General features: G+C 36.2%; 2 protein-coding genes and 1 non-coding gene across 4 annotated transcripts in view; 1 reads left to right on the forward strand and 2 right to left on the reverse strand.

Annotated features, from left to right (window-relative positions):
- PBDC1 (polysaccharide biosynthesis domain containing 1) overlaps window positions 1–1,168 on the forward strand; it is a 5,560-nt gene extending 4,392 nt beyond the window's left edge. For both annotated transcript variants that reach the window (XM_004000659.6, XM_006943839.5), the window contains exon 6: window positions 1–1,168. This exon is cut by the window's left edge and continues 352 nt beyond it. The gene's annotated coding sequence lies outside the window, so the exon portion shown is untranslated.
- Window positions 1,169–3,497: 2,329 nt separating this feature from the next.
- Window positions 3,498–3,570, reverse strand: TRNAK-CUU. The gene has a single exon. It is a non-coding gene; the product is annotated as a tRNA-Lys (tRNA).
- A 26,479-nt stretch (window positions 3,571–30,049) lies between these two features.
- LOC123383482 (trafficking protein particle complex subunit 13-like) lies at window positions 30,050–30,959 on the reverse strand. The gene has a single exon (XM_045051095.1). It carries the CDS (start codon window positions 30,947–30,949, stop codon window positions 30,164–30,166), a length of 786 nt encoding a protein of 261 aa, XP_044907030.1. The 5' UTR covers window positions 30,950–30,959; the 3' UTR covers window positions 30,050–30,163.
- Between the last annotated feature and the right edge of the window lie 41,130 nt (window positions 30,960–72,089).

The following is a 72,089-nucleotide window of genomic DNA, read 5'->3' on the forward strand; positions in this document are numbered from 1 at the left end:
GCAATTGAAAGACACGCAGAAGGACATCTTTCTAGCCTAATAATCAAGAGCTACTTTGGTTGTTCTCTTGTATGAACTGGCTTAAAGACTATAAGTGGGGTCTTAGTTGATTGTTGCTTGGTATAGTATTTCTTGGTTCTCACCACTGGTCAAGTAAGAAATTTTATAAATAAATTTCTTTTGGTTCTTATGACTATATCTGTGATTGACTTTTAAAAGATATTTCAAATTATTTGACACTTCAGATTTTTTTCAAGTATATAACCTCTTTATCATGTCATATAAAATGATGTATGCCTGTTTTTAAATGCTTATCATTGTTTCCTATAGTGAATGTTTCTCAAACCTGTTAAGTTGTATATGACTTTTTTTAAAGTTTACTTATTTTGAGAGAGAGACAGAGACAGAGTGCTCACTTACATGAGTGGGGGAGGGGCAGAGAGAGAGAGAGAGAGAGAGAAAGAGAACCCCAAGCAGGCTCCACTGTCAGTGTGGAGCCTAGTACGGGGCTTAATCACATGAACCATAAGATTATGACCTGAGCAGAAATCAAGAGCTAGACTCTTAACCTACTGAGCCACTCAGGTGCCCTGTTTATGGTTTGGGGATTAGAAGTTCGTATATAAGAGTTGACTCTAGGTATTTGAGTAAGTATAGCTTTCTTATTTTCTTTGATATATCTCACAAAATATTTGATAAATACTCTATGGTGATAAGAGCAGGGGCCTGAGCCTAACAGACTAGTGAATGTGGCCCAGTTCACATTAGAAGAGGACTGGACCTGCTTCAGTACCTGCTTCTCTTCTGGTACCCAAGTTGTTACCTGAAAGCTAGCTCAAAATAATAATTAATATAAAGCCTGGTACAGTGACTTCCCTTTTATAATGCTAAGAACAATAACATACATTTATACACTATATATAAATGTAAAAATGAACATTTTTAAATATTTTGTCAGACTCAAAAAATAGACCAGTTGATTTTATATAGATTGGGAAGGGGGTTTCTTCTCATCTAATGACTTTTAAGAGTGCATGTCTCAGTTATCTTTATATATGTATAAAGTTTGTGCATGTCCCCATAGACCTACTGACCTTGATGCCAAAACTATTTAGAGGAAGCCACAATGTTTACAGTACAAATAGTAAATAAATACTTTTAAAACTAACCACAGCATGATCATTGAAGAAAGGATTTATCAGAGCAAAGAAGTGGGGAAAATGAGGCTTTTTCCCCCAGTGGACATAGAAGAAAAATAAAAGTTAAACTTAATTGATAAATTATTTTCTAGTCAAGAGCTGAACTAGAGATACATACAGCTAGTAGCAACAGTTGTGCATGAAGCACATAGGTTTCTCTATGAATTCTCTTTAGCCAATTCTTAAAAATATTTAAAACATCTGTTTAGACTTCATTTTATGAGAAATATGTTTTTAAATGGGTAGGAGAGTGTTAAATACTTCATACTAGACAGAATTTTTGAAATTAAGAACTTTTTTGCTATATTGACTTTCTCTAGTTCATTCATTCTTAAATATCCACGAACATATGTCCACACACATTGCCTGAGGGACTGGGGAAGAATAAAGATTGTTGGCTGCATACAATCCTGCCTATGGTGGTCTTTTCCAGGTTGCTCATCAGTCCAAGGACTAGGACATACAAACTGGGAAAAGGGAGGGGCATAAGAACACGGAACACTTCAGCAGCACTGTAAGGTCAGGAATCCAAGGCAGCATCCAAATTCAAAGGGGAAAGAGTGGGCAGAATTACGATGGTCCCAAGATTTCCACCCATGGCATACATGCCCTGTGTGATTCTCTTCGGTTGGTGTGGGCAAGCCTTGTGTATATGTGGGGATTTCATTACTGCATTTAATTTACCATTTAATTTCGATTTAAAAGGGAGATAGTCCTGGGTGGGTCTGGCCTAATCAGGTGAGCCCTTATAAGCAGCATCTGTTCACCTGTTGGCCTTAAGCTAAAAGCTGTGTTGTGAGTCAAGGGGGGCATGTGGCAAGGGCCTGAGGGTAGCCACTTGGAGCTGAGAATGCTCCCAGGCTGAAAGCAAGAATTTCATTCTAGTTAGAAGAAACTGAATTCTACCAACAACCAGTGAACTTGGAAGAGGACCTTAAGTCTCAGATTGCAGTCCTGGCTGACACCAGACTGATACCCTGTGAGACCCTTAGCAGAGGACCCAGTTAAGCTGTACCCACAGGACTGTATGATAATAATGGGTGTTGTGTTAAGCTACTAATTATGTGGTACTTTGTTACAGAGCAGTAGAAAACTGCCCCAGACTCTGGTACTGGAAGTGGAGTGCTGCAGTATCAGGTACCTATAATGTGGGAGTGGTTTTGTAATCAAGCAGTGGGAGAAGGCTAGAAGAATTTTGAGGAGCCTGATAAAGCCTTAAAATTGCCTTAAACAGGCTGTCACTAGTAATATGGACTTTAAGGATGCCTTGGATGAGGGCTCAAAAGGAAGTAAGGAACATGCTATTGGAAGCTAGAAGAAGGGGAATCCTATTAGTAGGTGATAGCCTTGTGATAGAGGTCAGGATGTTTGGGATTTGAGCCTTTGTTCTGAATTATTTGGAATATATGAAGCCAGGCTTGACATAGTGTTTAAACATCTATGATTTATTCAGAATATGGTACCATTCCAGTTATTTATGTCCATGACATCTTTTGGAGGCAGGGAAAGGGCACAAAGTAATTTTGGCATTTACAAAAGAGAAATCACAGTCATTTTAAAGTTTTAGGCCACTAAATTTGTGGTAATTTGTTACAACAGCAATAGGAAATGAATAAAGAAGGCGTACTGAGACCACTTCAAAAGTAGAAACATTCACTGCACTGTCATTATTTATTTCGAAACTATACTTTAAACAAAGGTGTTGTACCAGATGATTGTAGACATAGAACTGTACCGAAGGCAAGCTTCAATGATTCTAAACCATTTTGAATTTATTTTTTGAAGGAGTTCTTGTAGCTGAGTCTGTGTGCATCAAGGGCCATTAGTATAATTGGGAGTTCCCTGTATTTGTTTATAGGTAACAATACAGTGCTTAGTAATGAGTAGGTTTCATTTGAAGCTTACATATATATTAATAAAACTCAACAGTAACTTAATCAATTGTTTAGACCTTAGACAAAATATTTTTTTCTGGAGAGGTGTATTTTATCACTGACATTGTTTAAAATTGACAGAGCATGGTGATAATTCAAGCAGACCAGGTTTTTGTTGGTTTTATTACTGTTTTTAAAATTTTCTACAAATAATACAATCTTCTTTGCTTACTCACAATATGGATGATTTTCACTACCCTACATTAGTACACCACAATTACTCTCATATATTTTTTTATTCAGATAAATAGTCAATATCTTAATTGATCATTCAAAATTAAAGCATGTGGTGTATATATGTTCTGTGAATGGCCATTTTTCCATGCCTACATGTTTCTTTTTTTTTTTTTTTAAGTAAGCTCCACGCCTAGCATGGGGCTTGAACTCATGACCCCAAGATCAAGAGTCATGTGCTCTACCAACTGAGCCAGCCAGGTACCCCTCCATGTCTGTATGTTTCTATCTCTAAAATTATAGAAGCATTACAGATGTCAACATGATGTTGGTCTCCTGAACTGCACTACTTTCACATGATGACCACTTATATGTCTGGCTAGCTTTTATTTTTTTCTACTCTACTCAGGATTTGTCTGATTTTTTCAATATAAATTGCATTTTCTTTAAGTCAGAATGTTTTCATTTTATAAGAATTGATACTGAATTGTGGTGCCTGGCTGGCTCAGTCAACAGAGCATTCAGCTCTTGATCTCAGGGTTGTGAGTTCAAGCCCCATGTTGGGTGTAAAGCTTACTTTAAAAAATTGAGATTGGGGTGCCTGGGTGGCTGTGTTGCTTAAGCGTCCAACTCTTGCTTTTGGCTCAGGTCATGGGATTGAGCCCTCCATCACCAAAGTGGTGGTGTTGGGATTCAGGCCTATATGTTTTTATTATGAATCTCACTGTTTTTCCCAAATCCAAATCCCACTCTACAATCAGCTTCATGCTAGAATACAGACAAATAGTTTGAGTCAAGTATTCAATAATCAAAGTATTCAATAACCATAAGAGCATCCTATTGTAGAGTTGTGTACAGAGCTAGTTTAAGCTCTGAAAAATATTTGTAATTTCTCTTTTTCCTTTTCCTTCTTATCTCTGCAAGAGTTTTCTTCCTGCATATGTAACTCAGACTTGTTCAAAAAACACTGCAGTAGAATCACTATAGTATATCACTGTAATCTTTCTTCAGTGTCCAAATTATATTTTAACTTTTTAACCTTTCTTGTGAACTGAAATTTGGCTGACACATTTTCTTCAAGTGTTTTGTAGGTTTTTTTTTAGGCTTTATTCTGTCTTTCTGAAATTCATATAAGCTTTTTCAGACTAAATCATTGGAAGTTCTACTGTGTATTACTGGCTGGTCTTTACATTGAAAAGAGAATAAAGGAAAATAAAAAATGCCTCAATTTAGAGAAGAATAGGCCTTTGCAACTAGAAGGTATCTCTGAAATCTAGTTCAAAAATCTCGTTTTTTCTGGTGAAAAAATAAGGTACTAAACAATGTGCTTTACCCAGTTGAAAATTCCCTATGTAAAGACTTTTTATTCATTTACTTATTACCCTTCCTATTACACTAAGAACGCCATGAAGACATCATTCCATAAGGTTTCCTTTGTCCTAGATATACCATGCACAGGATTCCTTCCTCTAGAAAACAGTTTTAAAATAATCACCACGCTTACCCATGATTTAAGATTCTTCTGATGTCCTTTCTGTTTACACAAAAATCTGGCCAAAGTTACACAACTCTGAGAATTTGGATAATGTTTAAAATAAAAATCATAATAATTTAAAATTCATATGCTTTTTTGGATTAAAAAAAAAAAGAAAACAGGATTCTAAAATGTTTATGAACCTTAAGGTCATTTTTCTTCCACAAAGTCACTAAGGCTTACATGCTGTCGTTTGGTTTAGGGAAGATAAACCTGCCTCCAGCCCTGGACATCCATTGAAATAAGTTGATTGCCTCTTCATCCTGGATGGGATCATGAACTCTAAGGCCACTTGCTTACCTGCCAAGCTCACATCAATGGTAAATTTATTTAAAATTATATATACTATAATAGTATAATGATATAGTATAGTATAATGAACCCCTAAATACCTGTCATCCAGATTAACATTTGCCACAGTTGCTTTCTTTATCCTTTTTTCTTTTTTCAGACATTTTAAAACAAATTTCAGACATCATATTATTTTATCCCAATATATATTTCACTGTTCATCCCTAAAATATGGACATTTTCTTATATAATCATAATAATAAATAATATTTGCAACTGATACTCAATTATAGCAAAACTTGCAAGTGCATATTACAAATGATACTCAGGAAATAGTCCTGTAGAGTATATTTAAGGAATAGGTTGACTGAAGTATGAGTAAGAGGATATATGTGTATACAAGAGAACTGGTAAATGAGGTTGAAAATGTGTATTTGATTCACACTGTGGGCACTAATAATGAGTCCTACATACTGAGCTAGATATCTTACCTATATCTTATCCCTAAAATGTTATTAACCCCATTTTACACATTAGGAAATTTAAACTTGAGATTTTGAGTCCCAAGTTAAGAATTTTAGATTGAATTTAGCTAACAGTGGCTAGATATTGGAAATTTATTTTAATTTCTGGGTAGTGATGATGAAGACTGCTCAAGGAAGATTAAACAATGTATGATATTGAGTAAATTAAATATTAAGTACTTATTCTGGATTGATTGGTTCAACCTAATTCTTGAATTTATTCATTTACTTAGATATTTATGGAATGAATACTACACACCATGGATGTTAACAATCTAATGGGGAAGACAGAACTTAAATATATACAAGGATGTTGATATAGTTTGCTAAGGAAATATATAGTAGGACTTTTAGGAAATCTAGAAAGACTACAAATGTATGGAGGTTAATGCCTTTTGTGATTAAAAAGCAAATCTATGCTCATTTTTTAAAATATAGACATCAGAACCCACAAAGAAGACATTTTTAATTACTTGTTACTTACCACCAACATTGCCAAGGAAGGGGAAAACCTTTCCATGAAAGATTGTTTATTTTTATTGTCCTGTCTTAGAAATTATACACATCTTTTACTCATATCTTGTCAAATGGAATTCAGTCCATGCCACTGAATTGCAAAAGATGGTGGGAAATTTATTCTAAGTTGTGTCCTGAAAGATGAGGAAGAAAAAGGTTTTACTGACCACCTAGCCAGTCTCTGTCACAGCAGGTAAATATTGTTGTCTCCTACACATATTCATTAATTTCAGTTTATTCACTTCTCAAATTATAGAAAGTGATTCTCAATCTGTGACTCTGGTGCTCAGTGAATTCCGAATTGCACAGTTGACTTCTTGAATCCATGTTCTTGGACATTGTGCCAATATGGTCTGAAGTAACAGGTTTCTTTCTGGACTCATCATGACTTCTTTTAAATGATAAAAAAGTGTTTTTTTTTTTTAATGAAAACATGTCACTCACTATTGCATTTTAAATATAGACAATGTAATCTGTGACTTATTTGTTTTTAGTTGAAGCAGAGAGGATGTTTATTTCCTTATAATCTGTAATAGGTGTAGGACATTAAACCTGCTGTAGGTCAGATGAGCAAATCATGGAAGTGACAGTTTGGTTCAGACTTTAGGTAGGGAAGTGTGTATATGCCACCCAATAAACGTTATAGATTCACACAGAATGGACTTGGGACTTGGCTCTGAAATTTGGTACTCTTAAATTTAATCCATTCTAAATTAGTCCAGCACAGTATAAGAGACAGAAAGTGGATTCACAAGTAGAATTATTACAGAATTATTTGAATTACATATGATAAAAAATAAATAACTTCAGGGAAATGTTCCAGCAATATCATTACCAAAAAAATTTATAATTTATTCAAACAAGTATGAAATATTTCATCTAATCTTGGAGCTCATTTTATCATCCATCTATGTATTTGTTCATTTGTTCATGTGTTTATTTTTGTCTTTACCGTGATTTAACGGGTAATCATTCTCTTCAAGATCCCTGCCACTTTCATTTCTGACTTATAACTCTCCTGCTTGTATCTTCAGCCTTGGTGCCTTTAGACTTGATATTTCCTTTGCCTAGAAAGCTTTCCTCACATATATTCATATGATATTCATTCACTTCTCAAATATCTCTACTCAAATATCACCTTAATAGGTCTTTCCTGACTTCTTTATTTAAAATAACACCTCCCTTGGCGTTCCCTGTCCCCCTAACCCTGCTATACTTTTCATTACAAGTCACCACTGCCCCCTCCACCCCTACTCTTGAGGACAGGAACATTGTTTTGTTTGCTGTTGTTTGCCTAGGACCTAGATCAATATTTGGCTAGTATATATTAAGATTCCTATTAAGATTCACTTAAACTTTTTAAACAAAAATAATATAAAAACAGGGAGAGGGACAAAACAGAAGAGACTCCTAAATATGGAGAACAAACTGAGGGTTACTGGAGGGGTTGTGGGAAGGGGGATGGGCTAAATGGGTAAGGGGCACTAAGGAATCTACTCCTGAAATCATTGTTGCACTATATGCTAACTAATTTGGATGTAAATTTTAAAAAATAAAAAAGTTTTAATTTAAATTCTAGTTAGTTAACATACACTGTATTATTGGTTTCAGATGTACTACATAGTGATTCAACACTTCCATACAACACCCGATGCTCATTACAACAAAAGCACTCATTAATTTCCATCACTTATTTAACCCATCCCCCCACCACCTCCCTTCTGGTAACCACCAGTTTGTTCTCTATAGTTAAGGGTCTATTTCTTTGTTCACCTCTCTCCCTCTCTCTTTGCCCTTTGCATGTTTGCTTGGTTTCTTAAATTCTACATATAGATGAAATCATATGGTATTTGTCTTTCCCTGACTGACTTATTTCGCTTAGCATAATACTCTCTAGCTCCATCCATGTCCTTGCAAATGGCAAGATTTCATTCTTTTTAATGGCTGAGTAATATTTCATTGTATATATACCAATCATCAGTTGATGGGCACTTGGGCTGTTTCCATAAATTTGGCTATTGTAGGAAATGCTGCCATTAACATCGGGGTGTATGTATCCCTTTGAATTAGTATTTTTGTAATCTTTAGGTAAATATCTAGTAGTGCAATTGCTGGATCGTAGGGTAGTTCTATTTTTAATTTTTTGAGGAAGCTCTATACTGTTTTCAAAAGCAGGAAAAATATCCAGTGGGAAAAAGACAGTCCCTTCAACAAATAGTATGGGCAAAACTGGACAGCAACATGCCAAAGAATAAAACTGGACCACTTTCTTACAGCACACACAAAAGTAAATTAAAAATGGATGGAATATCTAAATGTGAGACCTGAAACCATAAAAATCCTAGAGGAGAACACAGGCAATAACCTCTTTTACATCAGCCATAGAACCTTCTTTATAGCAATATCTTAATAAATATTTTTAATAAATTAGTGTATGAAATACCTACTATATGTCAGTCATAATTCCAATACACTGGGACCACAGTTGAGACACCAAATAGTCAAGTTGAAGTAAGATCCAAAATTTTTCCAGTGTCATTCTACCCACCCAGATAGGAATATGTTAGAAAAGAAAAATGATGGTCCAAATAATTCCACATTTTGAAAGGCCTTTCTACACTGGGCAGTAAGAGTTGAGAAGCCAACTCATGATCAAGATGCACTAGACAGATGTGTACTTTTCTCCAGGAACAATTGCAGTCATAACACAAGGTATATGAGATCACCTTTATAAAGTGAAATATGACTATGATTAAGATTCTAGATTTTTCAAAAATTCCTACAGCATATAGGAAGCCTTTGACTATCTCAAGTCAACCATATTACTGTCCTCATTTCCCTAACCTGGCCATTTCCCTAACCTGGCCTCCTCTGAATTCTTTTTTTTTTTTTTTTGTTATAACCATTTTTTTTGCATCATTCTGGCTTAAAATCTTGGCAATTTCTCTTCTTCCTTTTCTCTTTTCACTTTTCACTCTCTTCTCATTCATATGGCTTCCAAATTATATCTATACTACTCTGTGACTGAGGCCACCACATTGAGCAATTAATTCCAATGGATGGCATTCACATTTTAGTTTATATTAATGAAGTCATGCACTGCATAAGCCTGCACAACTATACACAGTGGTCTTGCATGTGGCTGAGACTGCAGTGTGACCTTGAAAGAAATAATTGTTTCTTATTAACTTCTTAGCTGCTTTTACCTGTGTCTGTTATGCGTGCATGATGAATGGCAGAGCAGGTTTTTATCTACTTAGTTCAAGCTAACTTTTTAGTTTCTAACCTCTAACTTCAATAGTAATATTACTTTGCTTTTCCTTGTAAGATAATTTGTAGTTTCCAAATCAGGCTTATACGTACCGATTATAAATTAAACTTACAAAAATAACCGTCTGAAGTAGGAAAGGACAAACACATATGAAGAAACTAGACAGAAGGGAGGTTATATGATTTATCTGAGGTGGCATGCTAGCAAATGACTAGGCCAGAACTCAGGTTTAATTTCTGGTTCAGATGTCTTTTATTTACTTATTTTTAATTTAAATTCAAGTTAGTTAACATACAGTGTAGTCTTGGCTTCAGGAGTAGAACCCAGTGATTCATCTCTTAAATAAGACACCCAGTGCTCATCCCAAAAAGTGCCCTCATTAATACCCATCTACCATTTGGCCCATCCCCCACTCACCTCTCCTCCAACAACCCTGTTTGTTCTCTGTATTTAAGAGTCTCTTATGGTTTGCCTCCCTCTCTGTTATTATCTTATTTTTCTTTCCCTACCCCTATGTTTATCTGTTGTGCTTCTCAAATTCCACATATGAGTGAAATCATATGATATCTGTATTTCTCTAGCTGACTTATTTCGCTTAGCACAATACACTCTAATTCCATCTACATTGTTGCAAATGGCAGTATTTCATTCTTTTTCCTCACCGAGTAATATTCCATTGTGTGGAAAAGATACCACATTTTAAAAAAATATATAATTTATTGTCAAACTGTCTAACATACAGTGTGTAAAGTGTGCTTTTGGTTTTTGGGGTAGATTCCCATGGTTCATCACTTACATACAACACCCAGTGCTCATCCAGACAAGTGTCTTCCTCAATGCCCATCACCCATTGTCCCCTCTCCCCCACTCCCCCATTGTATGTTTATATATATTCCTGTATGTGTGTGTGTGTGTGTGTGTGTGTATCACATTTTCTTTATCCATTCAGTCAATAGACATTTGTGTTCTTTCCATAATTTGACTATTGTTGATAGCTCTGCTATAAACATTGGTGTGCATGTGCCCCTTTGAATCAGCATTTTGGTATCCTTTGGATAAATACCTAGTAGTGCAGTTGCTGGGTCATAGGGTAGTTTTACTTTTAATTTTTTGAGGAACCTCCATACTGTTTTCCAGAGTGGCTGCACCAGTTTGCATTCCTACTAAGAGTGCAAAAGTGTTCCCCATTTTCCTCATCCTTGCCAACATCTGTTGTTTCCTGAGTTTTTAATTTTAGCCATTCCTACACGTGTGAAGTGGTATCTCATTGTGGTTTCGATTTGTATTTCCTTGATGATGAATGATATTGAGCATCTTTTCATGTGTCTGTTAGTCATCTGGATGTCTTCTTTGGAAAAGTGTCTATTCATGTCTTCTGCCCATTTCTTCACTAGATTATTTGTTTTTGGGGTCTTGCGTATGATAAGTTCTTTATAGATTTTGGATACTAACCCTTTATCCGATATGTCATTTGCAAATATCTTCTCCCATTCCGTGAGTTGCCTTTTAGTTTTGTTGATTGTTTCCTTCGCCATGCAGAAGCTTTTTTATCTTGATGAGGACCCAATAGTTCATTTTTGCTTTTATTTCCCTTGCTTCCAGAGACACATCAAGTAAGAATTTGCTGCAGCCTAGGTCAAAGAAGTTACTACCTGTTTTCTCCTCTATGATTTTGATGGTTTCCTGTCTCACATTTTGGTTTTTGATCCATTTTGAATTTATTTTTGTGTATGGTGTAAGAAAGTGGTCTAGTTCATTCTTTTGCATGTCACTGTCCAGTTCTCCTAGCACCATTTTCTAAAGAGACTGTCTTTTTTCCAATGGATACTCTTTCCTACTTTTTTGAAGATTAGTTGGCCATACATTTGTGGGTCAATTTCTGGGTTCTCTATTCTATTCCATTGACCTATGTGTCTGTTTTTGTGCTAATACCATACTGTCTTGATGATTACAGCTTTGTAATACAGCTTAAAGTCTGGAATTGTGATGCCTCCAGCTTTGGTTTTCTTTCCAACATTACTTTGGCTATTTGAGGTCATTTGTGTTTCCATACAAATTTTTGTTCTAGATTCCTTTTAGCTTCTTAAAAGCACTTCTTTTTAAACTTTCTCTTTTTGGAAAATGATTAGTGGGTCATATAACCAATGAGCTTAAACTTAGCATTACCTATCTACATCACACGCATCTGTTCAAGAAATAAAATCAAGTGTCTTTTTTTCACTTCCTTATACAAATATAGGGCATAAATTGAAAAATAAAATAATTGTCTTATATTTACAGTGCAAAACCCAACCATTAGTAGGAATGGGTGCCTCAAAAATACATAAGAATTTCAGTAAGATACAATACGGTTTTAAAAAGAATAATTTTAAAACACTTGAGAGGAATTTTCATTGAAAGAAAGGTATAAATATAATGTTTAAATTCAAATGAGACTACAGTTTTTCAATACTGTAAAGGTTCATTAAAGTGGCATTATATCACTTTTTCTTATTGAAACCATTCATTTACTAAATCTGCATGGGTAATAAAAACTCTTCATGGTCTGTTTGACTCTATCTGTCATGTATGTATGTATGTATGTATGTATGTATGTATGTATCATCTGTCTTTCATCTTTCATCTTTAATCTATCATCTGTACCTGCTTTTGTGTGTATGTTTGTTATGGATGGTTAGGGTTAATGATCAGACTTTCAACTTGATCATCCCTTTGCTTTAACTATTACCTATTCTCTCCTCCCATAAAAACATACTGCATTGGGATCCTCTTTCCCTGCATCAATTCCCATCTTTTTTAATAGTGGGATTGAAAGTTCTTTTTGTTCCAAATCACTTGTTGCTACTACTGTTACCTGGAGCAGAACATTCAGCAAGGCCAGAGTAAAACTAATTGTGATTATGGTTTGTAGAGCAAGACAATGACTAAGAGGTCTGAAAGTAAGGACATGGATTGAGGAATAAGCAGCCTTATGGTCCTCTAATATTTAAGCTTTTAAAGCCACTTCTGGGTCCTAGAATGGCACTTTGAATTTGTTCTCTCTCTCTCTTTCCCTTTCCTCCCCAATTTACAACAACATGGATGGACCTACAGGGTATGATGCTAAGTGAAATAAGCCAGACAAAGAAAATACCATATTATTTAACTCATATGTGGAACTTAAGAAAAAAAACAAATTAACAAAGAAAGAACAGAAGAGACAAACAAACAAACAAACAAACAAACAAAAAAAAAACCCAGACTCTTAAGTACAGACAAAAAACTGGTGGTGGCCAGAGGGGAGGTGCATATGGGATAGATGAGATAGATAAAGGGAATTAAGAGCACACTTATTGTGATGACCACTGGAAATGTATAGAGTTGTTGAACCATTGTATTGTACACCTGATGCTAATATAACATGGTATGTTAATTAAACTTCAATAAAAATTTAACTGAAACAACCAAATGGCAGTTTTAGTGGCCTAGAATAGATTACTCAGACAGATTGGCCTGGGTTGTACAAAAACAAACTTAGTCAAATGAATATCCATGCTATATGGAAAATACGAGTATAAATTTTAACAATTTTGAAATTTGATCCCCCAAAATACTGTGAAATCTGGTTAGTTTGGTGGTTGATAAAGTTAGTCGAGTGGGCTATAATGAGGCAAATAAAAATCTGCAGAGCAAACATCCATGCAATACATTTCCAAATCAGACTGATAAAAGTGTGTTATGTCACCAGCATCCATAGGGCCTAAAAGATATTTTCATTTGAATAGCACTCTGTGCCAAAAGGCCAAGCTGAAGAATGTGTTTATTCAGAAAATTACTTTTCCCACAGTTAAGAATAACATAGCAAATGTAAGAACATATTTTTGAAACATTTAAAAAATTGTATATAAAACATGGCTAAGAGACCTTGAATTGCAAAGTTTATTGTCAATAGCAATTGATGTCTATTTGTGTATTTGATAGAGGGAATTGCAGTGGCCACCCTCAACAAATGCCCTGTGATTTTCAGGGAATCTTATGTTTTGATTACAAATATTTAAAATCCAAGCTGTTACCTAGACAGTCCACTTGTAGTAACTGAGAATGCCAAGACACATAAGCAATATTGCTAATGGCAGAGACATATTTGTTAGGGCCTTCCTACACCAGGAAATTTCACTTAGATGAACACTGCTGTTGTTTGCTTGAAGATGCTAGGAATAATTGCAAAATGAAGGTGACTTTATCCATTTCAAGGTATGTCCTGTGTCATATATAGCTCTGTATTCCTACTAATGCAGGAGCTTTTGTAAAATGAACAAATAAGGTACTTTGTTATAGCCATTAAAAGAGTACTTGGATGCCTGGGTGGCTCAGTTGGTTAAGCGTCCTACTCTGGGTTTCGGCTCAAGTCATGATCTCACAGCTCTTGGGATTGGGCCCTGCATTGGGCTCTATGCTGATGGCATGGAGCCTGCTTGGGATTCTCTCTCTCCCTCTTTCTCTCTCTGCCCCTCCTCTGCTCTCTCTCTCTCAAAATAAATATTTTTAAAAGAGTACTTATTTCACAATACTACACTATAGGTTAACTTGAATTTATTATGAATAAAATAAACACACACAGACACCAACACACACACACACACAAACACACACATACACACAAACACAGAGTACTTATTCCAATCCCTTACATTTGGGCTATATAGTTCAAAGAGTACTTTGCATTTGTTATCTCACTTAATTTTCACAACATCCATGAAGTGGATTGAAATAAGCAGGGCACAAAACACAACTCCAAGTTAAAAAAATTAATGTTTTTATTTATTTTTAAAAGAGAGACAGAATGAGTGGGAGAGGGGCAGATAGAGAGAGGGAGATGGAGAATCCGAAGCAGGCTCCAGTCTCTGAGCATTCAGCACAGAGCCTGACATGGGGCTCGAACTCACGAACCATGAGATCATGACCTGAACCAAAGTTGGACGCTCAGCTGACTGAGCCACCAAGGCGCCCCTACAACTCCAATTTTATATGTGAGAAATATGAAGTTCAAAATAGTTGATTTGCTTAATGTCATACAGGTGATCAATTAGAAGAGCAAGCGTAAAATAAAAAAAAAAGAAAGAAAAGATTAAGGTCTTCTTGATCCTAGGCCACTGCTTGTCCATATATATATATTTGATGAGGTCCAAAAGAGAATCTCAGATAAATGATGGGAAACCAAGCACAGGAATCTGTTTCAACCAAAACACAATGTGCATACACAATGTGGTTAGTTTCTAGTCTGAGTTTATTTCTTTTGGTGACATACTTCTGTCATTCTAGTCTAGTGTTGGGAGGAAAAATTTAAGAGGAGCAAATAGATTTGAGAATTAATTATAAAAATGTGGATGATGGCAATTTTATCAAAGACTGCTAATTATTAGTAAATATCCATTCTTCTCCCCAACTCCTCCTTCTTCTTTTAGTAATAGAGAATCTCTGGTTTTTAAGTTAGACACATGGCTACTCAATAAAAATTACATTTCCTAGGTTACTTTACATCTAAATATGAGCATAGAATTATTTTTTTTTTGACAGAGGTGTCTTTAAAGATAGAAAACATACCCTGGTTCATCTTTTACCCCTGGAAGAGATGGAATGTGGACATGATGAATAGGGCTTAAGCAGCCATGTTGGATTTCATGGTGGAACCAGGTGTTTCAGTTGGCAGAACAAGACAGAAGGGATCTGAATCATAGACGAATAAGGAATCACCATACTATTTCTGGGCTATTTTCTTTTTCTTTTTTTATATATGAAATGTATTGACAAATTGGTTTCCATACAACACCCAGTGCTCATCCCAAAAGGTGCCCTCCTCAATACCCATCACCCACCCTCTCCTCCTTCCCACCCCCCATCAACCCTCAGTTTGTTCTCAGTTTTTAACAGTCTCTTATGCTTTGGCTCTCTCCCACTCTAACCTCTTTTTTTTTTTTCCTTCCCCTCCCCCATGGGTTCCTGTTATGGATTCTTTTGCTTGAGAAATTTTCTATCTTACTTAGGCTATTTTATTTCATGTTTCCTGGCACTTAAAGCGAGTACCTAACTCTAATTTTAATAACATATGCTGTATGTAATGTAGTATGTAGTATGCCTTAGTCATATATAAAAAACTGTATTTCAAGTTCAATTTAGACTGTATAGTTCAAAAATGTCATGAATATATTATATAATGTTGAGGGGAGAAAATATGGGACTATAATTTTTGAATTATTTTTTTAAACTTCACTCTCCTACTGGTACTTCCACCTAATTCTGGTAAGTCTGACCCTAATACTCCTTTTACTCTATTTTGCTTCTAGACACTCATCTCCTTAATGTCAGTCACGTATATCGATAAATTTAATATTTTTAGCATCAATTGAATCATCTTTAACATTTAGACATCAAAAATTCTTCATTAGATTTTTAAAAAAGTAAATGATATAATGCTCAGGAAGTGTTTATCACAGTGCTTTTTGTCACAGTGCCCTAGAATGTTATAATTGACCACAAAATTTGGACCAAGATAATGAGCTTTCAGAATTTGTGCTCTTGATCACTCAGACTTACTACCTCTCAGGTAGATATTATTTAGTCAAAATAATATTTTATCAAATAATTTTGACTTTACTTATTCTCCAAGATATTTGTGGTTGTTTTGGGAGGCTAAAGTTGTGTCCTCAAAATGGATTCAGATTTTACTTCTGGTGTTCATACTTTTTAAAAACCTTTTAGTTTAAATTCCAATTAGGTAATATACAGTGTAATACTAGCTTCAGGTTTACAATTTAGTGATTCAACATTTACATACAATACCCAGTGCTCATCACAACAAGTGCACTCCTTAATTCTCATCACCTATTTAACCCAACCCCTACCACTCTGGTAACCATCAATGTGTTCACTATAGTTAAGACTCTGTTTCTTGGTTTGCCTCTCCCTTCCCCTCCCCCATTATCATTTATTTTGTTTCTTAAATTCCACATGAGTGAAATCATATGATATTTGTCTTTTACTGACTGACTTATTTTGCTTAGCATAATACTCTCTAGCTCCATCCACATCATTGCAAATGGCAATAATTTGTGCTTATCTATGATTAATATTCCATCGTATGTATCTCTATATATTTACCATATATTTTTTATTCATTCATCAGTCAAGGGACACTTGGGCTATATCCATAAAGTTTGCTATTGTAGAAATTGTTGCTATAATTATTGGGGTGCATGCATTGGTATCTTTGTATTCTTTGGGTAAATACCTAGTAGTGCAATTGCTGTATAGTAGGGTAGTTCTATCTTCAACTTTTTAATGTTTATTTATTTTTTAAAGAGAGCAAGAGAGTGTGAACCGGGATGGGGAGGCAAAGAGAGAGGGAGACACAGAATCCGAAGCAGGCTCCAGGTTCTGAGCCTGATGTGGGGCCCGAACTCACAAACCAGGAGATCATGACCTGAGCCAAAGTCAGATGCTCAATGAACTGAGCCACCCAGGTGCCCCTATCTTCAACTTTTTGAAGAATCTCCATATTGTTTTCCAAGTGGCTGCACCAGTTTGCATTCCCACCAATAGTGCAGTGGGTTCCCCTTTCTCCACATCCTTACCAACACCTGTTATTTCTTATGTTGTTGATTTTAGCCGACAGGTGTGAAGTGATACCTCATTGTAGTTTTCATTTGTATTTCCCAGATGAAGAGTGATGTTGAGCATCTTTTCATGTGTCTGTTGGCCATCTGTATGTTTTCCTTGGAAAAATGTCTATTCTCATCTTCTGCTGATTTTTTAAATTGGATTGTTCATTTTTTTGGGTGTTGAGTTTTATCAGTTCTTTATATATTTTACATATTAACCATTTATCAGATATGTCCTTTGCAAATGCCTTCTCCCATTTTGTAAGGTTGCCTTTTAGTTTTGCTGATTTCTTCCTTTGCTGTAAAAAAAAACCAACTTTTTATTTTGATGACGTTCCAACAGTTTATTTTTGCTTTTGTTTCCAATGCCTCAGGATACGTATCTTGTGAGAAGTTGCTAAGTCTGATGTCAAAGAAGTTCCTGCCTGTGTTCTCAAGGATTATTATTATTTCAGGTCTCACATATAGGTCTTTCATCCATTTTGAATTTATTTTTGTGTATGGTGTAAGAAAGCATGTCATTCTTTTATATTTTGTTGTCCAGTTTCCCAGCACCATTTGTTGAAGAGCCTGTCTTTTTCCCATCAGATATTCTTTTCTACTTTGTCAAAGATTACTTGACCATGTATGTAGCTGTGGGTTCATTTCTGGGATTTCTGTTCTGTTCTACTGATCTATGTGTCTGTTTTTGTGCCACTACCATACAGTTCTGATTACTACAACATTGTAATATTACTTGAAGTCTGGAATTGTGATGCCTCCAACTTTGATTTTCTTTTTCAAAAGTGCTTCTGCTATGTGGGGTCTTTTCTGGTTCCATACAAATTGTAGGATTGTTTGTTCTAACTCTGTGAAGAAAGCTGATGTTATTTTGATAGGGATTGCATTGAATTTGTTGATTGCTTTGGGTAGTATCGACATATTCCCAATATTTGTTCTTCCAATCCATAAGTATGGAATGTCTTTCCATTTCTTTGTGTTCTCCTCAATTTCTTTCATCAATACTTAATAGTTTTCAGAAAACAGGTCTTTCACTTATTTGGTTAGGTTTGTTCCTAGGTATCTTATGTTTTTTTGGTGAAATTGTAATTGGGATTGATTCCTTAATTTATCTTTCTGCTATTTCATTATTGCTATATAGAAATGCAACAGATTTCTGTACATGGATTTTGTATCCTGCAACTTTACTAAATTTGTTTATCAGTTGTAGCAGTTTTTGGTAGAGTCTTTCAGATTTTCTATATAGAGTATCATGTTATCTGTAAATAGTGAAAGTTGTACTTCTTCCTTACTGTTCTGGATGCTTTTTGTTTCTTTCTGTTGTCTGATTGCTGTGGCTAGGACTTCTACTGTTTTAGTACGGAATGTTCTGAATGTATCTGTTAAATCCATCTGGTCCAGTGTGTCATCAAAACCACTATTCCTTTGTTTATTTTATGTTTCAATGATAGGCCTATCAAGGTAAGTAGGGTGTTAAAGTCCTCTACTATGATTGTATTACTATTGATAAGTTCCTTTAGGGTCTTTTTAACACTGTCTTATGTATTTTGGTACTCTTTGTTGGGTGCATAAATATTTACAACTCTTATATCTTCTTGTTGGTTTGTCCCCTTTATTATTATATAATAATATAAAATCTCTTTTTACAGACATTGTTTTGTTTTATTTTTTGTTTCAAGTTTATTTAAATTCCAGTTAGTTAATATATAGCGTAATATTAGTGTCAGGAGTAGAATTTAGTGATTCATCGCTTACATATGACACCCAATGCTCATCATAACAAGTACCCTCCTTAATACCGATCACCCATTTAACCCATCCCCCTGCCTGCCTCTTCTCCAGCAAACCTCAGTTTGTTTTCTATATATAAGAGTCTGTTTTATGCTTTGCTTCTCTTTTTGTCTCGCTTTTTTAGGAAGATCTCTTCCATTTTTTTATTTTCTTTTAAGTTTATTTATTCATTTTGAGAGATAGAGTGCAAGGGTGTAGGGGCAGAGAGAGAAAAAGTGAGAAAGAGAAAGAGAGAGAGAGAGAGAGGGAATCCCAAGCAGGCTCTGCACTGACAGTGCAGAGTGTGATGTGGGGCTTGAACCCACGAACTGTGAGATCATGACCCAAGCCAAGTCAGATGCTTAACTGACTGAGTCACCCAGCCTCCCACCTCTCTCCTTTTTTCCCCCTATGTTCATCTGTTTGGTTTCTTAAATTCCACATATAAGTGAACTCATATGGTATTTGTCCTTCTCTGACTGACTTATTTTGCTTAGCGTAATACATTCTAGTTCCATCCACGTCATTGCAAATGGAAAGATTTCATTCTTTTTTTGATGACTGAGTAATATTCCATTGTGTGTGTGTATACATACACATACAAACTCTTCTTTCCATTCATTAGTTATTGGACATTTGGGCTTTTTCGATAATTTGGCTATTGTTGATAGTGCTGCAGTAAGCTTTGGTGTGGATGTTCCTATTCGAATCAGTATTTTTGTATCCTTTGGGTAAATACCTAGTAGTGCAATTGCTGCATCATAGGATATTGTATTTTTAACTCTTTGAGGAAACTCCATACTGTTTTCCAGAGTGGGTGCACCAGTTTTCATTCTCACCAACAGTGTAAAAGGATTCCCCGTCTCCATATCCTTGCCAACATCTGTTGTTTCCTGTGTTGTTAATTTTAGCCATTCTGACAATTGTGAGGTATCTCATTGTGTTTTTGATTTGTCCTTTCCTGATGATGAGCGATTTGAACATTTTTTCATGTGTCTGTTAGCCAGGTATAGCTTCTTCAGTATCATAATGACTTGATCACTGACTGCAGCTTTGTAATATAACTTGATGTCCAGAACTACGATTCCTCCATCTTGTTTTTCTTTTTCAAGATTACTTTGGGTATTTGGGATATTTTGTGGTTCAATATAAATTTGAGAACTTTTTTTTTTCTATCCCTGTGAAAAATGCTGGTGGTATTTTAATAGGGATTGAATTAAGTGTATAGATTCCTTTGAGTAATGTAGACATTTTAACAATATTTGTTCTTCCAACCCATGAGCATGAAATATTTTTACATTTCTTTGTGTCATCTTCAATTACTTTCCTCAATGTTTTCTAGTTTTTGGAATACATATATTCTACATCTTTGGTTTTGTTTCTTCCTAGATATCTTATTGTTTCTGGTGCAATTGTAAATGGGACTGATTCCTTGATTTCTCTTTCTGCTGAATCTTTATTGGTTTATAGAATGGCAAGAGGTTTCTATACATTTATTCTATATCCTGTGACTTTACTGAATTTGTGCATCAGTTCTGGCAAATTTTTGGTGCAATCTTATGGGATTTCTTTATAGAGTACCATGTTATCTGCAAATAGCAAAAGGTTGATTTCTTCCTTATTGATTTGGATGCCTTTTTTTCTTTTTGTTTTCTGACTGCTGAGGTTAGTTCTTCCAGAACTATGTTAAATAACAGTGGTGATTATGGACATCCCTGTCTTGTTCCTAACCATAGAGTAATAGCTCTCAATTTTTCCCCATTGAGGATGATATTAGCTGTGGGTCTTTCATATATGGCCTTTATGATGTTGAGGTATGTTCCATCTATCCCTACTTTGTTGACATTTTTTTTTTTATCAAGAAAGGATACCAGGGCAGCTGGCTGCCTCAGTCAGTAGGGCATCTGACCCTTGATCCCAGGGTTGTGAGTTCCAGCCTCACATTGGACGTGGAGCCTACTTAAAAATAAATAAATAAATAAATAAATAAATAAATAAAATAGATGCTGTACTTTGTCAGATGCTTTTTCTGCACCCATTGAGAAGACCATATAGTTCTTATCATTTCTTCTATTAATATGGTGTCCCATTGATTGATTTGGGAATACTGAACAATGCTTGCAACACAGGAATAATTCCCACTTAATCGTGGTCAATGATTCTTTTAATGTACTGTTGAATTAAACTTGCTAGTATTTTGTTCAGAATTTGTGCATCCATGTTCATAAGGAATATTGGTCTGTAGTTCTCTTTTAGTGGAGTCTTTGGTTTTGGAATAGGTGCGATGCTGGCCTTGTAGAATGAGTTTGTAACTTTTACTTTCATTTCTATTTTTTGGAAGAGTTTGAGAAGAATAGGTATTAACTCTTCTTTAAATGTTTAGTAGAATTCTCCTGTGAAGCCATCTGGCCCTGGATATTGTTTGTTGGAAATTTTTTGATTACTTATTCCATTTCTTTCCTGGTTACTGGTAAGTTCAAGTTTTTTTTATTTCTTCCTGCTTCAGTTTTGTAAGTTATAAATTTCTAGGAATGTATTCATTTCTTCCATATTTCCCAATTTGTTGGCATCCAAATTTTTACAGTATTCTTTTATAATTGTTTGTTTTTCTGTGGTCTTGGTTGTGATTTCTCTTCTCTCATTTGTGATTTTACTTATTTGGGTCCTTTCTGTTTTCTTTTTGAAGAGTAGCTAAAGGTTTATCAATTTTATTAATTTGTTTCAAGGAACCAGGTCCTGATGTCATAGAACTCTTCTACTTTTTTTAAATCATTTATTTCTGCTCTAATCTTTATTATTCCTCTTATTCTGCTGGTATTAGTCTTCATTTGTTGTTCTTTTTCTAGCTCCTTTTGGTGTGAAGTTAGTTACCTATTTGAGATTTTTCTTGCTGATTAAGATAGTCCTCTATTGCTATATAGTTTCCTCTTATAGTTTCCTCTTATGACCACTTTTGCTATATCCCAAATCTTTTGGACTCTTGTGTTTTCCTTTTCATTTGTTGACAGGTACTTTTTATTTCTACTTTTATTTCCTGGTTGTCCCATTTATTCTTTAGTAGCATGTTCTTAGACTCATGTCTTTATGGTCTTTCCAAGTTTTTTCTTGTGGTTGACTTTAAGTTTCATAGCATTGTGGTCAGAAAAGATGCATGGTATGATGTCAATCTTTTTGTAATTGTTGAGGGTTGAGTTTTGACTTAATGTGTTACATACTCGGGAAACTGTCATGTGCAGTCGAAAAGAATGTGTATTATACTGCTTTAGGATGGAATTTTCTGAATATATCTGTTAAGTCTATCTACTTCTGTGGGGGATAAGCTTAGGAACCCCCCAGGCTTACACCAACAGGTTAACAAGGCATAAAGAAATACAAAGTCCTAAAATGCTCACACCCGAGTTTGGGTAACCAGATTGGCACTCCAAGAATAGGGAGGCACAAAAGTGTCAGGAGTAGGGAGGTGCAAAGGCACCCCAAAATAGAGAGGGAGAGGCAAAGGCCTGAAATAGAAATGGTGCAAAGGTGCCCAATACATAGGAATAACAAGATTAGATATTCAAGGTGAAAGCACCCAAAATTTAGTACTATAGCAGAAAGCTGCTTTCATAGGAGAATAAGGCCAGGTTAGGTAAATTGGTGAATAGGACTATGGACCGCTGTGCTGCAGGCAATGCAGCCCAGAGCAGAGATGATTAACAAAGGAAAAGGTGCCTTGTTAAACCTGAGGTTATTCCCTCTGTTTCATCCTCTAGGCTGGCAAAAATAAACAGACACGATACCTCCTGTCTGTTGTTAACAACCATCTACCCATCTGCCCGGCACCTGGATTTTGCTTTATATTGACCCAAACCCCAAAAACTGTATATCTTCAAAATCCCCTTTTCCCCCTCATGTCCCCAAGTTAATGTTCCTAGTTTCTTTGTCTCTTTGTACATGCCCATAATGTTTGCAAGCCATCTGATCAGAATAAATATGGGGAAAGGACCCTTATTCAGGGCTCTTGTCTTTTTCCCAGACATTAGCCATCTCTCGTTTTAATCCTGCATCTGCTCTTTTGCTAGACAAAAGATAACTTTAGAGTTAGAGTCCATGACATGCTTCATTGTGTCATTCAAAGCTATTGTTTCCTTATTGATTTTCTGCTTGGGTGATATGTTCTTTGATGTAAGTGAGGTGTTAAAGTCCCCTACTATATAATATTAATATCAATGAGTTCCTTTATATTTGTTATTATTTGTATTTGTATGTATTTGGGTGCTGTCATGTTGGGACATAAATATTTACAATGTTGGATCTTCTTATTGACTAGACCCATTTATTATGATATAATGCCCTTCTTCATTTCTTATTACATTCTTTGGCTTAAAATCTAGTTTGTCTGTTATAAGTGTTGCTACTCCACCTTTTTTTTTATTTTGATGTCCATTTGCATGATAATTGTTTCTCCATCCCTTTACTTTCAATCTGAAGGTGTCTTTAGGTCTAAAATGAGTCTCTTGTAGAAAGCATATAGTTGGGTCTTGTTTTTCTTTTTTTTTTTCTTTTTTAAAATCAATTCTGACACCCTATCTCTTTTGTTTGGAGCATTTAGGCCATTTACATCCAGAGTAATTATTGATAGATATGTATTGAGTACCATTTTATTACTTGTTTTGTCATTTTTTCTGGAGATTTTCTGTTTCTTTCTAGTTTTTGTTGCTTTTGGTCTTTCCCACTTAAAAAGTTCCCTTAATATTTCTTGCAGGGCTGGTTTAGTGCTCATGGACTCATTTAGTTTTCTTTGTCTGGGAAAGTCTTTATCTTTACTTCTATTCTGAATGATAGCCTTGAGGCACAGAGTATTATCAGATACAAATGATTTCCATTCAGCACATTGACTATATCATGCCACTCCCCTCTCACTTGCCAAGTTTCTGTGGAGATATCTGCTGCTAAAGAATTTTTTCTTTATCTCCATATTTTGTAAATGTAACTGTAATATGTCTTGGTGTTTGCCTGCTTTGTCGATTTTTATGGGAGTTTTCTGTGCCTCCTTGATATGGATGTCTGTTTCCTTCCCCAGATTAGGGAATTTATTAGCTATTATTTCCTCAAATAAAACTTCTGCTCCTTTTTCTCTCTCTTCTTCTTTTGGAAGCCCTGTGGTATGAATGTTATTGTATTTTATGGAGTCACTGACTTCCCTAAGTTTGCTCTCATGATCCATCATTCTTCTCTCTCTTTTTTTCAGCTTCATTATATTTCATTATTTTATTTTCTATGTCATTCGTTCCTCTACTTCTTCCATTCTTGTGTTCACTCATCCCGTCTGTTTCATATCTCTGTTATTGCATTTTTCATTTCTTCCTGATAATTTTTTAACTCTTTTATCTCTGCAGAAAGGGTCTCCCTGATGTCTTCCATGCTTTTCTCAAGCCCAGAGAGTATCCTTATAATTGTTGCTTTAATTTCTCCATCAGGCATATTACTTATATCTTTTTCAATTAGATCTCTGGTTGTGACATTTTATTCTTTCTTTTTGGATGAATTCTCCCATCTTGGGATTCCATCTACATCTCTGTCTTCTTCTCTGTGTTAGAAAAGCCTGCTTCGCTTCCTTCTGAGAGTAGTGGCTTTATGAAGAAGAGATCATATAGTGTCCAGGGCCTGACACTTCAGTGAGTGTCAGTGATATGTGCTGCAGGCCCTCTGCTGCTGTGTTTTGGCTGCTCTAACCCTCAGGTCAATCTTCTGTAGAGATTTTTCTTGCCTGCAATGGGCAGAATTTGGACCTTGGTCAGACTGTGGCAAATTTTAACTAGGTGTGCTCTGGTCTTCTTGTTAAATGAGAATTGGTGGTACTTCCACTAGCCTTACAGAACTCTATCATTAGTAGATGGGGTACCTGTGGGGTTTCTGCTTGTCTTCTGGGAAAGGGTTCACTGTGCTGGTCCTTATGAACACTTGCCCAAGAAAGGCAGTACCAGCAGTGCACAGGGGACAAGGACTTGTATGCAGGTTAGGCATTCAGTGTTGGTGATGTGCTGTTTCCTGAAGTTCATTTATCCTGTGGGGCAGGTGAGAGAACAGGTGCCAGCCAGCTCCTCTGTCCCTGGAGAGGTGTCTCTGTGCTTGCTGTTCTCAAGGAAGCACTCCCAGAAGAGTGAATTACTTCTCCTGTATCCCAGGCATTTTTCAGATCACTGTTTTCTTGCTGTCTGTTTCCAGGTTTTGTGCCTGCCTGGAGCAATGTACTGCACATTGGGCTGTATCCCAGCCAAGGTGCTGACTTTTAAAATCTAAACTTTAGAGACCTTGTGTGGCAGAGACAAGCACTGGTCTTCTGGGGAAATGACTCACCACACTGGGACTTATGTAGACTTGACACAGAATGGCAGTCATGCTAGAGCACAGGGACATGGAACTTGGGGCAAAGCAGGCTAAACAGCCAGTGTCTGATTTAGCAGCCCTCTGACTGACTTATTTCACATAGAATTATACTCTATGGTTCCATCTATGTTGTTGTAAATGGCAATTTTTCATTATTTTTTTATGTCTGAGTAATGTTTATATATATGATATATATATCACCTTCTTTATCCATTCATCTATAAATGGACAATTGGGTTGCTTCTATATCTTGGCTATTGCAATAAACATAGTGGTGCATATGTCTTTTCATATTATTAAATACCCAGTAGTGGAAATACTGATCATATGGTAATTCTTTTTTTAATTTTTTGAGGGACACTCATCCTGTTTTCCACAGTGACAGCACCAATTCACATTCACAACAAGAGGGTACAAGGGTTCCTTTTTCTTCACACTTCACTGACACTTGTTATTCCTTTTTTAAAATTTTTATCAATTCTGACAGGTGTAAAGACTTCCTATTTCTTCCTTATTCAGTCTTGGTAACTGTTTGTTTTGAGTAATTTATTTATTTCTCCTATGTTATTCAATTTGTTGGCATACAGTTGTTCATGGTAGTCTATTATAATGCTATGTATTTTTGTAGGATCAGAAATATATCAGTGGTAATGTCTCCTCTTTTATTTATGATTTTATTTCTTTTGTCTTCTTGTGTAAATCTTGTTTAGGTAAAGGTTTATCTATTTTATCTTTTTGAAAAACTTTTAAATCTCATTGATGGTTTCTATTGTTTCTCTAGTCTCTATTTTATTTATTTCTGCTGTGATCTTTGTCATTTCCTTCCTTCTGCTAACTTTGGGCTTAGTATGTTCTTTGGTTTCTAGTTTTTTGTGGTGTAAAGTTTGGTGGCTTATGGCTTTTGTGGTGTAAAGTTTGGGATTGCATTGAATGTGTAGATTGCTTTCGGTAGTATTGATATTTTAACAATATTTGTTCTCACAGTACATGAGCATTGAATATTTTTCCATTTCTTTGTGTCTTCTTCAATTTCTTTCATAAGTTTTCTATAGTTTTCACTATACAGATATTTAACATTTTTGGTTAGGTTTATTCCTAGGTATTTAATGGTTCTTGGTGCAATTGTAAGTGGTATTGATTTCTTGATTTCTTTTTCTGTTGCTTCATTAATGGTGTATAGAAATACAATTGATTTCTGTACATTGATTTTATATCCTGCAACTTTGCTGAATTCATTTATCACTTCTAGCAACTTTTTCCTGGAGTCTTTTGGGTTTTCCATGTAGAATAGCATGTCATCTGCAAAAAGTGAAAGTTTGACTTCTTCTTTGTCAATTTGGATGCCTTTTATTTCATTTTGTTGTCTGATTGCTGAGGCTGGGACTTCCTACACTATGTTAAATAACAGTGGTGAGAGTGGGCATCCCTGTTTTGTTCCTGATCTCAGGGGGAAAGCTCTAATTTTTCCCCATTGAGGATATTAGCTGTGGGCCTTTCATCTATGGCTTTGATGAAATTAAAGTATGTTCCTTCTATCCCAACTTTCTTGAGGATTCTTATTAAGAAAAGATGCTGTATTTTGTCAAATGTTTTTCTGCATCTATTGACAGGATCATATGGTTCTTATCCTTTCTTTTATTAATGTGCTGTATCACATTGATTTGCAAATATTGAACCAGCCCTTGTATCACTTATATGTATATATCACTCTATTGTTCATTCCATCAAGTGTATTTCTCATTTCAGTTATTGAGCCTTCCATTTCTTTTTTTTTAAGTTTATTTATTTATTTTGAGAGGAGAAAGAGAAGGAGAGGGAGAGAATCTCAAGCAGGCTCACACTGTCAGAGCAAAGAGCCTGATGCAAGGTTCAAACTCACAAACTGTGAGATCATGACATGATGTGAAATCAAGGGTCAGATGCTTAACCAACAGAGCCACACAGGTGCCCCTTGAACCCTCCATTTCTGCTATGTTATTCCTTTTCTCTGTGTTAAGGGTCTCCCTCATGTCTTCCATTCTTTTCTCAAGTTCAGTGAGTATCCTATGATCATTACTATTTTTAAGAAATATAATTTTTAAGTAACCTCTACAAAGTGGAGCTCAAACTCACAACCCCGAGGTCATGAGTCACATGCTCTTCTAACGAACCCAGCCAGGCACCACTATGGTCATTACTTTAAATTCTCTATCAGGAATGTTACATATATCCTTTCCATTTAGATATCTGGCTGTGACCTTGTCCTGTTCTTTCATTTGGGATAAATTTCTCTGTGTTTTCATCTTTCTAAGCCTCTGTGCCTGTTTCTGTTTGTTAGCAACGTCAGCTGTCTCTCTTATTCTTGAGGGTAATGGCCTCATGAAGAAGAGGTTCTGTAGTATCCTGCAGTATAATGTCCTATTCCCTAGGGACTGGCACTTCTGGGAGTGTCACCAATGTGTGTTTCATATGCTCTGCTCTTTTGTTCTGGCTACCTTATCCTTCAGGCTAGTCATCTGCAGATGCTCTTTTTGCCTGTTGTGGGCAGTGTTTTGTCCCTGGACTGAATGTGGCATGTTTTAACTAGGTGTTCTCTGGTCTGCTTGTGAAAATGAGACTTGTCAATACTGCTCCTGGAACTGAGGCACAGCATAAATCCTGTGTCAGGAGATGGGTTTGGGGGTGGTCTTCTGGGGCAGGGGGCCTGCTGCACTGGGACTGAGGCAAGTGTTACTAAGAAAGTCAGTTCCACCAGAGCATGGGGAGCAGGGGCTTTGTGTAAGCAAGTTAGGTAGGTAGGTTCCTGTACATGGCCTTGTGCTGATCCTGAGGAACAGTTTTGGAGGGGGGGTGGAAATGGTTCCTGATAGTTCCTTTGTTCCAAGAAGGATCTCTACATGAATGCTGTCTCTCTGAGATGTGCTCTGAGAACAACCTTCCCACTGTCTGCCCCAGCCACTCTTCAAATCACTGTTTTCATGCCATGTATCCACAAGTTGCCTGTCCTCTCTCCAGAGCAGTGCAATTTCCTCTGGGATCTATCATAGTGAAGCCCACTTAACTTTAAAACTCTAGGCTTTAAGCCCCACTGATTGCAAGAATTCACGAAAGTCAGCCCCTCTCACTTTCCAAGTCAATTGCTATGGGGATTCATTTTTCCTGTGTGCCATGTGCTAGTCTGTTCCTCACCCTTCTCCATAACCGTGGCTCCCTCCCCACCACAGTGGCCATGATCTATTTCTCTCACAAACTGAGTCTCCAAACTTTCTACCTTCTTTGATATGGCATTTTCTTTATCTTTATTTGCGTAGTTTATTGTGCCAGTCTTCAGGTCAGTTTCTGGTGTATTTAGGATGACTTGATAGTTATCTGTGTTTGTAGGACAAGGTGAGCCTAGGGTTCTCCTACTCTGCCACCATCTTTCAACCTTTTCATCTAGACCCTGTTTTTAATCTTGCCTTTTAATTCATCATTTGTTTTTGATTTCCTAATACTTTTCACTCAAGGATTCCATAAATGTACCTCATGGGTAAAACAAGTTATTTTATGACTTTATACTACTAATTTTAATATCCAAGTGTGTGCAAGGAGCTCATGGGGTACACACTTGTGTGTGATATATGTATAGTGTGTATGCATATATTCATGTATATCTGCTTATGTTGATCAGTCAGATCTTCAACAAAAAAGAGAGAATGTGGTCAAAGTTAGTGAAGGTATTATTTACTCAGGTGTGTTCAGTGAGTCAGAAAAGCTGGAGGTAGATAAAACAGTAACCGAAAGCTAATATGAGAAAGTCCATTACTATTCTTGGGCCTAAAGGAGCAAGTGGAGGGGGCTTATAATTTCTGTAATTTCTATGTATAATGCATTCATGAATTGCTTCTAAACTAAGAAATTAGTGCATAATCATTAAAAGAAACACAATGTGGAAAAGTAGAGACTCGAGGAAAATATCATTGAAGTATGGATCTTATATTTTCAAAAGTTAATGATTAATGTCTGAGATGATTTTATTTTTCTAACGAAAAACTGACATGTGAGTAAAAGATAGGATAATTTTTTTTAGAGATTGCAATAAAATATTCTTATTGCACACCTCTTTATCATACCAACCTCAATAGTAATTAGGAGATCCATATTTTTGTGGGAGACAGAGGTGGGAACAAATGCCTGTTCTTGCACTTATGGAAGTGACCATTTTAGTTCAGAGTTCCAAACCTCATCCCAAAATTTGCAAACCTACTAAACCTACTAAATCTACTTAAGAAAGGAAGTAGCACATTTTAGGTGTGTGTATGTGGATGTACATATATAAACAAGGCTGATTTTGGCCTCGAATAAAAGTGAAAAACCATTACACTAATTGTTAAAAACCAACTGACTAATCCAGGTAGGATTCACAAGGGCCCTTGCAGGCATAACAACTGAAGACAATAACTCCACATGTTCATAAAATTTTACCAAGAAAAATAAGTGAAAAAGAGCCAGTTCAGTGTGTAAAAAAATGTAAGCCCTAATAATTTTGAATACAACTTTAAAATATTGTCATTTCTAAGTAGTAAATGTCAACATGTTTAAATAATGAGAGTCATCCTGAATTTTATTTAGCACTGTCATCAATAGTTCTCTATTGACTGAAAGGAGAAAGGAAAAAAATAAGACAGGATAAATCGAACTCTTGGCAAATAAACCATAATAATCATTTAAATTATCAGTATACTGCTAAGTTTTTATGTTCTCAATAGCAGCTTTACTAAAACAAGAAATGTTAGAGTGTACTTAATATAAAATGGAAATCGACAGATTGCTTTTTTTGAAATCAACAAATGTTTAATTATCACAGGCATTCACAGTCTTAAAGGAAGTAAATGAAAATAATCTGTGTATTTGCTATTGATGATTTTGATGCTGAAAAATGTATGTAAAACTTCTCTGTGGAAAGCATAACACTAGTAATTTTCTTCAGTTTTTCATTTTAAACGTGGAAGGTATTACACAGATCTTTGCAAGGTTATCACAGGCATAGGTTTTTTTTAATACTTTGTCTGTTACCTGTATGCCAGAGACACCTTGTAGGCCCAGTTTTAAGGACAGTAGTGTCAAGGTGAAGCAGAGAGATGAACTTGGTGACAGCTTTCCAAGATACCTTCCTGAACTTCCACACCAACGAATAGAATCTGTATCACACATCTTCAAAACCAATTTCATTTTCCTACCACTGCAGTTGGTTATCTTACAGATAATATTAAAAGGCTCTTCTAAAATTACAGTATCTGGGATTGTTTCCAAAGACAGCCTCATGTTTCCATAACCTGGAGCCTCTCTTTGAAGCTGGATTGTCTGTAGCATTGCCATCTCACCTAGATCTCTTTTCCACACTATATCTAATGTTCCCATTTCTATTAGTCCCCTAATGGTACCAGCTTTCTCAGAAAATTCCTGTTTAAACTCAAGGTAGTATAAATACTGGCGTCCTTCCATTGACTGTAAAAATGTTCTTGTTCCAAAGGTACACTGATCTTCACCAGCTTGATTGACAGTATTTAATTCTTCCCTGGTGTACATTTCAGGAGGCTTTAATAAAACTTTTTGTATAAAGACAGTTGAAGATGAAATATTCTGAATCTGGATTTCAAGAAATAAGCCATTCATCCCTGAATTGTAAAACTTTGTTTTAACTTCAAATGGAGGGAGAAAAGGAAATAAGCACAGTTTACTAAAAAACATCTTTCCTCCACACCATTGCATAGATACTGAACCTACAGGATGACTCTTCCAAGTGTCCTTATTTTGTCATGGATGACATCATCAATACAACAATTGAATGAATGTTCTGCCATGGTAGCCATGAAGACCAAAAGATGTAAAGGCTGAGTACTTGTCTGAAGATCAGTATTTTCAATATGATTTTACAACTTATTTGCAATCATTGGGAATTCTCACATAAATGGAATTTGCCTCTCAAAAATGTATTTCTAAATATTTATCATAAAGCCAACACCTCCCCCAAACATTGCCATTTCTGGTAGGGGGCCACCAGTTATCAGCTGGTTAGAGAAATTACCAGGTAAATCCCTATCTTCACATGTAACTGGAAAGTTGGTGAATAAACTATGCTTAGTAGATAGCACCACTTTGAGTGTCATAAAAATCTGTCTGGGTGGATTCCCTTCTATTTTGACCACAATTTTGCCCACTGTCTTATAAAGCACTGGGGTCCATTTGAGTCATGTATGGTGAAATGACAGACATGGAGATAATTGCTTTTGAATGAAGAGTTTAATACTTACAATTCTTAAGAAATGGTGGCATGGTATGCCACACATGGCCACATGGGGATGCACTAAGGTTGGTCAGGAGGCAGAAGGAATGAAAGAAACACATAGGTGCAAGTCTTCATTGTAATTTCTGTGGGAAACACAAAGCAGTTAAAGTAAGCAGATTAGAGTTGGCTAATTTGAATAATGTCATCAGGCTCCTGGCTATAGGGACTTTCTCTAATTGCCTGGTACCTGTCCCTGAGGTTATATTAGGGCAAAGGGATAGTGGTTTAAACTGAAAGCTCCATAAAAGAGGTAGTTGGCTGGTGTGGGCTCCAGACTGTTTGGTTTGCATATAAAAGGCATTCTCACAGGGGAGTAATATGCTATCTAAAGGAAATAGCTTTCCCTGGGAGGGGCAGTCTCTCCTTGGTCAGCAAGGCCCCAATATGTCAAAACATCATAAAATACAAATGATTTTTAACAAAACATGAGTAATATGCTCACCAGATGTAGTCACTGGGGATAAGAGGTACAGGCAGACCCAGAACAAATCAAGGACACTACATAGAGGAAAGGACCTGGCTTCCAAACAACTATATCAGTCAAGTTTCAACATGAGAAGTAGTACTAGTAGCAATATAGATGATGATAAATAGAGATAGCTAGATAGCTACATAGATATAATGATTTGGCTTACATAATTATTGGGGCTTCCAGTCCCTGTAATATTGTTTTTGCATCCAATGCAGGTGTTTGAAACCCACAGGGCAGGCAGAAAGGCAAGATCACGAGAAGGCTGCAATCTCATGAACACAAACTGGAAGGCAACAGGATGGACTGAAACCCATGTCCATTCTTAGTGATTTTGAGTTTGGTGGCAATAGTATCCTGTAGAATCAAGGCTCCCTTGTCCTGGAGCTATACACACATAACTGCCTCAGCTGCTGCTTCATCTTGAATTAAGTCAACAGATAAGCAATAACGTGTTTATGTTACAATATGCCTGCTGCCTTTGTTATTTCTCCAAAATCTTGGCAGAATCTTCCTTGTGGCCCATCCTAACTGGAAACATACAATACACAGAATTCTGGGAAATGTAGTTCAGCCTAGCAAAGTTGATACATTGTAAAATCTATCAATAACCTCCATCCTTGCAACCATGGCCATTTTGTGCATGAGCCCATTGGAAATGAGAGGCATGACTGGTAAAGGAGCCTGATGGATGTCTAAAGAATGGGCCATCTTATCCACCCGAGTAGTGAAAGCATTGTCTGCTAAAGTTACCCTTTTTTTTTCTTTTTTTTTTCCTTTTTTTTCTTTTTTTTTTTAATTTTTTTTCAACGTTTTTATTTATTTTTGGGACAGAGAGAGACAGAGCATGAACGGGGGAGGGGCAGAGAGAGAGGGAGACACAGAATTGGAAACAGGCTGAGGCTCCGAGCCATCAGCCCAGAGCCTGACGCGGGGCTTGAACTCACGGACTGCGAGATCGTGACCTGGCTGAAGTCGGACGCTTAACCGACTGCGCCACCCAGGCGCCCCTAAAGTTACCCTTTGATGAGCATACACATAGTACACTAATAGCTTCATATTGTACTGATTTGGAGAGATCTATCCACATTTCTCATCCCCAGATCTCATCTCTGATTTTCTAATTGTGTTTCTTCCAAGTTCCAGGCCATCCTGTCACACTATTGGCCACAACTTACCAACTGCTATACACTCCTACCTCTGACCATTTCTTATTTTTTTATTAAAAATATTTTAATGTTCATTTATTTTTGAGAGGGGATGGGTAGGGACAGAGAGAGGGAGACACAGAATCCAGAAGCTCTGAGCTGTCAGCACAGAACTTGATACAGGATTCAAACTCACAAACCATGGGATTTTGACCTGAGCCAAAGTCAGACACTTAACAGAGGAGCCACCCAGGAACCCCGGCCATTTCTCCTTTTAGGTAAAGTGAACAGTAGAAGCACTGATTAAAGTTCTGTGCATTGGGAGGATTTCGAGTCACTGTTGTCTTTTAGGGCTATCCCCAAATAGTCTGGTAGTGCTACAGGTGTCCACTTTTGGGACATGCATGTGTATTGTGGAGAACCATCTGTAAAATAGAGCAGAATTTTTGTTTCCTCAACCAGTCATAGGGAACTCCCAAAGAGGCCACAGATTCAGGTTGAGAGAATGAAGGTAAAGTAGAAGTAGGATCCTATGGGCATTTGAGCCACTTCTTCATGCAATTTACTTGTGCCTTAAGAACCTGCTGAGCCTTATCTAATATATGTCACTTCCACATAATAATGGAGTGTTGTGGACACTCAACTTTGTATTTATGGCTTGAGTCCCACAGTACCCAGTTTATGATGGGCAGATTATGTCATATGGTACATTTTTGGCTCCTGGTTTAGTGTTTAGTCTCTACTAAGGCCCAGTAGCAAGCAACCCCAAAATTGTTTCTCAAAAGGGGAGTAATGTTCCACAGATGACTTGGTTTTGCCCCAAATCCTGAGTCTGTGAGTCACCTGTAGGGGTTTCCAAAGGCTCGAAAGATCATCTCTACATGCCACTTACTTTTCAAGCCCCATCATATCTTTTGGAACAAATGACAGAAATGGAAATACAGTTTTCACAGCAGCCTTGACCTTTTGCAAGATCTTCATTTTTTTCTGGGCCCCATTCAAAATCAGTCACTTGTGAATGGGTAAGAGTAGCATAGATAATGAGGTATGAGGTAAATGAAAAAACTTATTCTTCATCTTAAAAGGTATATCTTGTGCTCTAGACCAGTGGCCACCAGAAATTTTACTGAGGTAGAAAGTGGCTGAATTTTTGTGAGATTTCTTGTCCACCTTCTGGCACAGAAGTGTCTTGCCAAAGTAACTAGTGTAGGTGATACTCCCTGTTAACCAGCTCTAATCAGTACAATAGTATTAATTTAATGGACCAGCATGGTGTCCAGTGGAAGAGAAAGACAGGTCCCTGTGACTAAATTATGACATAGGTATGGAGAGTTGATATATTACTGAGTTAGGACAGTGAAGGTATATTTCTCGATCTACCAGCTTAAAGAAAACTACTTCTGGTGGTCTTTACTAACAAATACAGTTGCCCTTGATCAACAAAGCTTTGGGCTGTATGGTTTCACTTATACACGGATTTTTTAAAAAAATAAATGCAATATAGTACTGTAAATGTATACTTTATTTCTTATGATATTCTTAATAATGTTCTTTTCTTTAGTTGATTTTATTGTAAGAATACAATATATATTACATATACAAAATATGTGTTAATCAGCTATTTATGCTCTCTGTAGGTCTTCTGGTAAACAGTAAGCTATTACTAGTTATGTTTTGGAGGAGTCAAGGGCTATATAAAGAATTTTAACTGCACAGGGGTTCAGTGCCCCAACCAATGCATTGCTCAAGGGTTAAATGTATAGACAAAAATCATTTTCCAGATTAATAACTGCATACTAGGTTTAGGGAATGTATTAATTTGTTCAAATAATAAAATCACATTTAGAATAGAAGCTGCACTTGGAGCCACCACTTGATTAAACTTATAAGATCTACTGTTATTATTCATGATTCATCTGTCTTCTGTACTAGCCAAACAGGCCAGTTGAATGGGAATGTGATAAGAATTACTAATTTTTCATCTAAGTCTTTGATGGTACACTAAAGTTGGAAATCCATCTAGAAATGTATTCTTTTTAGCTGACTATATTTAGAGATAGTCACAATAATAGGGGCTTCTACTTAGTCTTTCTTACCATAATATCCCCTCACTACACAGGTTAGGTAACCAACGTAGGGATGCTGCCAGTAGCTGAGTATGTCTTTTCCAATTATGAATTCTGGATCTGGGGGAAATAACTACAGGGTAGGTTTTGTGTACTCACTAAGCCAGAGAGATTGATCTGTGCTAAATTTGTAGTGATGACCTCCATAAGCCATACTCTATGTGCTGCAGATTCACAGTGAAGTCTCCAGGAATTGTCAGTTCAAAGCCAGTGTTCAGTAATCCCTTAAAAGTCTAATTATTTTTCTTTTCCCACTGCACAGGCCCCTGATTAATGATCAGATATCCCTTTGGGGAAGGTAGGCAGAAAGATTAACAATACAAGTTGCTAATAGTGTAGTAGGGTTTTTCCTCTATGGAACATGCCCCCAACCTTCTTTCAAAAGGCATTTGGATCTGTAAACTGGTTCCAGTCTGCAAACTTATCATAGGACTACCTCAATGTTTTAATGACTTTGTTCACTAAGCCTAGATCACTCCTGTGCAGACAGATCAAATAAAAATTTCATAAGCTGCCCATCTATTTCAGTTTTGGGGACTCCACAATCAATTATCTAATGCTGTAGGTCTCTGTAAGTCAGGCTATTCTGATTACTGATTTGGCAGTGCTGTCCATTACATTAACCATGCTCACCTTCTCTTTGGTGATTAAGTGCCACACCTTGGCCCCAGCAATCCAGGAATCCCATTCTCCCTATTGAGTTTAGGGATCCTTGTTTGATGGTGACAGTTTCCCGTGTAACATTTGACCTACAGGGAATAGTGATCACAGAGCTTTTCAAGGATGCTAAAGTTCCCCTCACAAGTTTATTCTGCACAATCATGATGAAAGTTGTGTCCCTTGGACACTCCTGGGATGGACGAGCAGGTGTTATATGATAAATCCACTCTAACATCCAAATCTTCCTAATGCTTTGGATTACTTCCTCTTTTTTATACCAAGGCAGTTTTGGCTTTTCAATTTTATTTGATACAACTTTATATTACCATCACCACTATCATGATTCCACACCCTTAAAACACATTCTCACACATATTCTTCAGATAATTTTCTGTGTAAATAAAAATATAATGCAGCTCCGTTAGTGTATATCACACATACTCATATATCATACTTCGTGCTCCACCCATTGGGCCTACTGAGGCTCGAGTCTAGTTATATAGGTCTAGAAGCATGTAGGTCTAGAAGCAAAGAGGAAGTGGTGGGAGCAAGTCCTAAGGAGAATGAGCAGTCTCTCCCAGGCATTTACCTAAGAAAATATCATTACAGGTTTTTCTGGCCAAAAGGGAATAACACATAGGGACAAATATGTTCCTTCTTTTGCAGTAGGCAGACATGAGCAGGAGGGGAGAAAGAAGGGTAAAAGATGGACAATTGCCAGGGACCACCTGATTTCCACCCAGAGACTGTCCTATCTCCCTTAGACCAACTGCTTTTGCAGTTTAACACAGACTGATAAGAAATGATACGGGATACAGAGACTTCTCCAACTTTGGAACGTGTGCATTTAACAAAGACCTTACCTACTAGTAACCCTGAGGTTATTATAGTATTGGTGTTGTGGTTTGCACCCCCCCCCCCACACTCCCGTGGGTTGCAGTTAGGTGCTTATGGGAAAATAACACAAAGTTGTGCAAATGTTGGAGGGGAGGAAACCAAGGCGGATCTGAGGGTGGAGCAATAATAAGATGGGAGGGAGGAGACTGAATAAACACCCATAAAAAACACAATGAGAAACTCAGCACTGCTACTTATCCTTGGGTCAACCCACTCCTTTATCTATAGAGTGTACTGTTGCTTTTTGTTAAATAAAAACCTTTGCTACTTAAACTCCCTATCAAGTCTCTCCACTGAATTCTTTCCTTTGAGAGGATAAGGACAGAGGAGTTACACAATCCACCACCAAGTAACACTTCTGGTAAAAAGGCTCGGTAGAATTGAGAGACTGAGGGTATTGTCACCACCTTCATTGAGATCTATGCAAATGTCCCTGTTCTAAATCTCAAGGTTCCATTACTTAATTCCCTAACTTTAGCAGAAGAGGACCTGTGAACCAATTTGTGTTGTAATTCAGCCACTCACAAGATGACACTCTGATTTTCAGAAATCACAGCCTTGTAGCTACAAAAAGATAAGGGTTTCCTTCAGGGAAGACAAAAGCTTTCAGGTCATTTTTGCAGATTAGATTAGAACTGAAGCTCTCAGATTTTTTTCTTTTTTTTAAGTTTACTTATTTATTTTGAGAGTGTATGCACATGTGAACAGGGAAGGGGAAGAGATAAAGAGAAAATCCCAAGCAGTCTCTGTGCTGTCAGTGCAGAGCCAGTTGCAAGACTCCATCTCAACCATGAGATCATGATCTGAGACAAAATGACTAAGCCAACCAGGCGCCTCAGCTCTTTTACTAATTTTTGGCATGGATTTGCAATGTGGTCTTTATCGCTGAAAATAGAGGAATTAGTACCCGTAAACAGATTAGAGAAACAATTCCAGAAAACCCAGCAACATTTTTTTAAAAAAAGTGTCTTTAAGATTCTGTCCCTCCGGTACAACGTTCTTATACTGTTTACACTATCAACCAGATATATAATGAGTAAAGAGTATATCAACCAGAGACACACAAGGAAGGAGTATATAAATACATATATATAAATGGAATAATTTTTGGAGTAGGAGTTTTCACATACCTAGGGGTGTATATACAGAGAAGTACATAAGCTAGCATAACATTTTGTTAACAAAACAGTAATGAATCATTCCCACAATTTATATATTTTATATGTGAGCATAAGGAAGGATTTGGAAGGATCCACCTAGGAAAGTAGAGTAGGGATATAATCATGGTGAGGGAGATTACAAATAAAGTAAGAGAAAAACCCATCAAGGTTAGAAAAAGCACTTATTATTAATATATACATAACAAGACATTTCAAGAAAAAGCCACTAACATGGCTATGATAGACATCATAGGGGGAAGAGATCTCAGGTGATTATTATTTTATCAGTAAACGTTTCCTTATTTTTTCCAAATTTGTATTTAAATTTCAAATAGTAAACATACAGTGTAATATTAGTTTCAGGTGCAGAATTCAGAGACTAATTACCTGCATACAACACCTAGTGCACAACACAATTGCCCTCCTTAATACCCATCACCCATTCAACCCATTCCTCCACCCACCTCCTTTCCAACAACCCTCAGTTTGCGCTATATAGTTAAGAGTCTGTTTCCCGGTTTGCCTCTCTTCCCCTAACCCCATGTTCATTTGTTTTATTTCTTAAATTCCACATATGAGTGAAGTCATATGGTACTTGTCTTTCTTTGAATGACTTATTTTGCTTAGCATAATATACTATAACTCCATCCAGGTTATTGCAAATGGTAAGATTTCATACTTTTTGATGGCTGAGTAATATTCCATTGTATATCTATACCACTTCTTCTTTATGTATTCACTAATTTTTGTACATTTGGTTTCTTTACATAATTTGGCTACTGCCAAAATGCTCCTATAAACATCAGGGTGCATGTATCTCTTCAAATAAGTATTTTTGTATCCTTTAGGTAAATACCTAGTAGTGCCATTGCTGGATCATAGGATTATTGTATTTTTAACTTTTTGAGAAAACTTCATATTGTATTCCAGAGTGGCTGCACCAGTTTGCATTCCCACCAACAGTGTAAGAGGGTTGCCCTTCTCCACATCCTTGCCAAAACCTGTTTTTTACTTTGTTGTTAATTTTAGCTACTCTGACTGGTGTGAGGTGATAACTCATCATAGTTTTGATTTCTATTTTCCTGATGATCAGTGATGTTGAGCATTTTTTCATGTGTCTGCAAACCATGTGGAAGTCTTCATGGAAAAATGTCTATTCATGTCTTCTACCCATTTTTTAACTGGGTTGTTTTTTGGGGTATTGAGTTTGTTAAGTTCTTTATAGATTTTGGATACCAACCCTTTATCAGATGTGTCATTTGCAAATATCTTCTCCCATTCTGAAGGTTCCCTTTTAGTTTTGTTGATTATTTCCTTTCCTCGCATAAGCTTATCTTAATGAAGTCCCAACAGTTCATTTTTACTTTTGTTTTTCTTGCCTCCAGAGACATATCTAGTAAGGGGTTGCTACAGCCGAGGTCAAAGAGATGGCTGCCTGTGTTCTCCTCTAGGATTTTGATGGTTTCCTGATTCACATTTAGGTCTTTCATTTATTTTGAATTTATTTTTGTGCATGGTTTAAGAAAGTGGTTTAAGTTCATTCTTTTGCATGTCACTGTCCAGTTTTCCCAACACCATTTGTTGAAGAGACTGTCTTTTTTCCATTGGATGTTCTTTCCTGCTTTGTCAAAGGTTAGTTGGCCATACATTTGTGGGTCCATTTCTGGGTTCTCTCTTCTGGTTCCATGATCAATGGTTCCATTGATCTATGTGTCTGTTTTGTGTCAGTACCATGTTGTCTTGATAATAACAGCTTTGTAATACAGCTTGAAGACTGGAATTGTGATGCTTCCAGCTTTGGTTTTCCTTCTCAAAATTACTTTAGCTATTCAGGGTATTTTTTTGTTCCATACAAATTTTAGAATTGTTTGTTCTAGCTGAGAAAAATTCTGGTGTTATTTTGATAAGGATTGCATTAAATGTGTAGATTGCTTTGGGTAGTATTGACATTTTAACAATATTTGTTCTTCCAATTCTTGAGCATGGAATATTTTTCCGTTTCTTTGAATTATTTTCAATTTCTTTCATAAGCATTCTGTAGTTTTCAGAGTATTCTTAGTTATCTTGTGGGTTCTGGTGTAATTAATGGGATTGATTCCTTGATTTCTCTTTCTGCCACTTCATTATTGGAATATATAAATTCAACAGATTTCTGTACATTGATTTTGTATCCTGTGACTTTACTAAGTTCTTGTATCAGTTCTAGCAGTTTTTTGGTGGAGTCTTTTGGTTTTTCTATATAGAGCATCATGTCATCAACAAATAGTGAATTTTTCACTTCTTCCTTGCTGATTTAGATGCTTTTTATTTCTTTTTGTTGTCTGATTGCTGATGCTAGGACTTCTAGTACTATGTTAAATAACATTGGTGAGTGTGGACATCCCTGTCTTGTTCTAATAGATGAATTTAAAACATACAGTGGGAATTAAAGTGCAGGAAGTGAAAAGCAAGTGCTCAGCCACTTATTTAGGTGAACCAGAACTTTCTACAAAGGGGAATTTCATGAATAGGGAACCCTGGCTTTTTATCTAGTTGTGTTAGGTGCCCATGTATTTATTCAAGATGAATGTCTTTGAAGTGGTTGCTTCAGACATCAAAAGCTTAATGTCAAACACTTACAGTATAAGCAAAAGAGCTCTTTGGTAAGTTCTTACGCCATTAATCCTCCCTGTGATGCTGAGGCATCAGAGTTAACAGTGAAAATATTATCAGTTTGGTAGTAGATATATTAAAATTCGAGGATGTGGCATATTTTAACCAAGAAAGTACATATGTAATTAGGTTATAATAACAATTCCTATAATAATTAAAGAGACAATAGTCTCAAATACAGTCTATAGTCATTGTCCCTAACTTGTAGGGTCCAGTCATAACAAATAGATCAGTGAGCTCAAAGGGCTGTGGAAGTCTATTCAAAGATTTGGGTAACATTGTGGAATATGTTAACATATTGAGCTATCTTGTGTAAGTAGGTTTGAACTTGTCCTGAGGAAGAGACTCATGAGCCTGTTGCACAAGGGACAGGGTTTTATGTAGCCATTGCGCATGTTGGGGTAAGATAGCTGATAATTGTTAACTAGCCTCAGTTACCCAAGTTTGGGTGGCTAAGGCCATTGTACCAGTGCTCAACCCAGTCAATCCTAGTAAAAACTGAAATTCCCAGGACTAAGGGAATGAAAATAGCTCTTTTGGGTCATTGGTAACTTGCCATAGTAGCAAAAGCAGGGCATTTGTAACATGTAGGATAAATCTTCAGTGACAGGTCAAGGGAGACAATTGTGCATTGTAATACATGGACCAGGGGAAGCCAATCAGAGGGCTAGGGGAAACATAATGTATGATGTGAAAGCCTTGCAATGTAGACCTGCATTAAAAGGTAAAGGCAGAGGTTCCCATATAAAGCATTCAACAGAGCTTCCAGCAAGAAACCCAGTAATTTGTACACATTTATTGGATATTTCTTCTATACCAGACTTGATAATGCAGTTAAAACGTCTGTAGGCCAAGAGCTGTTTGTGCCTCCAAAATGACTCCTTGAGGATCAATTGAGCAAAAATTGGGTGGGGCATCTAAATGAAGGAAAACTGGGAGCAAAGACATTCCTGTTAATTTGTATTAGTTGAAATTGAATATATCACCAAGTAAGCATTTAAGGTGGGTACAGATGATTAGAAATCAAATGACTAGTCCAGGATTTCTGATTCCCAGTGTGTGGGTAGCTTCTCCAGCTCATTGGATTAAAGTATTGACAGTGTTTGTGAAGTGTCTTCCTGGTGTTGTAGAAGGAAAATGGAAATGAAGTGTGTTGTAAGAAGTAACAATAGTGATGGGAAGAATCATGGAAGAGGTCATAATAATATCAGGAAGAAACATGATGGAAGAAAACATAATAACGTCAAAGGAAATTGTGGCAAGGGCTTGCAGTGGCCAGAAGTCATGGTCAGGAATTCCAATGTAAGCACACAGAAGTTGAAGGTGAGGGGGAGCAGATGAGGCAGTCTAAATGGGCAGTATTTGTAGGCAAGGCAGCTGCCTAGTTCTGAATGCACATTTTGGCATGCAACAATGGGGAAATATGATAACGTTTCCCTGCAGTTTGTCAAAGGACATAATCACAATATGATAGGCCACTTAGAATAAGGTATGCATCAGACAAATTTAGCAAAATAATATTCCAGCTCCAAAGGGCAATGTGATTGAATGAATAGAAACAAAACCATAACCCATCTATATGCTACCTACAAGAGATTCCATTCAGAACTGAAGACACACAGAAACTGAAAGTGAAGGAATGGAAAAAGACATTACATGTAAATGGGTATGAAAAAAAGTTCGGGTAGCAATACTTATATCAGACAAAATAGATTTTAAAACAAAGACTGTAACAAGAGACAAAGAAGTGCATTACACAATGATAAAAGCATCAATCCACCAAGAGGCTATAACATTTGTAAATTTCTATGCACCCAACATAAGACCACCTAGTACACAAAGCAAATATTAACAGACTTAAAAGGAAAAGTTGACAGTAATACAATAATAGTAGGGGATTTAAACACCCACTTATATCAGTGGATACATCATCCAGACAAAAATCAACAGGGAGGCAATGACTTTGAACTATACAGTATATTGAGTGGACCTAACAGATGTATAAAGAACATTCCATCCCCAAACAGCAAAATACACAATATTTTCAAGTGCGCATCAAACATTCTCCAGGATAGATCACATGTTAGGCCAAAAAAGAAGTCTCATTGAATTTATGAAGATTGAAATCACATCAAACATCTTTTCCAAAGAAAATGGTATAAAACAAGAAATCAATTGCAAGAAAAATATGGGAAAGAGCAAAAACTCTTGAGAGCTAAACTACATGTTACTAAACAACCAATGGGTCAAAAAATAAATCAAAAAAGAAATTTAAAAAATTAATGAAGACAAATGACAATGAAAACACAGAGGTTCAAAGTCTTTCAGATGCAGAAAAAGAAAACAGGTTTAAGAGAGAAATTTTTGGCAATAGAGGCCTACCTTAAGAAACAGAAATAATCTCAAACAAATAATCTAAAATTACACCTAAGGAACTAGAAAAAGGACAAAAGCCCAAAGCCAATAGAAGTAAAGAAATAATAAATATTAAAGAAAAGAATAAGTGACGTAGAGACTGACAAAAAAATAGAAAAGATCAATGAAACCAAGAGTTGGTTCTTTGAAAACATAAAAAAGGTAAGCCTTTAGCAAGACTCATAGAAAAAAGAAAGGCTTAAATAAATAAAATCAGAAATGAAGGAGGACAAATAACAAATGACACCACAGAAATACAAAGAATTATAAAGGAATAGTATGAAAAATTATATGCCAACAATTTGGACAACCTATAAGAAATAAATAAATTTTTGGAAACACATAATCCTCTATATCTGAAGCAGGAGGTAATAAAAAATTTGAACAGATCAATGGCTAGTAATGAAATTGAAGTAGTAATGAACAAAAACTTCCAACAAACAAAAGTCCATGAATACATGGCTTCACAGGTGAATTCTACCAAACATTTATAGAGGAGTTAATATCCATTATTCTCAAACTATTTCAAAAAATAGAAGAGGAAGAAAAACTTCCAAATTTATTAAACAAGGTCAGAATTACCCTGATACCAAAACCATACAAAGACACTACAAAAAAAGGATTAAATCTACAGGCCAACATCTCTGATAAACATAGATGCAAAAATTCTCAACAAAATATTAGCAAACCGAATACAACAATATCTTAAAAAAATAATTCACCAAGATCAAGTGGGATTTATTCCAGGGTACAAAGGGTGATTCAATATTCACAAATCGTGATATATCACATCAACAAGAGAAAGAACATAAACCATATGATCATCTCAATAGGTGCAGAAAAATCATTTGACAAAATTTAACATTCATTCATCAAAAAAATATCTCAATAAAGTGGAGTTAAAGGAAACATACCTCAAAATATTATAGGCCACATATGAAAAACCCGCAGTTACATCTTACCCAATTGTGAAAAATGGAATTCATGAGAAGATCATGAATAAGACAGAGAAGTTCCCTCTTAGTACTTTTATTCAACATAGTACTGGAGGTTCTAGCCACAACAATCAGACAAGCAAAAGAAATAAAAGGCACCTAAATAGGTAAAGTAGAATTTAAAATGTTGCTATTTGCAGATGACATGATAGTATATATATAAAACTTTAAAGATTCTACAAAAAATTATTAGAACAAATGAATTTAGTTACGTTGTGGGATATAAAATGAATATAATAAAATCTTTTGTGTTTCTATACACTAATAAGATAGTAGAAGAAAGAGAAATTAAGGAATCAATTCAAATTACAATTGTACCAAAAGAGTAAAATATCCAGGAATAAATTTAATTGAGCCAGTGAAAAAGCTATATATTGAAAACTATAGGACATTGATGAAAAAATTGAAGACAACACAAACAAATGGAAAGATATGCCATGCTCATGGATTGAAAGAATTAATAATGTTAAAATGTTCATACTATCCCAAACAGTCTTCAGATTCCATGCAAATTCTGTTAAAATACCTATAGTATGTGTCACAGAACTAAAATTAATAATCCTAATTGTGTATGGAATTAAAAATGACTCTGAATATCAAAAGCAATCTTTAGAAAAAGAACAAAGCTGGAGGTATCAAAATCCCAGATTTCAAAATATACTACTGTGCTGTAGTAATCAAAATGGTATGGTACTGGCACAAAAATAGATACATAGATTGATGAAACAAGATAGAGAACCCAGAGAAAAACCCATGCTTATATGGTTAATTAAGACAAACTAGACAAGAATATACAATGGGAAAAATAGTCTCTTCAATAAATGCTTCTGGGAAAACTGGACAGTAACATGCAAAAGAATGAAACTGGGCCACTTTCTCACATAATACACAAATATAAACTCAAGGTAGATTAAAGACCTAAATGTGAGACCTGAGACCATAGAATCCTAAAAGAAAATATGAGCAGTAATCTCTTGAATGTTGGTCTTAGCAGAATTTTTCTGGATATGTTGCTTCAGGCAAGGGAAACAAAGGCAAAAATAAACTATTTGCAATACACTAAAATAAAAAGCTTTTGCATAGCAAAGAAAAGCATTAATTAAGCAAAATAGCAATATTGGAGAACATATTTGCAAATGTTATATCTGATAAGAGGGTAGAATTGAAGATATATAAAGAATTTATAAAACTCAACATCCAAAAAACAAAAAAAATCAATTAAAAATGAGCAGAAGAAATGAATAGACATTTTTTTTCCAAAGGAGACACCCAGATGGCCAACAGACATAAAAAGATGTTCATTTTTTCTCATTGCCACGTAATATTCCATTGTGTATATAAACCACAATTTCTTTAAACTGAGAACAAACTGAGGGTTGATGGGGGGTGGGAGGGAGGAGAGGGTGGGTGATGGGTATTGAGGAGGGCACCTTTTGGGATGAGCACTGGGTGTTGTATGGAAACCAATTTGTCAATAAATTTCATATATAAAAAAAATAAATAAATAAATAAAAAGAAAAAAAGAAAAAAAGAGAGAGAGAAAAAAAAGAAAAGATGTTCAACGTCTCTAGCCATTAGGGAAATGGTAGTCAAAACCACAATGAGAGATCCTCTGACACCAATCAGAATGGCTAGTATTGAAGACAAGAAATAACAAATGTTGGCAAGGATGCGTAGAAAAGGGAACGTTGTGCATAGTTGGAGACAATGTGAATTGGTGCAATTTCTATGGAAAAGTGTATGAAGATTGCTTAAAAAAATTAGACATAGATACCATATGATCCAGTAATTCCACTACTGGGTATCACCCAAAGGAAATAAAAACACTAATTCAGAAAGATATATGTATCTATGTTTATTGAAGCTCTATTTACAATAGCCATGATATGGGAGCAACCCACATGTCCCTGGGAAGATGAATGGATAAAGAATATTTGAGATATATTTACAGGGAAGAGAGAAGAGTAGTAGGATGCTAAGCTCACTTCATTCCATAGATACATCTAGATAACAGCTACATAAGCGTAAATAACTCAGAAAATGATCCCAAGACTTGTGGATCATACTCTCCACAGCTAATTGTAGAGAAGAGACCATACTGAAGATGGTAGGAAAGGCAGAGATGATATGGGGAACCAAAGTGACCCATGAGACTGTATAGCAGAGGGAGGAAAACCACAAGAAATGAGAAAGGTAAGGAGCAGACTCCACACCAGGCACCTCAAGCATGACAAATTCCCAATAAAATTTGGCTATGAAAATCAGAAGGGCTTAAATATGTAAGTTTATGCAAGTAGTGGGGCTTAACACCTGCACCTTTAGAAATAAGTGTGCTCATCTCTGGGAGAGCCAAAGGGTGATAGGCAACTGAGTCTACACCCCTAAAGAGACAGAATAACAAACAATCCCACCAAGATCTAGCATAGAAGCAGCAGTTTGAAAAAGGCCTGGGATATTTGGGAAGGAGATTTATTTATTTAATCTCAGAATGTGTGCTGGAGGCACAGAGATCTTTAGGAGACTTCTCAAGAACAAAAGAGCTGGCAGGAAGCATTTCCCTTCCACACACCCTAGCCTAGATACATAGACACCTGCAGTAACTGACACAAACACATCACTTAGTTTGCTAACAACATGCCCTGCATCTGTGTTCCCCTTGACACAAACACAACACTTGGTTTGTTAACAACATGCCCTACATCTGTGTTCCCCTACAGATCCGCACCATCCAACCTGCACTTAGCAGGAGTAGATCCAAAGTAGTGCCACAAGCATGGCATTGTGCAAGAAGCCCTGACAATGGCCAGCACCACCCCAAAGTGGCTCTTTTTATGTGGAAAGGGGAAGATAACCACACACAGCTCCACTGTAGTTTTAACAGGGGGCTGGGGGAAGACATCTACTCTGACTACATGTCCTGCCCACCAATGAAAGCCTCGCAGGGGACAACACAGGGAGAGTACCTTGCTGTTTGGTATGACCACAGCTATGAAAAACAATTGGCCTAACTCAACTAAAGCCCAAGGCTGCTACAGATTGGACCTTAACAACACAGGGATCAAACACTGTCCAAAGCAGGCAAAGGATCGGTGCAGATGACTGGACTGAAGGCAAATGCAGGTTAACCACAACAATAGAACACACACAACACACATAGGCGACAACTCTGAAGGGGCAGCTTTGGGTAAACAGGGAACAAACAGTACATGGCAGGACACTAGAGGACCTCTTCTTCATAAGGCCACAACGTTCAAGAGCAAGAAATGTAGCTGACTTTCCTAACACATAGAAATGGACACAGAGAGTTAGACAAGATGAGGAGACAGAGAAATATATCCTAAATGAAAGAACAGGACAGAATCACAGCAGGAAAGCTACACAAAATGGAGATATATAATATGCCTGATAAAGAATTTAAAGTAATGGTCATAAAGTTACTCACTACACTTGAGAAAACAGTGAAGAACCTCAGTGAGACCCTCAAAATAGATATAAAATACTTTTTAAAAACCAATCAGAGATGAAGAACTCAATAACTGGCATTAAAAATACACTAGAGGGAATAAATAGGTGATAAGAAGAAGCACAAGAACAAATAAGTGATCTGGAAAACATAATAATCAAAAACACAACCAAATGGAGCAGGAAAAAGAAAAAAAGAATAATAAAAATAAGAATACACTAAGAAAACTCAGCAACATCATCATCAAACATAATGATATTCACATTATATGGATCCCAGAAAGAGAAGAGAAAGAAAAGGGGAAAGAAAATTTATTTGAAGAAATAAAAGCTCAAAACTTCCCTAATCTGGGGAAGGAAACAGACATCCAGATCCAGGAGGTACAGAGCCTCCCAAAAATCAACACAATAAGGTCCACACCCAGACACATAATAATTAAAATGGAAAAATATAGTGATAAGGAGAGAATGTTAAAAACAGCAAAGGATTCACAAAACAAAAGGATGTAAAGCATGACACCATATGCATAAAACATGAGGGAGATAGTAAAAATTTAGTGCTTTTAGAAGGGTTCAAATTTAAGAAGGCATCAACTTAATATGAACTTCTGTGTGTACAGAATATCATATATAAACCTAATACTAACAACAACTCAAAACCCTATAATGGATATCCACAAATAAAGAGGAAGGAATCTAAGCATATCTCTAAAGGAAGCCATCAAACCACAAAGCAAGAGAAGAACTACAAAAACAACCATAAAACTAGTAACAAAATGACAATAAATGCAAACCTATCAATAATTACTTTGAATGTAAGTGGACTAAACATTCCAATAAAAAGGCATAGGGTGACAGAATGGATAAAAAAGCAAGATCCATCTATATCCTGTCTACAATCAACTCATTTCAGACCTAAAAACACATGCAGATTGAAAGTGAAGGCATAAAAATCATGTATGATACACATGTAACTGAAATAAAAGATGGGGTAGGAATACTTATATTGGATAAAATAGATTTTTAAACAAAAACTGTAACAAGAGACAAGGAAAGAAACTACATAATCATAGAGTGAACAATCCAACAAGAAGACATACAATTGTAAATATTTATTCACCAAACATGGAAGCACCCAAAAACATAAAGCAGCTACTAACAAACATAAAGTAACCAATAATAATACAATAATAGTGGGAGACTTTAAAACTCCATTTACAATAATGGATATAATGCAAATAGAAAATCAACAAGAAAACAGTGGCTTTAATGACACATTGGACCAGATGGATCTAACAGATATACTCAAAACATTCCATCCTAAAATATACAAATACACTTTCTTTTCAAGTGCATAGGTGTTGCGACCGGCACGACAAACACCGAGGTCAGGGTCCTGAGGGTAGGGGAATGCAAGAAAAAAAGAGAGAAGAGAAAGTTTGGGAAGAGGAGGGTCCCCTGGGCTGATGGCCCAAGTGACGGCTTTATTGTTGCTGTACACAATCTTTTATAATATAAGACTCTTATGGATCAGGTCATTCTAAGAATAAACAGGTTTCACATGATCACTGCCAGCCAAAACATTTAGTTCTGTATACCTTGTGAACTTTCTGAACGGGTCACAAGACCTTGTTGATAGATTGCTAGCAAAACACAGTTTCCATGTTTGTTTCTATCTGACTTGGGGTAGAAAAAGGGAGGTAGCATTACTGCCAACACCTGCAGACCACAGGCTTCAGGAATTAACTTTCTCAGCCTTGACAAGGCTTTTGTATGCCCTTGAAAGTGGGGGAATGGAAGGGGGAACCACTGGGTTGGCTTGAGTCAACGGGGAACATTGCTCGACCCGGTCTCAGCCTGGCACCGGGGCCCGGCCCCCCACACATAGGGAACATTCTCTAGAATAGATCACAGGTTAGGCCAGAAAACAAGTCCCAACAAATTAAAAATACTAAAGTCATATCATGCATCTTTTCCATCCTCAACACTATAAAACTAGAAATAAAAACAAGATGGGGCACCTGGGTGGCTTATTTCGTTGAGCGTCCGACTCTTGATTTCAGCTCAGGTCATGATTTCATGGTTTGTGGGATTAAGCCCTACGTGGGGCTCCACACTTGGTATAGAGCCCGCTTGAGATTCTCTTTCTCTCTCGTGACTTCTGCCCCTCTTCTCCACTCATGGTCTCTCTCTCTCTCTCTCTCTCTGAAATTAAAGAAAAAAATCTGTAAAAAATACATCGAGGTTAAATTATATGTTACTAAACAATAAATGGATCAACTAAGAATTCAAGCAGGAAATAAAAACCTACATGGAGATAAATAAAAATTAGAACACAATGGTTCAAGATCTTTGGGATGCAACCAAAGCAGTTCTAAGAGAGAACTTTATAGCAATAGAGGCCTACCATAAGAAGAAGGAAAAATCTCAAATAAATGACCTAACCTTATACCTAAAAGAGTTAGAAAAGGGCCAACAAATCCCAAAGTCATTAAAAGGAAAGAAATAATAATGATTACAGGATAAATAAAATAAAAACAAAAATCCACAATAGAACATATAAATAAAACAAGGAGATGGTTCATTGAAAAGATCAACAAAATTGATAAACATTTATCCAGACTCATCCAAAAGAAAAGAGACAGAATGCTTGAATGAATACAATAGGAAATGAAAAAGGAGAAATAAAAACTGACACCACAGAAACACAAGGGATCTTAAAAGAATATTATGAAAAATTATATGACAACAAGTGGACAACTTAGAAGAAATGGATAAATTCCTAGAAACATATAACTTACCAAAAGTGAAGCAAGAAGAAAAAAACAATTTGAGCAGACCAATTACCAGCAACTAAATTGAATTGATAATCAAAAAACTCCCAACAAACACAAGTCCAGGACTAGATGGTTTCACAGGTAGATTCTACCAAACATTTAAAGGCATCCAAATTGGTAAGGAAGAAGTAAACATGTGCCTATCTGCAGAAGACATGATACTCTATATAGAAAACCCTAAATACTATAGTGAAATACTACTATAGTGGATAATTTCAGTAAAGTCGTAGGATGCAAAATCAATGTACAGAAATCTCTTGTGTCTCTATACACCAATAATGAAGTAGCAGAATGAGAAATTAAGAGAGGAACAATATTATTTATAATTGAAACAAAAAGAATAAAATAACTAGGAATAAACGTAACAAAGGAGGTGACAGACTTGTACTCTGAAAACTACAAAATATTGATAAAAGAAATTGAAGATGACACAAACAAATGGAAAGATATTCCATGCTCATAGATAGAGCAAATGTTACAATATCCATACTATCCAAAACAGTTTACAGATTTAATACAATCTCTATCAAAATACCAACAGGATTTGTCTCATAACATACAATCATAAAATTTGTGTGGAACCACAGAAGACCCCAATGAGCCAAAGTAATATTGAAGAAAGTAGAACAAACTGGAGGTATCATAATACCAGATTTCAAGATATACTCCAAATCTGTAATAATCAAAGCAGCATAGTAGTGGCACAAGACACACAGATCCATACAACAGAATAGAGAGCCCAGAATATACACACAATTTCATGGTCACTTAGTCTATGACATAAGAGGCAAGAATATGCAACAGGAAAAGATAGTCTCCTCAATAAATGGTGCTGTAAAAACTGGTCAGCTATATGCAAAGTAATCAAGCTGGACCACTTTCTTACACCATACACAAAAACAAACTCAAAATGGATTAAAGCCCTAAAAGTGAGATCTGATACCATAAAAATCCTTAAAGTGAACACAGGCCTTAATCTCTTCAACATTAGTTGTAGCAACATTTTTCTAGATATTTCTCCTAAGGTAAAGGAAACAGCAAAAATAAACTATTGGGGCCACATAAAAATCACAGGCTTATGCATAACAAATGAAACAATCAACAAAACAAGAAGACAACGTACTTAATGGGAGAAGATATTTATAAAAAGATATCTGATAAGGGGTTAATATAAAAATATATAAAGAACTTACAAAAATCAACACCCAAAAAACAAATAATTTAATTAAAATAGGCAGAAGATATGGGCAGATATTTCTCTGAAGAAGACTTACATATGGCCATTACACAGAAGATAAGATGCTCAGAATCACTCATCATCAGGAAAATGCAAATCAAACCTCATACCTCTCAAAATGGCTAAAATCAAAAACATAAAAACAACAAGTATTGGTGAGGATGTGGAGAAAAAGGACATCTCATACACCATTATCCACTAATGAAAGTTCTTGAAAAAATTAAACATAGAACTTCCATATGATCCAATAATTTCACTACTGTGTATTTACCCAAATAATACAAAAACACTAATTCAAAAAGATATATGCACCCCTATGTTTATATCAACATTATTTACAATAGCCAAGATATGGAAGCAACTCAAGTGCCCATCAATAGATGAATGGATAAAGATGTGGTATATATGCAAAGAAATATTACTCAGCCATAGAGAAGAATGAAATTTTGCCATTTGCCAACCTGGATGTAGCTAGAGGGTACAGTGCTAAGATAAGTCAGTCAGAGGAAGTGCATACCATATGATTTCACACACATGTGTAATTATGAAACAAAATGAATAAAGAAAAAGAGAGAATCAAAATATAATCTCTTAAATATAGAGAACAAACTGGTGGTCACCAGAAGTGAAATGAGTGGGGGAAAGGGGGAAATAGGTGAAGAGGATTAAAAGTACAATTATCGGGGCGCCTGGGTGGCGCAGTCGGTTAAGCGTCCGACTTCAGCCAGGTCACGATCTTGCGGTCCGTGAGTTCGAGCCCCGCGTCGGGCTCTGGGCTGATGGCTCAGAGCCTGGAGCCTGTTTCCGATTCTGTGTCTCCCTCTCTCTCTGCCCCTCCCCTGTTCACGGTCTGTCTCTCTCTGTCCCAAAAATAAATAAATGTTGAAAAAAAAAATTAAAAAAAAAAAAAGTACAATTATCATGATGAGTATTTCATTTTATATATATATATATATATATATGTATAGAATTGTTGAATCACTATATTGCATGCATGCATGAATCTGTATGCATGCATAACACTGTACATTAATTATACTGGAATTTAAAATGATATTTATATTAAAATCAGATGAAGAATATAAAATAAATATTACCATCCTTTTTTTAACAATTAGTGTTTCCATATTTATATAGGAATATCATTTTTAAATTTGCCAGACAAGTGATTTCTTAAGTATATATTGTTAAGCTGCCACTAGTATTGAAGATAATAAATCCCTATTGTTATTTAAAAAAGGAATATGTGAGGTGTGTGTGTGTGTGTGTGTGTGTGTGTGTGTGCGTGTGTGTGTGTGTGATGGACTATTACTCATCCATAAGAAAAGAATGAAATCTTGCCATTTGTGACAACATGGAAGGACCTCTTACAAGGTATTGTGCTTAGCGAAGGACAAATAATGAATGATTTCACTGATACATGGAATTTAAAAAACAAAACAAAAGAAAAGAAAAACAAAAAAATGAACAGATTCTTAAATACGGAGAACAAACTTTTGGTTTCCATATTGGAGGATGGTGGAAGGATGGGCAAAATAGGTGAAGGGTATTAAGTAGCATAAACTTGTAGGCATAAAATAAATAATTCATGGATGTGAAAGTACAGCATAGGGAATATGGTAAATAATATTGTAGTCACATGATATGGTGGCAGATGGTGACTACACTTACTGTGCTGAGCATTTAATAATGTATAGAATTATCAAATCACTATGTTTATACACCTTAAAATAATATAACATTGTATCTCAACTATCCTTCAATAATAATTTTTTAAAAAGCATGACCCAACAATATGCTGTCTAGAAGAAACACACTTTATATTTGTAGTCACACACACATAAACTGACAGTGAAGTGATTGAAGGAGATTCCATATACATATAAACCAAAAGCGAGCAGGAGTTGATATATTCTGCAAAAGAAAATTTAAGTGAGACCTGTCTAGAGGTATAAAATAACAACATATGAAAATAAAAGTGTTACTGGTCCAAAATATTTAAAAATTATAATTAATATGCACACAATAGCAGAGCACATAAATATATTAAGCAAACACTGATAAAATTGAAGGGACAAAGAGGTAATGCAATAATAATAAGAGACTTAAACACCCTACTTTATTGTTTTTTAGTTGTTGTGGTTCTTTTTTTTTTCAATACCTTACTTTAACCAGTTGTCCATGTGCACTTTATGGAGTGACCCCAACTGGCCCTGGTCCCTGCAACAGTTGCATGTCCCTGTGGTGGAGGACTGGTGGCCACAGCTTGTGGCACTGCACCCTGGCTTGCACACATACACACACACACATACACACACACACACACACACACACACACACACACACACACTTTGTGGGGTGGTCCCATTTCTCCTCAGTGGCTGCACATCCCCTATAGAGGAGGATCGGCAACATCTTGTTTAAAGTGCATGTTCCACACGCTACCTTCAAAAGCAAGAGTCATAGCTGACATTCTTAACACATAGACCAATACAGAGAGCTAGAAAAATGAGGAGACAGAAAAATGTGTCACAAATGAAAGAACAGGAGAAATCCATAGCAAGAGACCTTAAGCGAAACTGATATAAGTAACACGCCTGATAGAGGATTTAAAGTAATGATCATAAAGATACTGACTGGGGGTGTCTGGGGGGCTCAGTCAGTTAAGCATCCATCTGTTGATTTGGGCTCAGGTCATGATCTTTCAGGTTCGTGTGTTCAAGCCCCACACTGGGCTCTGCACTGACAGTATGGAGCCTGCTTGGATTTCTCTCTCTCCCTCTCTCTCTGCCCCTACCCCACTCATTCTCTCTCTCTCTCTCTCTCTCTCTCTCTCTCTCTCTCTTTCTCTCTCTCTCTGTCTTCCTCTCTCTCTCTCTCAAAATAAGGAAATAAACTTAAAAGGATACTCACTGGATTGAGCAAACAGTGGAGGACATCAGTGATACCCTTAAGAGATAAAAAGCATAAAAAGAATGAATCAGAGGTAAAGCATGCAATAAACTAAATTAAAAATACACTTGTAGGAATAAATAGGGTGGAAGAAGAAGAGAAATGAATTAATGAACTAGAATACAAAGTAAGGAAAGTATTCAAGCTGAAAAAATGAGAGAAAAAAGAATTATGAAAAATGAGAATAGACTGAGGGAACTCAGTAACTCCATCAAGCATAATAACATTCACATTATAGGGATCCCATAAGGAGAGGAGAGAGAAATGGAGGGGGGGGGGAAGAAAATGTATTTGAAGAAATAATAACTGAAAACTTCCAAAACCTAAGGAAAGAAAACAGATACCCAGATCCAGGAGACATGAAGATCCCCCCAAAATCAACCAAAAGAAATCCAAAACAAGAAACATAGTAATCAGACTGACAAAAAGTAGTGATGAAAAAAAAAAGTAAAACAACAAGTAAAAAGAAGGCAGTTACATACAAAACCAACCCCATAAGGCTATCAGTGGGTTTTTCAGCAGAAACTTTGCAAGCCACAAGGAAGAGGCATGATATCTTAAAGTGCTGAAAGGGAAAAATCTCCAGCCAAGAATACTTTCTATAGCAAGGTTATAATTCAGAACAGAAGGAGAGATAGAGACAAAACTAAAGGAGTTCATTACCACTAAACCATCCCTACTAATAATATCAAAGTAGAAACACTGAGGGGAAAGGAAAGGCTATGAGTCAGAGTAAAAAAGTAGAAAACATAATAGTAGTAAAATAACTATCTTTGTAAAAAAATCAGTCAAGGGTTTCACAAAATTAAAAGATGTAAAATATGACACCATATACCTGAAACATGGCAGGGAGAAGAATAAATACTGGGTTCAAATTTAAGTGACCATTATTTCATATAGACTGATATATGGAGAAGATGTTATATACAAACCTCATGGTAACCACAAATCAAAAACCTCTAACACATATGCAAACACCAAAGAGAAATAAATCCAAGTATATCACTAAAGAAAATCAGCAAACCATGAAAGAGAAAAAGAGAAGAAAGGATCAGAGAAAAAGCTGCAAAAAACCCCAACAACTACAAAACAAGTAACAAAATGGAAATAAATATATATCTATCAATACTTTATTTGAATGTAAATTGACTAAATGCTGCAATTAAAAGACACACAGTGAGAGAATGGATAGGAAAACAAGACCTATCTATATACTGGCTGGTAGAGACTCATTTTAGACCTAAAGATTCCTGCATATTGAAACTGAGGGAATGGGGCACCTGGGTGGCTCAAATGGTGAAGCATCCAAGTCTTGATTTCAGCTCAGGTCTTGAACTCACAGTTCATGAGATCAAGCCCCATATTGGGCTCTGTGCTGACAGCACGAAGCCTGCTTTGGATTCTCTCTCTCCCTCTCTCTCTGCCCCCCTCAAAACGAATAAATAAACATTAAAAAAAGGAAGTGAGGGTATGGAGAAACATTTATCATGCAAATGGATGACCACAGAAACCCAGGACAGCAATATGTATATCAGACCAACTAGACTTTAAAACAAAGACTGTAACAAGTGACAAATAAGAACATTATATAATAATAAAGTGGACAATCCAATAAGAAGATATAACAGTGGTAAATATTTATGCACTCAACATGAAAGTACTCAAATACATACATACATACATACATACATACATACAGGAACAGTTAATAACAAACAAATGAACTATTTGGTAGTGATATAACAATAGTATGGGACTTTAACACTCCACATACATCAATGAACAGATAACCAGCAGAAACATAAAATTGGCAAGGAAACAATTGCTTTGAATGACACACTGGAAAAGATGGATTTAACAGATATATTCAGAACATTCCATCCTAAGACAGCAGAACACACATTCAAGTGAACATGAAACACTCTCCAGAATACATCACATATTAGCCCAAAAAAGGCCTAAACAATTTCAAGAAGATCAAAATCATACCATGCATCTTTTCTTTTTTTATTATTTTTTTAATATGAAATTTATTGTCAAATTGGTTTCTATACAACACCCAGGGCTCATCCCAACAGGTGCCCTCCTCAATGCCCATCATCCACCCTCCCCACCCTCCCACCCCCCATCAACCCTCAGTTTATTCTCAGTTTTTAAGAGTCTCTTATGGTTTGGCTCTCTCCCTCTCTAACTATTTTTTCCCTTCCCCTCCCCCATGGTCTTCTGTTAAGTTTCTCAGGATCCACATAAGAGTGAAAGCATATGGTGTCTGTCTTTCTCAGTATGACTTATTTCACTTAGCATTACACTCTCCAGTTCCATCCACGTTGCTACAAAAGGCCATATTTCATCCTTTATCATTGCCACTTAGTATTCCATTGTGTATATAAACCACAACCATGCATCTTTTCTCACCACAACACTATGAAAGTAGCAGTTAACCACAAGAAAAAATATCTGTAAAGACCAAAAATATGTGGAAGTTAAATAATATGAGACTAAACAATGAATACATCAACCAGAAAATAAAATAATAAATAAAAAGTTACATGGAAACAAATGCAAATGAAAACACAACTGTCCAAGACCATTGGGATGCAACAAAAGTGATTCTAAGAGGGAAGTTTATAGCAATACAGCCTATCTCAAGAAACAATAAAAATCTCAAGTAAATAATCTAACTTTACACCTAAGGAACTAGCAAAAGCAAATCAACAAAACACCAAAGTAGAAGGAAGGAAATAATAAATATTAGAGTAGAAATAAATGATATGGAAAATAAAAGAACAATAAAACAGATCAATGAAACCAGGGGTTGGCTCTTTGAAAAGATAAAAAAAAAATGATAAACTTCTAGTCAGACTCATCAAAGAGAGAGAGAGAGAGAGACAGGACTCAAATAAAATCACAAATTAAAGAGGACAAATAACAACTCTACAGAAATGAAAACAATTGTAAGAGAATATCATGAAAAACTATATGCCAACAATTTAGACAACCTAGAAGAAATGGATAAATTCCTAGAAACATAACTTATCATATTTGAAGCAGGAAGAAATAGAAAATTTAAATTTTTAATGTGTATTTTTGAGAGAGAGACATACAGACAAACAGAGAGTGCAGTGGGGGGAGGGCAGAGACAGAGGGAGACACAGAATCTGAACCAGGCTCCAGGCTCTGAGCTGTCAACACAGAGCCTGAGGTGGGGCTCAAACTCATGGACCATGAGATCATGACCTGAGCCAAAGTTGAATGCTTATCCGACTGAGCCACTCAGGCTCTCCTAGGAAGAAATAGAAAATGTAAACAGACTACCAGTAAGGAGATAGCGTCAGTAATCAAAAAACTCTCAATTAACAAAAGTCCAGGACCAGATGGCTTCACAGATGAATTCTACCAAATATATAAAGAGGAGTTAATACCTATTCTTAAAATATTCCAAAAAATTAGAAGGAAAATATCTAAATTCATTCCATGAGGCCAGTATCACCCTGATGTCAAAATCAGATAAAGACACTAGAAAAAAGAGAACTACAGGCCAATATATCTGATCAACATAGATAAACGCTAAACATAATATTAGCAAACAGAATCCAGCAATACATTAAAATAATCATTCACCACAATCAAGTGGGATATAGTCCCCAAGATGGAAGGTTGGTTCAATATTTACAAACCAATCAATGTGATACTCACATCAATAACAGAAATGTTATGAGGAATTAATATGGTAGAGTAGTAGGAGAACCCTATGCTTGCCTTGTCCTTCAAGCACAGCTAGATAAGTATTGAATCATTCTGAACACCCAAGAAATTTATCTGAGGACTGAGAGAACAAACTATACATCTAGAGTGTGAAAAATAGCCACATCATGGAAGGTAGGAAGTGCAGAGAGTTAATTTTGGGGAGAAAATAATTGTAGGTGCTGCAGAAGGGAGAGAGCCCTAACCACAGAGAAAGAGGGAGAGACAGAGAGAGAGAGAGTAGTACACAGGGGATTGCACAAGAAAAACACTTTCCCAAAATTTTTGACTGAGAAAAGGAGAAGGGCTGATTATCACAAGTTTTTCCAAGCAGCAGAGCTCAAAGGCTGAAGTTTTACAAGTCCACACCAGGGTCATGCCTGGTGGGCCTACCAGTGCTCTTATGAGGAAAAAGGGCAGAGATCTGGAATCAGACAGTGAGGACTAAGGATCCCCTGGGTTGCATCAGGAGAAACAGTTCTCATTCTTGGAGTGCATTTGGGAGAGGTGGCACTGCATCTCAGGGGACAAAAGAGATGACAGGCAATACTGAGTGACTTTCTTAATTAGCATAGTAGCAGTGGCACCTGCTGAAGGCAGCTAACATGGAAGACACCTTTTGACTGTGCTTTATGATAAACTCCAAGACTCCATGCAGTCATGCAACTGCTTTTCTGGGACAAACCAGCACAAGCCACAGTGCATCCTCACCAGAGGATGAGTGCAGGTCTGAACCAAGCTGGGTCTCCACAATTTGGAGTTTTGAAACCCAGCCACACACCTGAAATAAAACACAGGAGCACTGTGCTGCTAGTCAGGAAAACACCTCAGATACAGACAGAGTGATTGCAGGATTTTGACATAAGCCTGGAACGCAGGAAGGGAGAATGTTTGGTCTTCTGTGAGGGCTTCCTGAACAGTGATGTGTGCCAATTCCCCTCTCCAGGAATGAGAGAGCAGGGTGATGCCATTTTCCCCCTACCCGTCAGCACAGACAGACTTCAGTGACACAGCACCCTCAGTGGAGGCTGGGGCTACTTGCACCAAGGCCAAGCCCACTGTACCCTACAGATGTGTATATACTAGGTAAGTCCTTCTGAGAACAAGAACAGCTAGCCCCTCCTCCAGAAGACCAGCACAAACCCCATACACACCAAGTCTACTTATTATATAGTGCTGCAAAGCTTCAGCTCTGAGGGAAATAAGATCTAGCCTTTTCTAACAAGCTGACCCAAACACAGCAACTTACAACTCACCACACACTAAACAAGGTTCAAACACTGCACACTGCAGGCAAGGATAAACTCTGTAGAGGACTGATCTGAGGGAAAGAGCAGCCAAAACACAAAAGCAGAGTGCACATAGCATACACCAAAAACACTTCCTGAAGCTCCAGGCCCTAGACAGTATATGGCCTCTTCTAAAGATAGCCATTTCTTTGGGGATCAGGAGTGTAACTGTCTTTCCAGCACAAAGAACACAGAGATCTATACAAAATGCCAAGACAAAGGAATTCATCACAAAAGAAAGAATAAGAAGAGGTTCACAGCCAGTGATATAATCAAAAGAGATACAAGTAATACTCCTGAACCAGAATTTAAAAGAATCATAAAATTACTAGCTGAACCCGAGAAAGCATAAACAAACTAAGGAGTCCCTTACTTCAGAGGTAAAAGTGCTAAAAACTAGTCAGGGTGAAATAGAAAGTGCTATAACTAAGATACAAAACTGTCTAGTGTAATGACCAAAAGGATGGAGGAAGCAGAGGAATGAATCAGTGTTATGGAAATAAAATTATAGAAAATAATGAAGCTGAAAAAAGAGGGAAAGTAAAATATTACATCACAAATGTAGACTTAGGACACTCAGCGATTCCATAAAGCATAATAACATTTGTATCATAGGAGTCCCAGAAGAATAAGAGAGGGAAAATGGGGCAGAAAGTTTATTTGAGCAAATAATGGCTGAAAACTTCTGTAATCTGGAGAAGGAAAGAAATTGAAATCCAGGCGGCACAGAGACCTATCAAAATCAACAAAAAGGACAGTATGAAGACATAACATAGTACAATTTGTAAAATACAGAAATGAGGAAACACTCGTGAAAGCAGCAAGGGAAAAGAAGTCTATAATGTACAAGGGAAGACAAATCAGATTTGCACCAGAGATCTGCACAGAAACTTGGCAGCCCAGAAGGAAATGTCATGATATATTCAATGTGCTAAATGGGAAAAAATATGCAGCCAAGAATAATTTATCCAGCAAGTCTCATTCAGAATAGGAGAGATAAGCGTTTCCCAAGCAAAAACTAAAGGAATCATGACCACTAATCCAACCCTGCAAAAAATATTAAAGGACACTCTTTGAGTGGGAAAGAAAGACCAAAAGCAACAAAGAGTAGAAAGGAACAGAAAAAACAGACATTGCAGGTAATATGATAGCAATAAATTCATATCAATAATCACTCTGAATGTAAATGTACTAAATGCTTCAATCACAACACATAGGGTAACAGAATGGATAAGAAACAGGATCCATATATATTTTTTTATTTTTTAGGCTTATTTATTTATTTATTTTGAGAGAGAGCATTCCAAACAGGCTCTGCACTCTCAGCACAGAGCGTGATGCAGAGCTCAATCTCATGAACCATGAGATCATGAACTGAGCCAAGATCAAGAGTTGGACACTTAACCAACTGAGCCACCCAGGTGCCCGAAGACTCATCTTTATGTTGCCTACAGGACACTCATTTTAGACCTACACACACCTGCAGATGGAAAATTAGGAGATGGAGAAGAATTTATCATGCTACTGGAAATCAAAAGAAAGCCAGAGTACCTGTACTTATATCAGAAAAATTAGATTTTAAACTAAAGACTATAACAAGAGATGAACAAAGACACTAAATCATAATTAAGGGATCTATCCAACAAGAAGATCTAACCTTTGTAAATATTTATACTTAACGTGGAAACACCCAAATATATAAATAATTTAATAACAAACATAAAGAAACTCATTCATAACAATACAAATATAATAGAGGTTTTTAAACCCCACTTACAGCAATGGACATATGTAAGCAGAAAACAAAGAAACAATGACATTGAATGACAAACTAGACCAGATTGCCTTAAAAGATATATTCAGAACATTCCACCCTAAAGCAGCAGAATACACATTCTTTTTGACTGCACATGGAACATTCTCCAGAATAGATCACATACTGGGTCACAAATCAGACCTCAAAAGAACAAAAAAATTGAGATCATAATATGCATATTTTCTAACCACAACACAATGAAATTTGAAGTCAACCAAAAGAAAAAATTTGAAAGAACCACAAATTCATGGAGATTAAAGAACATACTACTAGAATAAATGGGTTAACCAGGAAATTAAAGAATAAATAAATACATGGAAGCAAATGAAAATGAAAACATGACCATCCAAATGGTTTGGGATTCAGCATAGGTGGTCATAAGAGGGATGTATTTAGCAATACAGGCCTACTTCGAGAGGCAAGAAAAGTCTCAAATATACAACATAACCATATGCCAAAAGAAGCTGGAAAAGGAACAGCAAAAAAAGCCTAAAGCCAGCAGAAGAAGGAAAATAGTAAAGAATAGAGCAGAAATAAATGATACAGAAACAAAAACAACCCCCAATGGAACATATCAATGCAACTAACAGTTGGTTCTTTGAAAGAATTAATAAAATTGATAACCCACTAACCAGACTTATCAAAAAGAAAAAAAGACTGAAATAAATAAAATCATGAATGAAAAATGAGAGATCACAACCAACACCATAGAAACACAAACAACTATCAGAGAATCTTTTGAAAATTACATCCCCAGGGGCGCCTGGGTGGCGCAGTCGGTTAAGCGTCCGACTTCAGCCAGGTCACGATCTCGCGGTCTGTGAGTTCGAGCCCCGCGTCGGGCTCTGGGCTGATGGCTCGGAGCCTGGAGCCTGTTTCCGATTCTGTGTCTCCCTCTCTCTCTGCCCCTCCCCCGTTCAAGCTCTGTCTCTCTCTGTCCCAAAAATAAATAAACGTTGAAAAAAAAAATAAAATAAAATAAAATTACTTCCCCAAAACTGGGCAATATGGAAGAAATGGACAAATTCCTAGAATCTCACATACTACTAAAACCGAAACAGGAAGGGACAGAAAATTTGAACTGGCCCATAAACAGCAATGAAATTGAGTCAGTAATCAAAACTCTCCCAACAAACAAAAAGCTTAGGCCAGATGTCTTTCCAGGGGACATTCTGCAAGACATTGAAAAAGTTAATACCTATTCCTGTCAAACTGTTCCAAAAAGTAGAAATGGAAGGAAAACTTCCAAACTCATTTAATAAGGTCACCATTACCTTAATTCTAAAAGGAGACAAAGACCCCACTAAGAAGAATTACAGGCCAATATCTCTGATAAACATGGATGCAAAAATTCTCAGCAACAAATAAGAAAACAAAATTCAACAGTACATTAAAAGAATTATTCACCTTGATCAAGGGGGAAATATTCCTGGGCTTCAGGGGTAGTTCAATATTTATAAATCAATCAATGTGATACATCACTTAATAAAAGACAGGATAAGAACCATATAATCCTCCCAATAGATGCAGAGAAAGCATTTGACAAAATACAGCATCCATTCTGATAAAAACATAACTCTCAACAAAGTAGGGATAGATGGAACATACTTCAACATCATAAAGGTCCTATACAAAAGACCCAAAGATAATATCATCCTCAATGATGAGAAAGTGAGAGTTTTTCTCTATGGTCAGGAGCAAAACAGGGATATACACCCTCACTACTGTTATTTAACAGTAGAGCTAGGAAGTCCCAGCTCCAGCAAACATCAAAAAAAGAAATAAAAGGCATCCAAATTGGGAAGGAAGAATTCAACCTTTCACTATTCACAGATGTCATGATATTTTACATAGAGAACCCCAGAACGATTCCACCAGAAAATTACTAGAACTGATACAGGAATTTAGCAAAGTTAATGGGTGCAAAATCAACACACAGAAAGTTTTTTCATATCTATACATCAATAATGAATAGCAGAAAGAGAAATCAAGGAATAAATCCCATTTACAATTGCACCAAAAAAAATACCTAGGAATAAAACTAAAAAAAAAGATAAAAGATCTGTACTCTGAAAACTATAGAACACTTATGAAAGAAATTGAAGATTACACAAAGGAATGGAAAAACATTCTATCCTCAGGGATTGGAAGAACATATATTGTTAAAATGTCTATACTACCCAAAGCAATCTACACAATTAATGCAATCCCTATCAAAATACCACCAGCATTTTTCTCAGAGCCAGAAAAAACAACCCCAAAATTTGTGTGGAACCACAAAAGACCCTGAATAGCCAAAACAATCTTGAAAAAGAAAAGTAAAGCTGGAGGCATCACAATTCCTGGCTTCAAGCTATATTACAAAGCTGTAGTCACCAAGACAGTATGATACTGGCCCCAAAACAGACACATAGGTCAATGGAGCAGAATAGAAAACCCAGAAATTAACCCACATCAAACTATATGGTCAACTAATCATCAACAAAACAGGAAAGAGTAGCCAATGGGAAGCTGACAGTCTATTCAGCAAATGGTGTTGGGAAAACTAAACAACAAAATGCTGAAGAATGAAATTGGACCACTTTCATACACCATGCACAAAAATAAATTCAAAATTGAAGAAAGACCTAAATGTGAGAGAGGACACCTAAAATCCTAGAGAAGAACACAGGCAGCAACCCCTTTTACCTCAGTCATAATAACGTCTTACTAGACACACCTCTGGAGGCAAGGGAAATAAATGAAAAAATGAACTTTGGGGATTTCGTCAAGATAAAAAGCTTCTGCACAGAAAAGGAAGCAGCAATCAACAACGCTTAGAGACAGCCTATGGAATAGGAGAAGATATTTGTAAATGGCATATCCTATACAGGGTTAGTATCCCAAATCTAAAAAAAAAACTTATCAAACTCAATACCCCCCAAAATAAATAATCCAGTTAAGAAATGGGCAGAAGACATGAAGAGGCATTTTTCCAAAGAAGAATTCCAGATGGCTAACAGACATATGAAAAGATGCTCAACCTCACTATCCATCAGGGAAATACAAATCAAAACCACAATGAGATACTACTTCACATATATCAGAATGGTGAAAAAATAACAACACAGAAAACAACAGATGTTGGCAAGGATGTGGAGAAAGGAATACTCTTATACTATTGGTGGAAATGCAAACTGGTATAACCACTCTGGAAAACAGTATGGGTGTTCAGCAAAATGTTAAAAATAGTACATAAAAATAGGAAAATATCCTATAACCCAGCAATGGCACTACTAGGTATTTATGCAAAGTATATAAAAATTCTGATTTGAAGGGCATAAGCACCCCAATGTTTATATCAGCATTATCAACAATAGCCATACTATGAAAAGAACCCAAATGTCCATCAACTGATAAATTGATTAAAAAAAAGATGTGGTATACATATACAATGGAATATTATTCAGCCATCAAAAAGAATGAATTCTTGACATTTGCAAGAATGTGGAAAGAGCTAGAATCTATTATGTTAAGTGAAATAAGTCATGCAGAGAAAGAAAAACACCATATGATTTCAATCATATGTGCAATTTTACACATAACTAGAACAAACAGCCCAGTAATTTATATGGAGCCACAAAGGACCCTGAATAGCCAAATCAATTTTGAAAAAGGCAAGTAAAGTTGTAGGCATCATTATTTCAGATCTCAGTTTATATTATAAAGCTATAATAAAGCATTATGGTACTGGCACAAAAGTAGACATATAGACCAATGGAACAAAATAGAAAACCCAGAAATAAAACCACAATTATATGATCAATTAATCTTCAACAAAGGAGGGAAGAATATACAATAGGGAAAAAAACAGTCTCTTCATAGATGGTGTTGGGGAAACTGGTCACCCACGTGGAATAAAATGAAACTGGACCACTTTCTCACACCATACATCAAAATAAATTCGAAATGAATTAAAGGTGTAAATGTGAGGCCTGAAACAATAAAAATCCTAGAAGGAAGCACAGGCAGTAATATCTCTGACATTGACCATAGAGACTTTTTTCTAGATAGGTCTCTTGTGGTAAGGGAAACAAAAGTAAAAATAAACAATTGGAACTACATAGCAAAAGAAACAATTAACAAAACTAAAAGGCAACATACTGAATGGGAGAAGAGATTTGCAAATAATTCATCTGGTAAAGGGTTAGTAACCAAAATATATAAAACACATATACAACTCAACACACACACACACATGCGCACACACACACACACACACACACACACACAAATAATCTGATTAAAATATGCAGAAGACATGAACAGACATTTCTCCAAAGAAGACATATAGATGGCCACCAGACACATGAAAAGATGCTCAACATCACTCACCATGAGGGAAATGATATAAACTACAATGACATATTATCTCATACCTGCCAGAATGGTTAAAATCAACACCACAAGAAACAACAGGTGTTGGAGAGGATGTGGAGACATTCTTGCAATGTTAGTGGGAATGCAAAGTGGAGCAGCCACTGTGGAAGATGATAAATTCCTCAAAACGTTAAAATAGAACTACCTTACAATCTAGTAATCATATTACTTGGTATTTACCCCCAAAACACACACACACACAAAAACACTAAGTCAAAGGGATATATGCTTCCCTATGTTAACAGAAGCATTATTTACAATACCCAAATTGTAGAAGAAGCCCACATGTCCATTGATAGATTAATGGAAAAGGAAAATGTGGTATATAGAGAGAATGGAATGCTCTTTACCCATAAAAAGAATGAAATCTTGCCATTTTCAATAACATGAATGTGGCTAATGCTAAACGAAATAAGTCAGTCAGAGAATGAGAAATATAGCACATGATATAACTCATATTTGGAATTTAAGAAACAGAACAAATGAGCAAAAGAAAAAAAGAGCATCAAACAAATAAACTCACTCTTAAATTACAGAGAACAACCTGATGGTAACCAGAGAGGATTTATGATGCAACGGGTGAAATAGGTGTAGAAGATTAAGTAGTACAGTTGTCTTGATGAACACTTGGTGATATATGGGACTTTTAAATCATTATATTGTATACCTGAAACTAATATAACACTTTATGGGTTTTTTTTTAATTTTTTAAATGTTTATTCATTTTTGAGACAGAGAGACAGAAAGAGACAGAGGGCAAGCAGGGGAGGGGCAGAAATAGAGAGAGACACAGAATCCGAAGCAGGCTCCAAGCTCTGAGCTGTCAGCACAGATCCTGATGGGAGATTCAAAATCACAAACCGTAAGATCATGACCTGAGCTGAAGCCGGACACTTAACCTATTGAGCCACCCAGGCGCCCCGACTTTACGTTAACTATAACGGAATTTTTAAAAGTACCCTACTTTCAATAACACATAGAACACACAGACACAAGACAAATAAGGAAACATAATGTCAACAACCTATTTATCAAATGCACCTAACAAGACTCATACAGAATTTTCCACACAACAGCAGCAGAATTTACACTCCTCTCAAGTGCACACAATCTTTCTCCAATGTAGATCACATGCTATGTCCCAAAACAAGTCAAAGAATTTATGAAGACTGAAATCATATCAAGTATCTCCTCTGACCACAGAATGGAATGAAAGAAGTAATCATAATCAATAGCAAAAACAAGTGGAAAATTTACCCGTGTTGAAATTGAACAACACAGTCTACAATGGCCTACCATAGTACAAATAATAGATCAAAAAATAAATTAGAATATGAATGGAAACAAAATAAATTAAAAGACACAACATACCAAAATTTATGGTATGTAGCAAAAGTAGTGCGATAGAAGTTCATAACAATAAAAGCCTATATTAAAAAAGAAGTAGTGGATGCCTGGGCAGCTCATTTGGTTAAGTTTCTGACTTTGGCTCAAGTCATGGTCTCCCAATCTGTGGGTTCAAGCCCTGCGTCAGGCTCTGTGCTGACAGCTTGGAGCCTGGAGCCTGCTTCACATTCTGTGTTTCCCTCTCTCTCCGCACACCCCTCCGCACGCTCTCTTTCTCTCTCAAAAATAAATAAACATAAAAAAAATTAAAAAAAAAGTAGGATCCCAAATAAAGAACCTAGCTTTATACCTGAAGAAAGTTGAAAAAGAAGAACAAAGTACTCCCATTACCAATGAGAAAAAAAAGTTAGAATAGAAATAAATGAATTAGAAAATGTGAAAATGATAGAAAAGTGAAGATAAATAAGAATTAGGTTTTTAAAAAAAAACAAAACTGAAAAACTCTTTGCTATGCTAATAAAAAAGTGAAGGCTCAAATAAATAAACCAGAAGTAAAAGGAGAGACAATACAATCAATGCCACAGAAATTACAGAGAATAAGAGACTACTATGAAAATTATATGCTATAAAACTAGATAACCTATAAGAAATGTATTAATTTCCAGAATTATAAAACCTAACAAGATGGAATCATGAATAAATTAAGAATCTGAACAGAAAATTATTGAGTAAGGAAATTGAATCAGTTAAAAAAAAAAGGCCTCACAACAACAACAACAACAAAAAACAGCAACAACAAACCCAGGCCTAGACAGGTTTACTGATAAATTATGCCCAAACTTAAAATAATATTAATCCTTCTCAAAATCTTCCAAATCATTGAAGAGGAAGAACTACATCTAAACTCATCACATGAGGACAGCATTAAACTGTCACCAAAACTAGACAAAGACATTACAAGAAAAGGAAATTATAGACCAATATCCTAATATAGATGCTCATTTCCTCAACAAATACTAGTAAACAGAATCCAACATCACATTAAAAGGTTTATACACCATGACCATGTGGGATTTATCCCTGTGATCTAAGGATGTATCAACATATACAAATTAATTCTTGTGATACACCCCATTAAGAGAATAAAGGAGAAAAATCACATGATGATCTCAATAGATGCCAAAAAGAGGTTTCCAAAATCCAACATCCTTTTGTTATTCAAACTCTCCACAAGCTAGCAATTAAAGGAGTGTATCTCAATATATGTAGGGCAGTATATAACAAACTCAGAGTTAACATCATACTCAATGGTAAACATAAAAATCTTTTTCCTCTTAGTTTAGGAAGAAAGCAAGGATGCCCACTCTTTCCACTTTAATTCAACATGGTATTGAAAGTACTAGTCAGAGCAATTAGGCAAGAGAAAGATATAAAATGCATCCAAAGAGAAATGGAAGAAGTAAAAATATTTCTGTTTTCAGATGACATGATCCTATATATATATATATATATATATATATATATATATCTTAAAATGTCAGAAAAATTGTGTTAGATGTAATAAATGAATTAAGTAAATCTGTAGAAAAAATTTGTTGCAATCCTATATACTAAAGATAAATCATTTGAAAAGGAAATTAAGAAAATATTCCCATTTACAATATAATCAAAAATAATAAAATCCTTATGAATATATATATATGTATATATATATATATATATATATATATATATATATATAACAAGGGAGGTAAAAGACTATATTGAAAAATACAAAACATTGATGAAAGTAATTTAAGACTCAAATAAAATGAAGACATCCTGTACTCATGGATTGAAAGACTTCATGTTAGTAAAATGTCTATACTACTTAAAGGAACCTACAGATTCAATGCAATGCCTATCAAAATACCAATGGAATTATTCAAAGAAATATAAAAATACCAATTCTACAATAAATACCACAAATAGCCCAAACCAATCCCCCAAGAAAGAAACAGAGCTGGAGCCATCACACTTCCTGATTTCAAAAAGTTTACAAACCTAACTTTATTCAGCACATCATGCTACTGACATAAAGCAGACATATAGACAAATGGAACAAAATTGAACCCTGAAGTAAATCCATACACATATATCAACTAGTATTCAAAAAAGCATCAATGATACACAATGGGGAGAAGATAGACTGTTTAAAAAATGGTGTTAGGAAAATTGGATATTCATAGCAAAAGAATGAAATCATACCCTTATCTTACATTGTACACAAAAATCAACTCAGATTAAAGATTTAAACATAAAGCCTAAAACCATTAAACTTCTAGAATAAAACATGGAAGAAAACATGACATTGGTCTCGGCAATGATTTAAAGAATACGACACAAAAAATACAAACAACAAAAACAAAAATAAATAAATGGGAATGCATCATACTGAAACATTACTGTAGAGCCAGCAAAACACTCAGTGAAATGGAAAATCATACTATATGATGGGAGAAAATATTTGCAAATATATCTGATATGGAGCTAATTTTCAAAATATATAAGGAACTTCTACAATTCAATAGGAAAAATATTATAAGAATATCCTGATTTCAAAATGGGCTAATGACTTGAATAGATATTTCTCCAAAGAAACATACAAATGGTCAGAAGGTATATTTAAAAAATGCACAGCATCATTAGTCATCATGGAAATGTAAATCAAACCATATTAGCATATCACCTCAAACCCATCAACACACCTGGAATTAAAAAAAAATAGGGAGGAGTTAAGATGGCAGAGAAGTAGGGGGCCTGTATTTTCTTCATCCCTCAAATACAGCTGTATTGAGGTCAGATCACTTGGGACACCCAGGAAACAGATCTGTAGAGTCACAGAAGGATCTCCACAGTTGGAGGGAGACAGCTTGGCAGGATCAAGGTGTGTCTATGTGACTTGGGGGAGATAAAATGGCTGAGCTACAGAGGAAAGGGAACCTTTTCTGTGGAAAGAAAAAAGGGAGAGAGACAGAGAGGGGTTGTGAAAGGGCAGCATCGAGTTAGCACAAAAGGCAAACCTCTCTAGACTATGGAATGGGGAGCGAGATGTACCAAGTGTCCCAGTTCTTTTGTGTAAACACCCTTTGGAGCTGAAACTCAGGTTTTGGAAGTGCATGACTTTCTCCAGAGTGGAGCCTTGGTCGATGCCTCTTGAGAGGAGGGTGCTGACCCTGGAGTGCATAATGTGGTGTAGCAATCTCTAGGGTGCACTGGGAGAGAACACACCCCTTCCTGGAGTACTTTGGGAAGAGGGTTTCTTTTACAAAAGACCCTGCAGGTGCCAGGCAAAGGCCTTTCATCAGCAAGGTGAGAGGCTCTACTCTAGAGGAGGGGAGTGGATCACACAGTGTGGGTCCTTTAAGACATTGGGTTTGGAATCCCAGCTGAGCACCAAGGAGAAGGCATAGGAGAATTGTGGTGCAGGGCAAGCTGACTGCCCTCGCTATTCTGTGAGGGCTGCCTGAACAGCAGGGGTTGAGATCCCTGGTCTGGGAAGGGGATATTGGGGTGACACAATTTTTCCCCCAACACCAACACGGTATGACTTCAGAGGGCAGCAGAGCAGCCCCCATTGAAGGCAAGGAGGAGCTCTGCAGAGGACTAACCAGTAGGAAAGAGCAGGAAAACACATTATTAGAGTGCATACAATATAGAACAGAAACACTCCCTTGAGTGCCAAGCCCTGGACAGTGTATGACCACTTTTTAATATAGTAGTGATCTTGTCCTAGGTGCAGGACACAATACAGCTTTTAAAACGTGCAAAACACAGAAACTTAGTCACAATGACAAGACAGAGGAATTTTCCCCAAAAGAGAGGTCAAAAAGAAATCACAGCCAGAGACTTGCTCAAAACATATATAAACAATATATCTGAACAAGAATTTATAGTCATAAGAGTAATAGCTGAAAAAAAGCATAGGAGACAACACAGAAACCCTTGCTGAAGAGATCAAAGACCTAAGAACTAGTCAGGGTGAATTAAAAAAATCCTATACCTAAGATGCAAAATAAACTAAACAAAATGACAGTGAGGATTGAAGAATCACAGGAGAGAATAGGAGAAATAGAAGATAAAATTATGGGAAAAAAATAAAGCTGAAAAAAAGAGGGAAAGGAAATTACTAGATCATGAGGGGAGAAATAGAGAACTAAGTGATATCAAGAAGTGAAACAATATCCATATCATAGGAGTCCCAGAAAAAGAAGAGTGAGAAACAAGGAGCAAAAGGTTTATTTGAACAAATTATAGCAGAGAACTTCCCTAATCTGGGGAAGAAAAACAGGCATGCAAGTCCAAGAGGCACAGAGAACTCCCCTCAAAATCAACAAAAACAGGTCAACACAATGATATATTATAGTGAAACTTACAAAAAACTAAGATAAAGAGAAAATTCTTTAACAATCATCATCATCATCATCATCATCAGGCTGTGGACATGTGGACATGTGGAAATAGGCTGTGGACATGAATAAACAGTTTTCCAAAGAAGACATCCAAATGGGTAACAGACACATGAAAAGATGCTCAACATCACTCATCATCAGAGTAATACATATCAAAACCACAATGAGATACTGCCTTGCACCTGTCAGAATGGCTAAAATTATCAGGTCAGAAAACAACAGACGTTAAGCATGCAGAGAGAGGGGAACCTTTTTAGACTGTTGGTAGGAATGCAAACTTGTGTATCCCCTCTGAAAAACAGTATGGAGTTTCCTCAAAAAATTAAAAATGGAGCTACTCTATGACCCAGAAATTGCACTGCTGGGGTATTTATCCGAAGTATACAAAAATGTTTATTCAAAGGGGCACAAGCACCCTAATGTTTATAGCAGCGCTACCAACAATAGCCAAAGTATGGAAACAGCCCAAATGTCCATCAGTCTATGA

This window comes from Felis catus, chromosome X (genome assembly GCF_018350175.1).
Source record: "Felis catus isolate Fca126 chromosome X, F.catus_Fca126_mat1.0, whole genome shotgun sequence".
In the NCBI taxonomy this organism is placed as follows: domain Eukaryota; kingdom Metazoa; phylum Chordata; class Mammalia; order Carnivora; family Felidae; genus Felis; species Felis catus.

What these genes read in the sequence shown, in the direction of transcription:
- LOC123383482 (XM_045051095.1), bottom strand. Translation starts at nt 30,949, where the DNA reads ATGCAATGGTGTGGAGGAAAGATGTTTTTTAGTAAACTGTGCTTATTT.